Below are 55377 nucleotides of genomic sequence, written 5' to 3' on the forward strand. Positions count from 1 at the left end.
TCAACCTACAGGGCCTGTTATCTGCCGCTCATCCAGATGTATGGCATTTGTTTGACACAGCCACCTCCCCTCCCCCTTCCACCTCCCCCCCCCCAAAAAAAGGAAACCTTTTGTCTTTAAATAGAGAAGAACACACACACAGTGAGAGAATGAGCACACGCTGTAACGAACGCTGCTGGCTTTGAAACGATCGGCGGTGCCCAACGAAGATCGATGCACCGCTCGACTCACCGCCCCGGATGGGCGGCGTGGGTCGGCGTGCGCGGGGCAGCTCGAAGGATCCCGTCGAAGACGTCGTGGACCTGACGCCCACGTGCAGACATCCACACAGCCGTCACCCTACGGGGAGACGTGTCTGTCGTCACGGTCTGATGAAGACATCCCTTGTCGCAGGGAGCAAAGGTGCAGGGCGGTAGCGGTGATGAGCATGCTGCTTGAGGTCGGGGGAGAGGAAAGTAACATCACGTGTCCTGTTTGCAGAGAGGCAATCTCTTGTGGTTAGGGTTGTGCCGTGTGATTGGACTCAAACCTGAACTATTGCACTTTGGTTGAAAGTGTAGTATTGGTCGATGATGTCTGCAAATGTCATTTTTTTTACTAAAGTGTCAACTGTTACATAAACCTGCACTGACCGGCGTGGTTGAAGTATTGTCACACAACACAAACATGACTGTCACAGTCCGAAGAAAATACATTTTTGAATAATTTATTTTCATCATAATTCTGTACGGCGTTTTTTGTCAATCCCCTGCTGCATGACGCCACCTCATGATGACCGCAGCGGTCATCTGTGTTGTCGTTTGACCATACTTCACCGTACCGGTCAGCCAGCGGGTTAGTCACGACAACTCTGCATTGCTGTGAAATCCTTGAAAAAAATGTAACTTTGCAATGGACAACCTTTGCTCAACCGTCTCATCATCCTGCGTTTTTTTTTTACTTTCAATCAAAATTCTACGGAAACATTCGTCGCGGAGAGCCCAAAAGAATCGGCGTCGATCGGTGAGTTCTGTGCGGCGCTGCGAGACGCCGGTGCTTCGGGGACTGCGTCACATTTATTTGTGGGATGGGATTGCCACGCTCTCCGGAGCGGCTTCTAGCCGTGGGCTGCCACGATCATTCACCCAAACCGTGGCAAAACAGTCGCGCGCACCACCCCCCCCCATCCACACACCGCCCCTGTTTTGGGTGGCATTTTGACAGCCGACAGAACACAATATCCAGACTTCAATTAAACAGGAGGGGGATTGTGCACATGGCAACGATTATAATTTTATCTTGTGGCAAAGAAATCACCGTTGCCCTTCTCTCTTTTTTATTTTAATGGCCAGTCATCCTCCAGTCCATGTGTGAGTCATTACTCAGACACGTAACAAGGTTTATAAAGTCGGATCGTGCATACCGTACGCGGGCAGCCACCGTTTAATGCGCGAACGTCACGACGTCTCCCCAGCGAGTCGGGCTCACATCCTGCAATTATTTGGTAAATGAAAATGTCTAAAGATGTTGCTTTGAGAAAAAAAAATGTGCATCATAATTCTACGCCCCAACGTAAAGCTATGGCAGTGTGTGTGCATTGCTAAACCTCGGCGGAGACGTCCGGCATCACGAAGCTCTTGGGCCAATGGGTCAGGTGAAGGGCCAATAGATGGGTAGAGGGCACTGGGTAAGGAACAAACTTTATCGAAGCTTCGCAACTGAATGCGTTGTCATTCTGCGCCCCTTCCGTGTTTTGTTGTTGCTCGCACTCTGTACCCTGGCTCCTGTAAAAAAAACACACAATAATGAAACTGAATGCATCGTTATATAATAATACTAATTATTTATTAACCCAGGAAAACAATACTATGAACTCAACAGTATTTATACTCGTTGGTTCTTTCTGTAAAGTCACGTAGGTAGAAAAAATAATAGATCACGACGTTTCGATCGCAACGCAAGCAATAGTCAGGCCTGATGAAGAGTGCTTGCGTTGCGATCGAAACGTCGTGCTCTATTCTATTTTATTTTTCTACCTACGTGACTTTACCGAAAGAACAAAAGAGTATGGATTCCTGCAGTCACGAAAGCCTCAAATCATGATTCAACAGTATTTGTCGGGAGGGCCCTGGATCGAGGCATCGTACGTGTTCATCCATTACAGGAAGAACCCCGAGGAAACCCGTGCAGAACAAAGGGGGTAGAAACAAACGAACTCCACGCAGCAAGCCACCCGAGTCGGAACTCTGAATTCGAACCCAGGCGCTTCCTGCTGCGAGGCACGAATGTTGCCACTGCACCACTCCGAGAGGCCTCTGCCATTCCACGTTGGTCGCGGTGGTTGCACGAGCACGCTTCGGCCACACTGGTCAGTGCAAGTTGGTGAAGGGACGCACCGAGGACCGGTTCGTATAACACTCGGCACTGGCCAGGAATCGAACTCAGCTCGCTGGGTTCAGGCCGCACGCTGCTCAACGCTGTGCCCACTTCTCCAACTCTTCCTTGGCGTATCGGTCGAAATGTAACGCGATTGCGAGCGCGTGTTATGATGCGTAGACGAGCTTGAGTCTCCGGTATTCATCTTCTTTGTTCTTTCGGTAAAGTCACGTAGAAGGGTAATAAAATAATACAAATAAAACATAATAAAATTATTCTCACGACGTTTCGGCCACAACGCAAGCAGCCGTCCTCAGGTTATTTTATTATTTCCCTTCTACGTGACTTTACCGAAAGAACCAAGAAGATGAATCCCTGCAGTCACGAAAGCTTTAAATCGAAATTTCTCCGGTATTCGCTTCTCAGATCAGAATGTTGCAGCTTGCAGAACGGCTTTGGAAGTTAGCGACGTAACGAGTCTCAACCCCGAGTAGTTCCATTTGATGACGATTCGACGCGGCTTCGTCTCAGTGTTCCCACCTCGTTTCGTGGCGATGCAGAGCCGCACATTTCTTGCTCATGCCACTGCTGGCGGAAGGGCCGCCACTCGAGCGATCTCTCGGGGGGGGGGGGGGGGTGTATTTGGTCTACTCTTCCACGAGTGACCAGCCGTGTCGGAAGAAGTGGGCCCACCCACACATTATTATCCAACCACACACGCAGCCAATTTATACTGCTGGGCGGACAGTGGTGGAGCGATATGGGAATATTTACCTCTACTGCAAATGCCGTGCCGGAAGGTGGAATGGAATCTATGAACTCAACTATTAACTTTTTTTGGTTCTTTCGGTAAAGTCACGTAGAAGGGAAATAATACAATAATATTAATATAAAACAATAATTATTTTTATTAAACAATAAGAATTGTTATTGTTTTATATTAATTTTATTTAATTATTTCCCTTCTACGTGACTTTACCGAAAGAACCAAGAATATGAATCCCTGCAGTCACAAAAGCTTTAAATCAAGATTTTAACTATTAACTATTTTTTACTTTTCCAGGTAAGGCCCGCTGAGCTTCAGAGCTCTTTGTCAGAAGCGAGCTGGCTATCACACATGATTGCACCTCCGACTTGCGGGTTGGCTACGTGCGGTGCGAAAGACGTTCAACGTAGTAAGGCAATTTTTACTCTTTGGTTCTTTCGGTAAAGTCACGTGGGTATCAAACACAATTAATCACGACGTAATGATGGACGCTTGTGTTGCGCCCGAAATGTCGTGATTTATTTCATTTTTCTATCTACGTGACTTTACCGAAAGAACCAAAAAGTATGGATTCCTGCAGTCACGAAAGCTTCAAATCAAGGTAATTGTTGAATGGTGAGTATGGCTGTGTCTTGTGTGAGCAAGGCCTCTGTATCCAGCTGTGTATCGGCGTGGTGTTTGTTTGTATTAGTAAGACGCTTGTTTTATGTTGTGTATGAGTGCTTTTCTTGTGTTCGTAAGGTCTTTGTCTCCAGCCGTGCGTGAGTGTTTTGGTGCCACAAGGTGGCACTGACTGTCCCAATGCACATTCAACATTTGTCCGGCACGGTATCCATGCTGCGGCCTACGCCCTGAACCCGTCCCACCCCCATCACAGGTCGAGAACAGCTGGGCTATGCCCTGTGGGTGTCTCAGGGTTAATCACGAAAACCCTGCAATTCGCCAAGGGGCCGCCGTCCATAAATGACGTCACGCGATTTTGGACGATTTTGACCCCCCCCCTCTCGTCACACGGCGTCACAAAAAGTCAGGCCCCACCTCAAATATGACGTCACAAAACTCTGCCCCCCCCCCAAAAAAAAATAAAACATGCTTCAAATCGCTTTAAACTATTGTCATTGAAGTGCGTGTTTAATGTGGCGCTGCACTCTGATGTTGTAGGAGAAAACATTTATTAAAACGTCTATTTAATTAAGTAGAACGTGTTGTCTATATTTATTTAAAGTTGCGCATTTTGATGTGACGTCACATTTCTCAAACCTCCCCCCCCTCGTCACACATCGTCACAAATGTCTGACCCCCCCCCCCGTGCATGACGTCATTTGTGGACGGCCCCCAAACAGTTGCTCTGAATTTTGACTGTGGGCCAAACAGCAGAAGTGCACACATTTAAAGAGCTGTACTCTGATTAAATTCTCGGTACCGCGATTCGGAGTTGTTTAATTAAATGATGCCAAAAGTAAAAATGTAATCTTGACTTAAAGCTTTCGTGACTGCAGCAATTCATATTCTTGGGGTCTTTCGGTAAAGTCACGTAGATAGGTTCAAAGAAAATAACAAAAAATTACAACAAACTACGACGTTTCGATCGCAACACAAGCGGTCGTCTTCAGGATACACAGCTGGAAACAGAGACCTTGCTCACACGAATTGGTGGTGCAAACCACTTCGCGCGCCCACCTCTTGGTTGCGGCTCTGCGATCTCCCATTAACGTTCTAATCTCCCATTAACGTGCTAATCTCTCTTGATTTTAAGCTTTCGTGACTGCAGGAATCCATGCTATTTGGTTCTTTCGGTAAAGTCACGTAGGTAGAAATAAAATAAAATAAACCACGACGTTTCGATCGCAACACAAGCAGTCGTCATCAGGTGGGACAACTGCAGCAAGAAAAAACTGCTGAAGTAGGCTTACTGCAGCTGTAGTTGTCTCATCTGATGACGATTGCTTGTGCTGCGATCGAAACGTCGTGATTTATTTTATTTCTACCTACGTAACTTTACCGAAATACCCAAAGAGTATGCTGATCTCTCTTTAACATGCTAATTTTCACCTGACAGCCCTTTGATTGGTGGAAAACCAACCACCGTCGGGTTGGCTGCCCACCACTCGCATTATCATTGGCTGCTGACATTTGGGCTACGCCCATTTCAAACCCCTTATAAACAGTTTGCCTTGGCAGCTAACCCCCCTTTCCCTGAAGACGACAGCTTGTTGCGATGGAAACATCCTAGTTTTTTGTTATTTTTTGTTATTTTCTTTGAACCTATCTACGTGACTTTACCGAAAGAACCAAGAATATAAATAGTAGAACTGTGGTTGTATTTGAGCGCATGTTTGCTTTGCATTTTCCAAATGTTAAATGTGCTTTCGGTAACCAAAATAAGAATGTCCTTCACCCCCCCCCCCACCTCCTACAGTTTGGATTATTGTTCAAAAATGTATGCGGTTGCACGAGGGAATTCAGACAGGCTTTGCTTCCGATTGCCAAAACAAATACGTTGTTATAAGGTCGCACTCAATACAAGTGCTTGCCACTAATAAACCACAATACCTTCTTGATCTCGTCAAGGAGTGTAAACTATCATCACGCGAACTCCGGTCAATCCTCGCAGCGGCTTTCGGCTGGCCATCGAACAGAGGTGGTGGGCACCGCATCGAGAACTTTCAGATGCGCTTCTGCGACCGTGTGGAACGCTTTTCCTTCCGATGTTAGGAAGCCGCTGGGGTTATGCACTGCTAAATCTAGATTGAAAGCTCATTTCTTTAGAACTGCTTTTTTGTGTTTAGTTTGTTGTCCTTCACCCACACCTCCCGATTAGCGCGGTTGGCTACGTACGATGAGAAACAAGTTCAACGTACGTGCATGAGCCCTATGGGGGAACAGCGGGACAGTGGTTTGCGCAATGCGCGATGAATCCGGCCACCAGCGTTTGATGCCCAGCCCTGGCTAACATCAATGGCGAGTGGCATCTGACCAACGCTGACCAGCAAAGTGAAATAGAGCCAACATCCTCCGTCAACAATGTCACAGTATAGGAAGGCCTTCATCCAGCTGTCAACTGACAAAGAGCTGCACATTATATGTGTGTGGAAAATGCATTACATATACAGGCAGGAGTGGAGTGGGCGTGCATTGGTTTGCGCACTGCACTTTTAACCTGGCAACATGGAGTTGACTCCCAGTTACATCCATCCCACACTGACCAGCATGGTTCAATGCGGTCAAACAATTCCCATCACCAACACGACGTGGGAGGACCTTCATCCCAGCAGTTCATTGGCAAAGGTGTGTGCATTAATAGATGTATTTTATTTTTTACATTACAATTCATATCAATGTTCTTTGCTCATTTTCAGAAGTGGGTGAGCCACCTTCACCGACAAGACATCATCGGTGCGAGGGAGGGCCGCCAAACATTTGAAACCATTGGGGGTGTTTGACAGCAGCACGATGCTTTTGTGTATTTAAGGTGGGGGGGCAGCACTTCAGGGGCCGCACTAAAGGCCACCAGGGGGCCGTCAGTGGCCCGCGTGCCTTGCAATGATGAACACCGGTTAAGATAGACAGAGCAGAGGCGCAGTGGGGAACGCACTCTGTTTGAACCCAGGGACCTGAGGTTGATTGCCAGCCATGGCGAACATCACTGGCAAGTGATTTCTGAACTGGTCGTGGGCCACACACCCTACCTCCCCACTGACCCACCCAACCCCAACCCCCCCAAATTCACCGCAACCCACACTGACCCATGGCGATAAAGCAAGGTCAAACAATCCAGACACATTTTTTTATGGGGCCGCGTAAATAATTCTACGTGAATTTTTTTCAAAGTAATCGCAGGAGACAGCCAGGGTTTTCGGAGGATGCCATTGCACATTTATTAGATGTTAAGGATTCGATAGAAAAACAGTGTGGTATTCACGAACCCGCGCAGACCAGTGTGCTGAATAATGGTCAAACAAAAGACACATAACCACAACAGCATTCGGAGACCTTTATCAAGATATGAATTAACAAAGAGCTCTAAATTATTCTTATAATTGTAATTAGCCCATATGGCTGGTGTTTCCATACGTTTGGCCACATCTGTCAACGTCTCTCGTGGCTTCCTTGCGCTAGCCGGTGTCTCCCGTCGCACTGCAGAGCAAATACAAAGCGCTCCTGCGAGTCGCGACGTGCAATCCGCTCACCGGCAGTGGACATCAGAAGAGGCTTTGAAGGCGAGCCCCACGTGACACCCATACATCGTCGCCAAAACCCCTGCAAGATCGTTTGCGTCACGTCCTTTCTCGTCGTGCGAGCGACCGCCGAGCGCGATGTAAGTGTCGGCGTTTTCCAGCGCGCGTGCGAGCGAGTGCTTTTCACGCGAGCGCTGGCGGGTTGTTTTAACGCTGCGCTGACTTATTGAGAGACACTTCAAATGGGCTCCCGCTCTATCCCGCCGCTCTCGCGTCTCCGGACTGAAATGACAAAGTGGACAGATATTAATTCTGGCGGAACGAAAGCTGGGCCGCGCGCGTGGCGGCACGTGCGCGTCTCGGCCATACACTCGTGCGTATGTGGCTTACGTAAGCACACCTCCGTTCTCTGTCTGCGCGTATAAGTAAAAAAACATATATACGTGTAGTTTTCTTTAAACACATTAGCCTTTTGGATTTTTTCAAGACAATATCATCCGGCAGCATGAGTTTAAGCGAGCAAACCCTGGACCGGTTTCGACCTAGTGGGTGTCATCAGCAGTCGGGCTTGTTAAATGCTGTTGAGTTGTCAGATGGCTTTTGACGAGACAGACCGATGACTAGCAAACATTACATTTATTTGTGGATACCTCGAACGGACGTCAATCTTCGTGTTATTTCCCATGATGCTCCACAGCAATGAATAGGCGCTGACTGACAGCGCTCGTCCCAACAGTCCCACTGGCGATACGGGGCATATTTGTGTTCGTGGGTAGTAAGTGGTTGTACAGTGGTTCCCACACTGAACTGTTAACCCGGCGACCTGAATTCGGTTCCCAATCACCACTAACAGTGGCGAGTAGCAGCTGAACAAGATTGTTTATTCTGACAACACCACCCCCTTGATCTGTGTGCTCATCATTGACAAGCGATACAGCGGTACATCTGAACCGCTGCTGTTCCTCTCTTGGGTCAGCTCAGACTTAAGTACGTGGCTGGAGCACTGTGCGAACATCAGCACTGGTGAGACAAAGGTGGCTGTGCGTGCTGATAGCCACAGAAGAACCATCTCGTGCACCGTGTCAGCCTTAACAAGCGCCCTCTAACACAATCTGCCCTAACAGTCTGTGTGGGCTATATATTTGTACTTGTGTGTTGTGCGTTAATTAATCACGGGGCAGCGATTCGACTAATGTATGTACGTTGAACTTCTTTCGCACCGTAAGTAGCCAACCGCGGCGCTGATCGGAAGGTGCGGTTAAACCGACAAGAGTTTAACCGGCGTGAAAAAAAATCGAATGCAGAGAGAGTAAGGCATGTTTACCGCATTAATTTACGTTCCTGCCCAAATAACTCAAACTCGACCCATTAGCTCAACTGTTCCGCGTCCAGGGCAACTTCTGTTCTGCTTACAAGTTCACATGCGCTGAGGGATTTGCTGCGTTGACCGGGTTCAAATATGCCAAGACTCTATGAAGACACACGATATGCGTGCATGCTTCGGCGAGCAATACGTCTTCTGTGCCTGACCTCCCATTAGGAAAAAAAATCCTCTACTTCCAGCTTGAACGCACGGCCCTACGCTAATGGCATGATCAGCAACACATTTCCAACATCCGTGCTGCTACAATGGAGTGCAACTCGTGGGCGGGTGATTTTAAGGAGACTTTTTCCACCTTCAGTGGTGGCTTAGAATTCCTAAGTTCGCATTCTGGTTATGGTCCTGAGCATGCCCTTTGGCAGGGCCCGTGCGTTTATCCAGAAAGGGGTGAGGCTCGGCGAGGGCGAGTTTGAAATGTCTCTAAGAATTATTTGGCCATGCTGCTGCTGCTGCGTGTCTTCCACCCCTTACGATCTCTTAGCTCTACCATCAGGCCCACTCCTAAAAACCTCGTCCTGCCATCTCACGTTCTGCCTCTTATTTCTTTTCCCCTCCACCAACTTCAATTCCATTGGTAATTATAACCCATCGGTCAATCACATTCCATTTACGTTGTGGTTTTTTTTTACCTTTGTAAATTACACGTTATCCTGGTTTGAAAACTCAAATCTTCACTCGCTGGCTCATTCATTAGCCGATAACATCTCAATATGTAGAGGACCGCAAAGCTTGGGCAATTATTTGGTGTCGGATATTCGAGTGGCTACCTTCCAGCTTGTCTGTGGGTCCTCGTGCCTCTGAGTCGTCCTCTCTCCCTTCGAGAACGAGCAAATAATGTGCGGCGCGATACTACCTGGAATAATAATGACCATATTAACAAGTATTATTATCATTGCTCCGAATGTCGCCCCCTCCCCTTGTTACGTTGAAATTCCTTCTTTCCATCCTTTTTTGGCCCACTTGCAACTTCCTCACCTGATCTTCAGTTCGGGAACAGGTCTTTGACCTGCAGGATCCTTACCGGCAAAAATGCAAGAAACGCCCTCTCCAGAACGTAAACATTTCAACGTCAGCCCCTTTGCACGACATGTGTAAATGCAGCCATTCAACGGGAAGCCCTACTTTGCGCAAGCCAGGATGGCTGGCAACAACAACAAAAACACGTGAGCAGAGGATGAAAGCTCCCTCCCTGTGCCGTGTTGTTTGTTGAGTGATAACTGATTATTTGCAACATAACCTCCCGTAGCACAGAGGCATTCCAAGACGTTGAATGGAGTCCTCACCTCTGTCAATGCATCCAGCAACACTCAGCCGTGGCCGCAAAGCAGCACGGAACACCTTTAACCCCGGAACACTTGCGTGCCGAATGACTGATGCTGGCCTATTGAACTAAGCTTCGTGCCTCGAATCTCAGAAAACTCTCTCCCGTGTTTTAAAACAAAAGCATTAAAAAAAAAAATTCCACCAAGGTGGACACCTCAATCGCCACCTCGTGTCAGCCAGGCATTCTCGGATAATAATTTTCGTAGCCGAATCCACGGCACGTGCGGGATCTCTCTCTCTCTCTCCGGTGAGCCGATCCGGTGAGATCAACGGCGGCACGTGCCGGGAACGGAGCGCACACACGCGCGCACTTCTCACAATCCGGCATCCTCTTTCAAGACCTTCTGAGTTTGGCAAAAATCCTATCGCCCAGTTGATTCGGGTGTTTTTTTTTCGTTTTGGTTCATTCGTGCCTTTAAGTTTTCTGGAGAGCACGCCAAAATACGTAATTTTGTTTTGCATTTGTCGTTAAACCCAGATATAATTTGCAAAATAGACTTCTGGCCTTAATTGCCAATTGATCACAATCAGCAGATGCCATGCTCAATTCACTGCTGGATAAAGGCCTCACCCAAGCCATCATCATCTCCCAAGCATACATTTGTCGAGCCGAGTTTATTCGTCGACACGTTGATGAAATATTGTAATCAACTATTTTACTTTTGTGGTCAGTTACCCGGGCCTGTTTAAAATCGGTGGCCGCCCTGACATGTTGCTTCCCGAAGGTGGGAAACCCTCTACAGGCCACGCCCAGCGTCACATGACTCACGGTGCGCGACCCACTACCTCTCATCCAACGGTACATGTGGGAACAAAAGTGAGACTTTTGCAAACGCTTTTCGTATCGTCCGCTAATTGAGTAATCAAACAATAAGCAAGGTTAACACGTTATTTAGATAATACTGGTCAACAAAAAAAATATTTTTTTCTGGCCTGGACTTTAGCAGCCGTTTTAGACTAATTTCAGGGTGCTGATTCCAAATCTGATCTCAGATTTTCTCTATCACATCATTTTTATGCTATCGGCATACCCCATTTTCATTGATTTTACCAGAAATTAACTCTGTCACTTATGATTGCAAGTTGTTGCGAGTCAGTGACTGCTTTAGTGTTAAAATATGGTGCTGTATTTTTAGGATAGTGTGTTATAATATCATTTTATGTAGATATCCACATTTATTAATATTTTTCTTCTGCAGTTTTTATTGAAAATGCAATATTTGATATCTCAAAACCTGATGTGATAGACAAAAACTGATGCCAGATTTGGAATCAGCACCCCAACATTACCTTAAACCCGTTGGAATACCTTATGGCAGAAAAAGTGTGTTGACCAGTGTAATTAATTGAACATCTCATTATCACCGTCATCTGCCATCGTCAATCCACTGCTGGATGAAGGCCTCACCAAACCGCCGTCGCCATGTCTCACAATCCCGCCATGCAACAATCCACCCAGCACACCTGTTCATTAAATTGATTTCATCACTCCATCTCCCACGGTGGGTATCCTCTTCGACGCTGCGACTCCGTTATTATACTTCACCAGTGGCCCCATTGTCCCTTCCCAGCAATGTGCCCTGCCAAATCTCACTTACTTTAGATATCCCAGCTCTGTATAATTCCTTAACAAGCTTTAACCTTGGACAACGTCTCACCCACGTGTTCGCATGTATACACGTACACACATTGTTATTCCTCAACGGGAGAAACGCATAGCGGTTGCACTCTATGCAACAACAGAAAAAAATGCTAAAATTGTCATTAATGTCAAGGGCGGAATGGGTAGCGCAGACAAACATCTGCAAACGCCTTCTTTACGAGCCTCCTTGAGCCCAGAAGTTTGTTCATGGAAGGTCATGACTCGAAGGCCCCTCTTGTTTTAACAGCCTGCAATATGATGAAGAGCAGTGACGGAGCTGCACCAACCAGGGCTCTCTCACATATGGTACGCATCGGGCGGTGGCCATCCGAAAAGAAGCTGGATGGCTTCATCGAAATTTGCGGCGTTGATTGCCATTGTCCACCTTGAACATGTATCGCAAATGCCTTCGTTTACAACTACAGCAACAAGCAATCCGTGTTCTTGCGTACAAAATAACACCGCCTACAGCCCCTAATGTCGATCCATTGCTGAATGAGGGCAGCACCATTCAATGTTGATCACGTGGGTTCGCTTGACCCTACTTCGCCACGCTGGTCAGCGCGGGTGTCGGTGGAGGCTGAGCTCATGATCGGTTCGGACATCACTCGCCACTGATGCTCGCCGTTGCTGAGAATAGAACCCACGTGTTCGTTTAAAATTGTGTCGAGCAATGCATTGAATGTCCTGTTCATTAATATTTTTGTACGTTCGTTTATTCAGCATATTTTCAATTTGTAAATGTTATCTTTTTTTCATCACCTCCATCACCGGTAGCCGAATGAAATATATGAATAAATACTATATACAGCTTTCATCATGAGATTTTACATTTGAAAATACAATATTTATATTTAATCAGTTCATAAAATATACAAGTATAATGGTAACATGGAGGTTGTCGCAGCCAATAAGGGTCTTAATGGCACAAACTTGGCCAGGTAATTGTGGCCTAACCAAAAACTCAATGCTCAGAATCTGAATCATTATTTAGACTGGAAGAATCCGATGAGCACTGAAGCTCTTTTCCACAGATGTCAAGTTGGGGCGGGTCAGAAAGTTAAAACAACAAACAATACAACAACAACACCATAGGAGTCCAACATATAGGGAAGCTAAGCAAGTGACTAAAACACATTCCTGCGGAGGGAGCTGCTGGTAGGAACGTTGGGTTGCTCGGTCAATGGCCAGGGTCAACGGCGGCGTGGTGTATTCCGCAAATATGCCCGACTGTGAGGGCGGGCACAAGCCGGCGTGAGTAGGTTAAACGTTGAGTTTTATAAGGGCACCACGGGGTGACCAGCCCCACCCCACCCAGCCCCACCCCTCAAACCCCCCACCCAGCCCCACCCTCCCCACCCAGCCCCTCCCCACCCTCCCCACCCAGCCCCTCCCCACCCTCCCCTTCCCAACCAGCCCCTCCCTCCCCACCCAGCCCCTCCCTGCACGACGGACACAATAATCCCCTGTGAGCTGGTGTAACCAGGAGGTTCCTACCAGTATAAATAAACGTACTATTATAAATTAAGTATCATAATCATCGTCAGGCACGCTCAATCCACTGCTGGATGAAGGCCTCACCAGGGCACTCCATCTCTCCGGTTGGACATGTCCCCTCTTTGACGCGTTCCATGTGCGAACAAAATCTTGACAATTAATTTTCTTGCTTTTTTTTTTCCATCGGTAAAACCATGTTTACACAACGCGTGCACGCAGCCCTTGGACAATCCATTGCTGGATGAGGGCCTCCTCACACCCTGTACGTGTGGCTCGTGGAGGTTATTTGAGCGCGGACAATTTAAGTAAGTAATTAATTGGCGTGTAAGCGTCGATTTTTTTTGTAGTTGTCGGTTACATTACAAAATCAACAGCATTTACATGCTGCAAACAACAGCGCGCTGTGGATCGACGCTAAGTAGCACCTCATTCCTTGCATTCCACGCGATCAAAGACTATTTGAAACAATTCCCTTTTAGGGGGACGCGGGCGGGGGGTCTGTAGATGCCCGTGATGCCAGTGTGAAACTCAGACGTCGCCTGTGCAATTTCGCAAAAACAATTTCCGCGGTGTTGGGTCGACGGGGCACGCACTGCGAGAGAAAATCCGACTGTGTGAAGTGGAGACTTGAGAAACGTGACAAGATAACAAAAGGACGGGCCAGCACACCCACGTGCTGTATAACAGCGCTGTCAGGACCCGCCGCGTTGAAAGTGGGGGTTGTGTTTATACAACAGAAAAAAATGAACGCTTTTAAATACATTTTATGAGTTGACTTCCACAGACAGAGAGACGGTAAGCGTGTTCCAATGAAGTGGCTCTGCGGTGATGAGATGTTAACTCCCTCGCCTGGTATACAGGAGGTCGTGGGGTCGATCCCGACCCTGACTCCTGCTGTATATTTTGCGGGGTTTTTTTGTTCTCCCCGTGGTCGCGTGGATTTTTCTCCGGGTCCCCCGGTTTTTCGCTCAACATTTATAATCAACGTTATGCGTTTAGAGTATTTGACTGCTATACATAGCGCAGTGGGCCTTACTTGGTACAATACAAAAACATGTTTATATTAGACTGCAATTTTCTCACTTATGCGAAAAAAAAATTTTCCTTGGCGGGGCTTGAACAACAATTTAAACATTGACAAGACCGTGTACCTGCAGTCGGGCAAACTGCGGCTCGTGAGCTGTATTTGTCTCCTGGTCGACTCAATTGAGAGGGACGCAGATGATTTGCAACTTTCATCGTCCTTGAAAAAGACCGTCTTAGCTCAATGGGCTTCACTCGGGAAATCAACTTGTGATGCTGAAAAGCATGAGACATGTTGCAAAAGCAGGAGGATCCTGAGGCGAGGAGGGCGAGGGCACTCACCCCCTGGCAATAGAACGAAGGAGGAGGAACTGCCGAGGGTTTGGTGCCTTAGATCTCTACTTTTGAAACCGCCACTGGCCATGTGACCACCCCATGCGGCCCGCTCAAGCACCACGTGGCTCTCAGCCACGTGCCGGTTTATGTTACACGGCCCATCAGATCAGCAGGTTTTGTCACCCCCTGAGGTAGGATATTTATTATGCGACAGTTTCAGAGGTACTCGATTTTGTCGATAGCATGCCATTCAAGGCCGTAGCCATGGAGTCAACATTGGGGGGGACCAAATTTTCCAGGGTGTCTGGGGGTCCGAAACCAGAAAAATATCTAAATTTGAAAAGAATTTCCTGCCTAAAATATTTTTAAAAATTCACTAACACATTGGATGGACTGTTCATTTATTTTTTTAAAGTGTTTAATAGTGTATTGTATTACATTGCTCTGTTTTGACTGTTTAACCATTTCTTGTTTTATTGTATGTAATGGCAGATATTAGGGAATAATAACGTACAACCATAACCACAATCATATACACAGAAATCTATGCATTGATTAAAATGAAGACAAGTCCAGATATTGTGGCCAAGGTTTAGAAAATTGTTGTTTTTATATACATAGCAATACATGTTTTTATAGCAATATATTAGGGGGGGACATTTTGAGCATATTTGGATATTGGGGGGGATGTGTCCCCTCCAATATATATTAACACTAGCTGTACTACCCGGCATCGCCCGGGACTTGGATCCACCACGCCCGGCCGCCTTTGTCTCCCCAGTGGCGATGTTCATATGCCACACCAGTTACTCGTTTTGAGGCTGAGTCGACCTAGGGGAGGCCCAGGACCGGTTCAAATAATCGTCACCGGTGGTGGCCATGAGCGGGAATGGAACTCGGGTCGCCGGGTTCGTAGCGCGGCGCGCTAACCACGACACTACAATGCGTTGCGCTTCCTTTGTAGGGTTTTAGTGAGGCGCGCCGATCCCTTGTAGGGTTTTAGTGAGGCGCGCCGATCCGCTGTAGGGTTTTAGTGAGGCGCGCCGATCCCTTGTAGGGTTTTAGTGAGGCGCGCCGATCCGCTGTAGGGTTTTAGTGAGGCGCGCCAATCCGTTGTAGGGTTTGTGTGAGGCGTGCCGATCTGTTGTAGGGTTTTAGTGAGGCGCGCCGATCCGCTGTAGGGTTTTAGTGAGGCGCGCCGATCCCTTGTAGGGTTTTAGTGAGGCGCGCCGATCCGCTGTAGGGTTTTAGTGAGGCGCGCCAATCCGTTGTAGGGTTTGTGTGAGGCGTGCCGATCTGTTGTAGGGTTTTAGTGAGGCGCGCCGATCCGCTGTAGGGTGGTGGGGTGTCGAGGCCTAGTACCGTGCAGAGCCTCCGGCCTCGCCTAGATTGCCCACCCGGCTGAGGCTGGGTACGGGTGGCGTTCCCCCCCCCCCCGCGCTACAATAATACTGTGTAATCGCTATAATTTTATTATCTACCGACCCTATAATAGTAATTGCACACATTGGGGTGGGAGGGGAGTGAAGAGGACGTGAAACTTTGATGAATTTACCTCAGAGTCGCGTGTTAATGCGTGCGCATATTGTTAACGGGAATTAAAAATGGCGTCCACCCCGCAGCGAATGCCTCGCTACCCGTTGCCAGGGGCAACCGCCGTCCAATGAAACTGCGTATGGTCCGGCGACACACAGACACACAGACAGACAGACAGATTTGCGATTTTATATATATGGTTTTTTTGCTTTCAATTGTGATGTTTGTTTTCTATCTACATGACTTTACCGAAAGAACCAAAAAAATTAATTCCTGCAGTCACGAAAGTTTTAGGTCTAAATCCTGGACACTGTTTAAATGTGAATTACGAAACATACTATGACGTCTCACTTCCGGATCAATCTCGAAATTTACAAACGAAACTTTTCATAGTGGAGGCCCAGGACCGGTTCAGATAACACTCGCCACTGATGCGAACTGCGGCCAGGAATAGAAATCAGGCCAATGGGTTCGTTGTGCAGTGCGCTAACCACCGAACCGGCCTCTCCCCCCTTAATTGTATTGAAAACACATTCCTGCGGAGGGAGCTGGTAGGAACGTTGGGTTGCTCGGTCAATGGCCAGGGTCAACGGCGGCGTGGTGTATTCTGCAAATATGCCCGACTGTGAGGGCGGGCACAAGCCGGCGTGAGTAGGTTAAATGTTGAGTTTTATAAGGGCACCACGAGATGACCAGCCCCTCCCCATCCAGCCCCACCCCTCCCACCCCCCACCCAGCCCCACCCTCCCCACCCAGCCCCTCCCCACCCTCCCCACCCAGCCCCTCCCCACCCTCCCCACCCAGCCCCACCCAGCCCCACCCTCCCCACCCAGCCCCTCCCCACCCTCCCCTATCCACCCAGCCCCACCCCTCCCATTTTAGGATGCATGACGGACGAACGGATACAATAATCCCCTGTGGGCTGGTGGAACCAGGAGGTTCCTACCAGTAAAACGTGTTCTGTATATGATGTGCCTGCCGATGTTGGAAGAATAGGCCAAAAATACCCTCGAGATGGCACTTTCTGGAGCTCTCGGCCTCGTGGTGGCTGCTCTTCCAGCAGTGGCGTGAGCAGGCAATGCCAGGGCTGCACTTTTACCTATATATATGATTTGTATGTTGAACTATTTTCTCACCGTGCGTAGCCACCCGTGCGAATCGGAGGTGCGGGGATAGGACAGAAAAATAAACACAAAGCCGTTCTAAAAAAATGAGTTTTCAATCGAGATTTAACAGTGCATAGCTCCAATGGCTTCCTAATATCGGAAGGAAGAGCGTTCCAGACGGCAGCAGAAGCGCGTCTGAAATCGCGCGATGCGGCGACCGCCTTTGTTCAATGGCTGAGCCTAAAGCCGCTGCTGCGACGATGACCGGAGTTTGCGTGATGATGGTTTATGTTCCTTGACGAGATCAGAAATGTATAGTCGCGTGGTTCGTTTAGTGGCAAGCACTTTGATTGATGGTTGACTGTCATGGAGAGAACTGACCTAAAGCAACCGAGCCTGGAAACCATTACCCACAACCCCAATACCACAAACCACAGAACTCGAGTGTGTGCTCCCTCCTACCAATACACCATTTTACACGTGCTCAGATGCCTCAAGCTGGTCACGCCGTTTTAGGTTTTCGCGGTTGACCTCCATAGTTCTCAGATGAGCATTCGGCTTAGAGCGCGTATTGTTCCAATTATCTCGGCTGCCTACGTATGGCGCGAAAGACGTTTCCCCACACATACAATACATGCATGCAACATACGGAATCAATTTTTTTTATTTAGATTGCAGGAGGAATCCGATGAGCTATGAAGTTCTTTTTCTCAGATTTCCAGTATGAACGGGTCAGCAAGTTGCAACAGCAAACAACAACAACAACAACAATAAACACGATAAGAGTGGTGAGCAAGTCACTAAATATAAGTAAATGATGCATGGGTTATTATGTAAGTCCGATTTATCAAGATTAAGGCAAGGCAGCAGAAACAACAAGAAAACAGCTCCAAACCACACCAAGCAGCAGTTCCTCAATAAAGTGACACATTGACATTGAACCATCCATTCACAGGTAACGAACGATGTCCCAACGTTCCCAAAGAAGATCCCACCCAGCACGTGGGCCGAAACGTCGGACACCACGTGGGTGTAGCAGCAACCCGAAAACGCAGATTTGGGGGGGGGGGGGCTCGAGTTGGCAGCCTGAATTCGCGCGGGAGCAGGAGGCCGATTTCGAGCCGATGATTTCCCCTTCCGGCACCAGCCATCATGTCCAACGTCGAGCAAGAAAGAAAAGCGTAAAAGAAAAAACCTTCGACAAATCTGTCAATTGGAACGTGCGTAGGATATTTAAATCTTAGATTTGAAGGGCAGAAGGCTGCCCAACTCACAGGACAAACTCGAGTAAGTCAGTAAGATCATGGGGGGGGGGGGGGGGGGGGTGAAGCCGCTCCTATGGTTCACCAACTCAAGTTGTCCGTCGGCCTCGAGTTGTGTCGGAAATGGGACGACTCGGGCAGTTTCCTGTCGGAGTGGCCGTCCATCGTGCGGAGGGACGGGAGAGGTTGCCACCTGTCCCGAGTTTTCCAGTAACATCCGATGTTTTTCTTAAGTAACCGGTCTGAATATTCAATCTTGATTTGAAGCTTTCGTGACTGCAGGAATCCATACTCTTTGAGTTTTCCAGTAACATCCGATGTTTTTCTTAAGTAACCGGTCTGAATATTCAATCTTGATTTGAAGCTTTCGTGACTGCAGGAATCCATACTCTTTGGTTCTTACGGCAAAGTCACCTACGTGACTTTACGGAAGAGTATGGTCTGAATATTCTCGGCACGTCTCTCCTGAGGCATTCAAACGCTGCTTGTTTTCTTGCCAATTGTATCATAATACTGTGAAGAATAATTCAGCAAATTTTCATTTAAAGCTTTCGTGACTGCAGGGATTCATATTCTTGGTTTTTTTCGGTAAAGTCACGTAAAAGGAAAATACTAAAATAAAATGATAAAAATAGTATTTCCCTTCTACGTGACTTTACCAAAAGAACCAAGAAGAAGAATTCACCACTCAAGACGAACAATATATATGTGGTTCTCTAATTTTCCGGTTTCTGTAAGCTATCCCCCCCCCCCCCCACGATACGTCCCGTTTTTGTTTGCACCTCAGAGGTGGCAACCCTCGGTCGAAGAGCAACGCATTAATCGCCGCTCCATTGTTAATTTATTTTGAAAGTTCTTTCCGTTAATTAATAATAATAATGATCACCGCGATCATCATCATCATCAAAGTATTTATGTGTTTCTATGTATGCTAACTTACGGTGTACAGAGCAGATAGTTTATATATTTGTATGCAGTGTGCAGATTGTGTTTGAATAAATATTACAAAGTAAAAAAGAAAGAAGAGATAATCACCGCACAGGAATTCCAAACCTTGGTCACGTTTATTGCATTCTCTCTCGTCTTTTTTTTACTGCGTAAAGGAAATCGCCAACAGAGCCGCCTACGTGTGTCTGAACTACAGCGGAGAGTAGATGACTCACCGCTCTGTGGGGCCTTACGATGCTGAAAATATGCTGCCCGATGACTCTCCCGTCCGTAATGAGTCACGCAATTCTCGCTCTCCGCTCGCAGACCTCGGCAAGGATAACAACTTCGTCGTCGCACGGAGTCGACTGTGTTTGACTACCACCTATTGGACGCAGCTGCGAAGAGCAACTTAGAAATACGGCCTCGATGGCAAATCGTTATACTGGTAGGAACCTCCCTGGTTACACCAGCCCACAGGGGATTATTGTGTCCGTCGTGCAGGGAGAGGCTGGATAGGGAGGGAGGGGCTGGGTGGGGAGAGGAGGGTGGTGGAGGGTGGGGAGGGGCTGGGTGGGGGATGGAAGGGCTGGGGCTGGATGGGGAGGGGCTGGTCACCCCGTGGTGCCCTTATAAAACTCAACGTTTAACCTACTCACGCCGGCTTGTTCCCGCCCTCACAGTCGGTCATATTTGCGGAATACACCACGCCGCCGTTGACCCTGGACATTGACCCAGCAGCCCAACGTTCCTACCAGCTCCCTCTGCAGGAATGTGTTCTCTGAGTGTGTTTCACCCACGAGTGTGTTCAGAAAGCTGGGGGTTGGTGGATCGCTGCGGGAAGAGTTGCTGTCTGATCCACACGTCACTGATCATCGTTGTCTGATTCACATGTAACTTAGGGGCCGTCCATAAATGACGTCACGCACCTAGGGGGGGGGGGTAAGACATTTGTGACGATGTGTGACGAGGCTTGAGAAATATGACGTCACATCAAAATGCGCAACTTTAAATAAATATAGACAACACGTTCTACTTAATTAAATAGACTTTTTTAATAAATGTGTTCTCCTACAACATCAGAGTGCAGCGCCACATTAAACACGCACTACAATGACAATAGTTTAAAGCGATTTGAAGCATGTCTTCTTTGGAGGGGGGCAGAGCTTTGTGACGTCATATTTGAGGGGGGGTCTGACATTTTGTGACGTCGTGTGACGAAGGCGGGGGGGGGTCGAAAATCGTCCAAAATCGCGTGACGTCATTTATGGACGGCCCCTAAAAGAGCAGCATCAAGGCGGGATGTCTGCCAGACCGTCGACTCATCCTCTGCCGCAGTCATTAATAATATAGCGAGGGTTTTTTTACTGAAAGAATCAATAATAAGTGGACATTATAGACTACCAGTACACTCACCCTGCTTAATAATCAGGCTACAGTCTACATTATAGACTGCCAATACACTCACCCTGCTTAATAATCAGGCTACAGTCTACATTATAGACTACCAGTACACTCACCCTGCTTAATAACCAGGCTACAGTCTATATTATAGACTGCCAGTACACTCACCCAGCTTAATAACCAGGCTACAGTCTACATTATAGACTACCAGTACGCTCACGTTATGGACGGCCCGTTATCATCGTTCTCTGATTCACATGTAACTGATCATCACTCTCTGAATCACATGTCATTAATCATCGCTGTTTGATTCACATGTAACTGATCATCGTTCTCTGATTCACATGTCACTGATCACATGTCACTGATCATCACTCTCTGATTCACATGTCACTGATCACCGCTGCCTGATTCACATGTAACTGATACCTTTAAACCCCTTATTAGTGCCGACCTTATTACAGGACCAATTCCGACCTTATTGGTCACCCCGTGCTCTTATAAATCTCAACGTTCATCCTTCAAAGTCCCATCACCACGAGGGAGAAACACAAAGAAACAGACACAAACATTGGCCGTATTGAAACGGCAGGACTCTGTATGGACCTGAAAACTCAATTTACCTGTCCAAAAACACGGGGTAAACCATATGGGTTGACAGGTATGCGTAACCTAACATCACAAATTCTATTGGGCGAAGGCACAATGCTCCAACACGCAGCTCAACCTGGAAAACCTCACCTGGCTCTCGATCTGCATTCGTCCATCAACGGTTTGTTAGATAAGCAAAGGACAAAGACACAGATCCACCGCGCCCCCCCTTCTCTCGTATCGCTTCAACAGGCTGTCGGGGCGAGGGCTGTTCGCGATTCGCGCACGCATTTAGCGGACATTGCTCTCATGCTACTGTGCACTATGTATGCACGCTCGACACATTCACATATTGTTTGTCGTCGGCGTCAAATTGGACGCATTTTAGAATTATTTTAGGCCACATGTGCACTAATTAAAATAGGCTTCGTGTACAATACGAGTCTGTTGGTGGAGCATGAATGATTCAAAACATTACACAGGATACACCTGCAGGTTGACACCCTTTAATGACTATTTAATGAGAGCATTCGCTATAATTTGGAAAATGTGTCTGCTGCAATCGAGGCGCATTTGTCAAATTACGCTCAATTGAAAAGACACAAAAGTGTTCATGTATTTTGAAAATAATTTCCCTTTGAAGTAGTAATTACCTTCTTGTCATGCAAAGCTACATTATCTGTGTGCATTCAGCGATTTAATTTCAGGATGATATGTTATTATTTAATATAGAATTTGCCGCAATTGTTTGTAACCTGTGCACTGTAGTGATACAATAAATAATCAACTGTACTTTGACATTCCCACGACGAACACATAATAATCGTAGGGCCACAGAGTTCCTCTGGCCAACACAAAAACATTCTCTGGCTGGGTGCTCACAAAGCAGTTCAAACAGATAATAGTTTTTTTACCCTTTTATCTGGCAACAAAACTGACACCTTTTTTACAAGGAGTCATGTTTGCATAGACCACAATACCTGCAGTCATAATGCAAACAAAAAACATAACTCTGATAATGTATGCACTGTCCTTGAAGTTGATTGGTCCACACCAAAGACAGCTTTCCTTAGAGTCTAGTCTCACATGGTGTTGGACCAAATGACGCCAAAAGGCGCGTACATTATCAGAGTTATGTTTTTTGTTTGCATTATGACTGCAGGTATTGTGGTCTATGCAAACATGACTCCTTGTAAAAAAGGTGTCAGTTTTGTTGCCAGATAAAAGGGTAAAAAAACTAATTATCATATTTTTTACTGGCAAATGAGGTTCTAATGGTGCAGTTCTAACAGATTAGTCAGAACTACTTCCAAATGAGAGAACGACGGTCCCTCTCAGAGGCAAAGGTCTCGGCCCTGAAAATTCCTCGCTCACACCACTGCGGGCAGAAGGGGCCTCAACAAAGATGGCGGCCGTCTGGAACGCTCTTTCCTTCCGATATTGAGAAGCCACTGGTAGCTGTGCACTTGTAAATATTAGATTGAAAACTCGTTTCTTTAGAACTGCGTTTTTGTGTTCAGTGTGTTTGTTGAGTGTTGTTGTCCTTCCCCCTGCACCTCCGATTAGCACGGTTGGCTACGCACGGTGCGAAAGAAGTTCAACATATGATAATAGGTTTTCCCCTTTTTTCTGGCAACAAAACAGCTGTGTTAAGATGTTAAAACACCAAACTGAAACCTTTTACAAGTAATCATGTCTGCATTAACCACAATACTTGTGGTCAAAATGCAAACAAAAAAACATACTCTGATAATATTTGCATTGTCTTTGAAACTGATAGGTCCACACCAGAGACAGCTTCCTTTTGAGCCTCGTCTCAAAAGGTGTTAGACCAGAGGACGCCAAAAGGCGTACAGCACAAAGACAATGCACTATCAGAGTAATGAGAGCTCGGGGTGAGCAGCTACATCATGGGACCTCCTTTGTCAGTATCAAAATATGAGAATAGGTTTTCCCCTTTTTTCTGTCAACAAAACAGGTGTTAAGATGTTTAAACACCAAACTGAAACCTTTTACCAGTTCAACATACATACAATTAGAGGTAGAAGAGGTCGGTAGACCGACACTTTACCTCGCCACCTATGATCTGCCACTCAACTGACTGTGGCGTGCCCATTGATACTGCTCGGTGGACAGAGGAGGCGGTAGGGAGGGGTGGAATTGAAGATATTTTCACCAATGGTTCAACTCCCATCCTGGGAGATCGAATCGAAGCAGTGGCCTCTGTAATGCCAACCATTACATCACAGCCTCACAGCCTTAAGTCTTTGTCGATGTCTCTTTCTTTCATGGCCGCCTCCTCGTTCATTGCACGCTCTTAAATACATTTTAATCGCGCACAGAAGGGCTTTAAGTTCGAAGGCAGGGATTAACACAAAATCGACGCCACATGGACGAAACGTCTATTAAACGAGTTGTAGTTTTGTTATCACCACTGCACACACGTATTATGTATTCATCCCGCGATCGGCTCTGGCTTTATTAAACTTGGCAACGGTAACGTCGCAGCCCTGAAATGTCGTTCTCACAAACAACTCACTTTCGGTAGACCTCCACTCGATGGTCCTTTGGTCTACTCTTCCCATGCTGGCCAGACGGTTTGTAAGAGGTGCGATTTGTCCACACTTTAAAACCACCAACTCAGGCGAGGTGGGGGGTGGGGGGGGATTTCAGAAAACTCAGACTGTCGTACTGCAGACGTCAACTCCAAGTGACCGCTGTATTGTGTGGCCGACCATTGGAAAGGGGGGTGGGGGGAGTGGGAAATGTCGCTCTAGTAATTCACCAATAGAGTTATTTACACTTAATTTGATGCAAAAAAGGGGAGCAATTTTGTCCAACAACAGAAAATAGACGCGCGATATTTGACATAAAAGAGTAATTCGGATTTATAATTAACGGGGGAAAGGCTACGCAAATGTTTCCCATTGTGCGCTTTGTCTCCGGAGAACGTATTCATCGTGGACACAGTTAAAAAAAAATAATCCACAACCTTTGTGGGCGCAATCAGCGCACGCACGTAGTCATAAGCTGCGGTCATTCTCGCGGGCGCAACTACAATTCGAGCCCAGAATACGCAGCAAAAGAGATGCGGCAAATCTGGGAACGCTTGTATCCACGCGAGTGTAGTGATACCCGACACAGCAGGTCTTCCATAATAGGCGTCTGTATTTCTTCCAGCGCGAGACGTGCGGGTCTTCAATGATTCCCTTCACTCCAAGCGTCCCTAACTCTCTCGCTTCCCACAAATCACATTCCCACTTTTCCCAACGGATTTCAACCGTCCCTCCCTCCCTGTCAACCATCCTCCGTTTCTCGCTCTTTCCATGCTGTACTTCTACCTCCGATTCCCACTCAAAGTACCTGCCTCGAACCAATCCCCTTTGAGGCCCCGTTCGGTACCAATCAGAGGGCTTTGTTTTAATCCGTGTCCATGCGGTGGTGTTCGCCACGTGAGGTGGGTCTCGTTGGTAGTGATACAATCTCTAAACTAGGATGCTTCCTATCAAGGGGCACGCAGCGCGTTGGTGCATAATCTCAGAATTAATATTATCAGGATCAGAATCTGTATTTAGACTGGAAGAATACGATGCGCTGTGAAGCTCGTTTTCACAGATGGACATTATGTTCTTATGTTTTTTCGGTAAAGTCACGTAGGTATTTTTTTAACTTTTATTAATTTTAATTTTTTACCTACGTGACTTTACCGAAAAAACCTAAGAATATGAATCATTGCAGTCACGAAAGCTTCAAATCTAAAATTAAGGACATTATGTTATTGTGTTATATTCTCTCTCGGTGTTTTGACGTTACGGGTGTCACTATGGTGTTAGCGCCAGGCACTCTCATAAGAGTGCTACTGTGCGTCTGGGGCCAGAGTGAGTACGGCATGCGCGCTGGCCCTAGAGGGCATAGTCCTGGTGACGGCCTGAGAGAGGGCAAGTCAGTACATGGTCGTCTGGGTGAACCCGAGAGGGCACGTGACCGGGACAGGGTAGTGAGGGGGGCCCGAGGGGGGCTTGAGAAACACGTGACGCTCGGTCGAGATCCTTCGGGAAAGGTCTCGAAGGGGGCGTGACCGAAGGCGGAGCGAGGCCACGCCCAGGGGCATAAAGTGGAAGTCCAAGAAGCATTCTTGGCTGTACTCCAGAGGTCGCAACCGGGTACCCGATACCCGTACCCTACCCGATATCCGGCTACCCGTACCCGGCCAGGTACGGGTACCCATTTGCGACCCTGGTGCGGCCGGGTACGAGTACGGGTAGGCCGTGAGTCACTGGTGAGTAACCGTTTGTCTCTCATTTCGGGTAGGGTACGGGTAGGGAACGGGTACCCGTACCCGGCCGGGCACGGGTACGGGTACCCATTTGCGACCCTGGTGCGGCCGGGTACGGGTACGGGTAAGGAATCAAAACCCGTTTGCGACCTCTGCTGTACTCTGGAATCAACCCTCGGCGCTACGTCTCTCCGATCTACGTTCTCTGCTCGGCATCGTGGGTCAGTCAGGAGGTTACTGACTGACCCGGTTATGTAGTTACCTTGTAGCGTGTTGCCCCCAAGTTAAGTGTGTGCCTCGGTGTTCAACACTACACAGGTTCCCCCTTTCTGGATATCGGTGAAACAAGTGTCGATCCAATTTTTTGGACCGCATTTGTATTGCAATTTGATCCTTACGTTGCAATTTAGGAGTATTTATATGTAGTTGTTAGTGCATTATTTATGAGAGTGTTCATTGGTATTGTTGCATCATCTCCCCAGAAATGTTGCATAATGATCTTGATACAGTCATCGACTCTGAGCAACGGACTTCTTTGTCGACAGTGATATTCTGCGTGACAATGAGATCACCGCGTTCGTCGTTAACGTGTGTACATGTACACGTGGGACACACACAGGTTCCTAGTTTATGTCAATCCAGGAGGACCTCCCCGCGCCGTGTGGGTCATGCAGGTTATTTGACCATACTTCACCAAGCTGGTCAATGCTGGTTGGTGAAAACGTGGACAACAGTACTGTGCAAACGATCGATGTTGCTGCACTGCCATCGGCTGACAATATAGCACGTGGTGAATGCGTGGTGGTCACCCGGCAATGCACCATCCAGGCTCAGGACTGCTTCGCTTGCGAGATTTGATGAGACTGGGGCCATGTGCACGAGCCATGTGCACGAGCTTTAGAACCCACCACTTCCCAATGTGGAGCATTGCGGCCTAACAGGATGTGTTAGAACATATTCGCCCGCTTTGTATATCCACATAATTGCCTGTATTAAATCTTTTACTTGAAGTGACTGTTTCATTCGTCAACTCAAGTTAAGCAGCGTCAGTTCGGCTTAACATTGCTTATTTTTAGTTATAACGCAGCTCAGACAGTGGGCTTACTTTCCCAAGGCTGGCATCAGAGTAGGCATTACCAGCACAAGGCACTTGCCAACAGATTACCTATCCTCGATAATAGCACCCGATATCTCTGTAATCCTACGGAAACGTTTACCACAAAACCAAAATTATGAGACGACTGTGGGTGGCGTGCCAAAATCACTCCAGGCGATGTGGCCACGAGGGGAAGATGAGGGGGGATGTGACCCCGAGTGAGACCGTGGCCTTGAGTCCCAGACCTGGAACTGCATCGCCGTCAACCCCACACGGTTTACCCCGCATTCTTGTACAGGGGAATTGAGTTTTCAGGTCCATACGGCATAGAACCGTTTCAATACGGGCACTTTTTTTGGTGTCTATTTGTTTGTGTTTTTCCCTTGTGATGGGACGTTGAGATTTTTTATAAGGGGCACGGGGTGACCAACAAGGTCTATAAATCAATCTGTAATAAGGTAGGGCACCGATAAGGGGTTGACAGGTATGGGAACGTATCGCATCAACCTGCCCCGCACTGAGATAGCTGTTGTGGGAGCCATTTGATTTCCCCCCCTGGCATCTCAGAAAGCCATCGAGCGGATCACCGAACTAGACCGCCCCATTGTCGGCATCTTCCACCGCGCGACGAAATAAGATTCCCAGAAGAGCACGGCACCACTTGTGTGCGTCCCGGTTTGAAAACAAGCGCCGTGTACACGGAACGGAATTGTTTCGGAATTGGTTCGCTACGTACCCGTGCGTGCACGGTTACGCGCATCGCAGCTCGTCGCGTATCGGAGCTCATCGCACGGTGTGTTCCCGCAAATGATATGCCCCCCTTTTTTTTAAGTGGCCAGGGTTACACTCGAGAAACCCAATCTGGTGCCGTGAAGCCGAGATGGCAGCCCGCTTGCCCGGCGGTGAAGAGCAAGTTCAAACAATGTGTCCGGACATGTATAATTGAACATGACTGGCCGAGTGGAAGGCCATTGATGTGCTAATGTTGAGGACTCAAAGGCATCGCGGGCAAAGCACTTCAATGGTGCTGGCCAGTGGGGGTACACCGCCCGGGATAAGTGGCAGTGTACAGATGTCAAGCCGTCGCAGGTGAGAATGCCATGCCTGACTGAATGGCGCATGTGAGTACGGGCGATGTTGGGTCTCCCTTCCAGCGTGGCGTTGCGAAGCCAGCGTGCTGAGATGTGAATATGCCTCGCGGCGAGTTGCGGGTCTGTGGAACATCATCTAAAGGTGGTGGTGTTGTTTGTTTTTGCGTTGGGCTGTTTATTTCCTCATTGCAATGCAGTTTTAGCTATTTAAAAAAAACGTAAGGTGGTACAAGAAATATAACTGTCTATAATATTGCTCGCGAAAGCCTACGTGTTAAACCAAATATAACTGTGACAAAACCACACGTTTTCTACTTGCAAGCCCGTTGTGTTATACGTGGTTTGTGTTTGAATTTGTAACGATACGTTCCAAAAACGGGAAGCTAACACAAAAACTAAGCGAGATATATACTCTTAGGTTTTTTCGGTAAAGTCACGTGACTTTACCGAAAAAACCTAAGAATAGGAATCCTTGCAGTCACGAAAGCTTCAAATTTAGAATTAAGCGAGATATATGTTTTTGTTCTATTTACAAACCTACGGTTTAATAAACGTATCATATTTATCCGTGCAAACGTATTGGTTAACTGCAGCTATTTTTATTCATTTGTCCTTTAACACTATAAAGGGCACGTTTTGAATTGACATGTTGTTGGTTGTGTCACAGATGTTCATATTTTCGCGATTCGTTTGGACTGCGGTAAAAAGGCTGGCTAAATTAATATGTCCCTGGTCTCTATTACTTGCGTTTAACTCATTTCGCACCGTACGTAGCCAACCATGCTGACTGGAGTTGCACAGATACAAAATAAATCGCCTCTCGTGTTTATATAAACTTGAATTCGGTGGCACATATATGCTTTATTAGTGGTGGTGCTGGCACATTGGCGGCCCTAATTAGAATATGTTTTGTCTGCTATAAATGTCCACATGCTAAGCCCTTTGGTTGAGCTATCATTTGTGAGCAGGTGGCTTCTGTAAAAGAGCTATGTAGCCCAGTTGGCCTTACCTGGTAAAATAAAAAATATATAGTTTCGTTTATAGTTTAAATTAGACGATACAGAGATGTATTGACAGGAGAGAGGTGTCGACAAGAGAACAGCGATGTAGTGAGATGATAAGATAAGAGATCTACAGATGAGACGCGCAGATTATACAGATAAAGACACTTTATGTTGATTGATATTTTACTGTTGATTAGGATCTGAATTCGAGCTGGTATTTGGTTCACCCCGTACATAATTTCAGGAACGAAAGGGCCCAAGGCGTTTACATTAGCAAACTAATGCGTTTGCTTAGTTCGCTAATGCAAACTAAGCAGACGCATTAGCAAACTAATGCGTTTGCTTAGTTCGCTAATGCAAACTAAGCAAACGCATTAGCAAACTAATGCGTCTGCTTAGTTCGCTAATGCAAACTAAGCAAACGCATTAGCAAACTAATGCGTCTGCTTAGTTCGCTAATGCAAACTAAGCAAACGCATTAGCAAACTAATGCGTCTGCTTAGTTCGCTAATGCAAACTAAGCAGACGCATTAGCAAACGAATGCGTCTGCTTAGTTCGCTAATGCAAACTAAGCAAACGCATTAGCAAACTAATGCGTCTGCTTAGTTCGCTAATGCAAACTAAGCAAACGCATTAGCAAACTAATGCGTCTGCTTAGTTCGCTAATGCAAACTAAGCAAACGCATTAGCAAACGAATGCGTCTGCTTAGTTCGCTAATGCAAACTAAGCAGACGCATTAGCAAACTAATGCGTCTGCTTAGTTCGCTAATGCAAACTAAGCAGACGCATTAGCAAACTAATGCGTCTGCTTAGTTCGCTAATGCAAACTAAGCAAACGCATTAGCAAACGAATGCGTCTGCTTAGTTCGCTAATGCAAACTAAGCAGACGCATTAGCAAACGAATGCGTCTGCTTAGTTCGCTAATGCAAACTAAGCAGACGCATTAGCAAACGAATGCGTCTGCTTAGTTCGCTAATGCAAACTAAGCAAACTAATGCGTCTGCTTAGTTCGCTAATGCATTGCGCCAACAGTGTACTATTTAACTCACGGCCACGACACGAAACATGTAACGTGACGTTCATCATCCTGTGTAAATATGGCACTCCTTTATGATCATCGCATAAAAACTGCATTGAGATTTTAAAAGGAATTCATATATTACGGTTTGGGCAAATGTCTGCATTTTTAAATACCCGCTATAAAATGTACCGCATTTGGGAGAGCGTCAACAAATGCATTAACATTTCAAGAGCACGCTCCAGGAAGAGCTCCGCGTGAAGTGTTTAATTTATGTGATGGTATCAAGATGAATTTTCTCACAGCGACTCCACCGACCCAGGTGACCGGTGTCTGTCGGATTTTCATCTGCAGCCGTGCGGAGGCGGTGCAAGCCGGTGATCCGGCACTCTGGAGGCGGTCAGGGTTGGTGGATCGCACGCGGATCTTCTGAATCTCCCGTTTGATTGTGAACGTCAAGCAGGTTCAAGTAGACGAAGCGTACATCACGGGACCTCCCTTGCCAGTATCGGAATGTAAGAATTGGTTTTACCCTTTCTGGCAGTAAAACGGTTGTGTTAAGATGTTGAAGCACCAAACTGAAACCCTTTGCAAGGAATCAGGCTTTGCATTAACCACATATACTCGTGGGGAACATGCAAACACAAAATCATGCTCAGGTCTAACACTCTTTGAGACTAGCTTCTAAAGAAAGCTGTCTCTGGTGTGGACCAATCATTCAGACGCCGTCTTTCCGACATACCTGTTCTTCACCTGAGGACGGCTGCTTGCATTGTGGCCGAAACGTCGTGAGAATTGTATTTTATTATGTTTTATTTTTATTATTTTATTATTTCCCTTCTATGTGACTTTACCGAAAGAACCGAGAAGATGGACCAATCCGTTTCAAAGACAATGGATCATAAACTACCAGCAAATGTGTTTTTGTATGCATGTTCACCACAAGTAAATGTGGTTAATGCAGACATGATTACTTGCGAAAGATTCTCAGTTTGGTTTCAGTTTGATGTTATACCATCTTAACACCTGTTTTAATGCCAGAAAGGGTAAAATCTATTCTTAGACGAATCGTAGTTTGTTTCAATCTGTACGGGGATAGAGTCCCTTAGACGCTTGTGGGGGTTCTATGGGTGCACCGATTACCTTCCACGTGCACACGCTCATCTGAAAAATTCAATTAAAATAAAACCCGATGCAGGATCCTCCCGACAAAAAAATAAAGTGCGATGACTCAGGGTGGCTCCGCTGGAGAACTAAGTGAAATTAATAAAGAGACATTAATTTCATCCCTCAAACTCTGTCCACCCACGGGAATTGCCGTGGTTGTAAATTGCGGGCGTGCAATTGGCACACACGGCGCTCGTTAGACTCCGCAGTGGGTTCCTCTTTATTTGTTCCGTCCATCTCGCGAACCACCCCCCCCCCCCCAAAAAAAATCAGTCAATGTGAATCGCTGCTGAACAGCGGGCGTGCGTTTGCATTGACGGGTTCACTGAGCGAGGCCGACACCGCCCTGCGAGGCGATCGCTAGCCGAGGTAAATGTCAGAGCCATTGTTCATTTTTTTACATCATTCTGAGATTAATCATTATTCGTACAAATAACTCATCGTGAGCTTTTGCAAGGGGTGGGGGAGCTGGGGAGGGTGAACTTTGTCGTATCGAATCATTTGATTGCTTGCCCACGTTCGCTTTTCACATTAATGAAATTAAAATTTGTACGAGTTAGTCTTTGGCAGACAGTTTGGAATTACGCTATATTATATGTACGCCGTCTCTCCACTACAACAACAAAAATGTCAGGCCTTTTTTTTGTAGTTCGATCTTCAAAAGGGCTCAGCCGTGGGTCGATGTTTCAATTTCATTCGACAGAATATTTGGCCATCGGTTGCCTGGATTACTCTTAGCATGAGATATGGCTTACATCAATCACATCAATCTTGCTGAGCAGAAAACAAAAATTCGCGAACAGATTCAAATCTTGATCTCATACACAGGCACCTCCACGGTCAAAGACAAATGGAACCAAACGGGAGACCCAGGAAAGGTTCAGATGTCACTTGCCAATGATGTTACTCATGATTGGAAATTGAACTGAGGCCACTGGATTGCTAAAATCATTGAGCGAGCGCATCGTCATTCTGGCTGTCGCCTCATGAGGCTGGTTGTAATTACCGGTGAAACGTCGTACCCGAATTGTTATTGTTGTGGGCTTACTCTGCAACACACACAGGTGTGCTGAACTAGTAACTAATTGGCATGTTTTGTTTAGGTGACAAACCTTACTAATTGGCTGTCAGGTGGTGGCGTATTTAACGACACGTATATTTAAGTGATCTAAACCAAAAACTTCTATTATGACGAAATCTCCAATTAGCACGGTTGGCTTCAGACGGTGCGAAAGTCGTTCAACATACCTACATAGACTGTTGGGGCAAGTGCTGTTAGCGATCACTGATGAAGGTCAGGATGGCACACGAAGTGGTGGATGATGGAGCCTTCACCACGCAAACCACCTTCATCTCCTCGGCACTGATGCTTATACGCACGACCTGACGCTCATTGACGGCTGACTAAACCTAGAGGAGGTCCAGAGCCGGTTGCGATAATCGCTACTGATTCATACCGTTGCCAGGAATCGAACTTAAGTTGCTAGGTTCCTGGTGCAGAACATCTTAACCACTGCCCATGTCACTCATTCCTAATGCACAGGGCAATGTAAGTGTAAAAAAGTGACATCTTATGCATATGGCCTTGAAGAGAGACGGAAAATATCCAGTGGCAAAACGGTTTTGCAATGAATTAATAAATAAACATGGCTTTTTTTGAAATACTGTACTTAGTGAGGTATGCTAACCTTAACGACGACAACTGCTTCAGCAATGTCGTTACTATTTCGTGGAATAAAATGGTCTTGCTATGCAAAATTGCTTTCAAATGAAAAACGTGGAGATCGTCACAAATATGTGTCTATCGGAGCACGTGACATTTTGTTTTGTGGCTGTGCAAATATGATAACGGTGACAATGTATGCAGTGGCATTATGGCACGTCAGCTTTTTAACACCGTATTCACACACTGTGTGAGCAAGGACGACCATTCACACATGTGCATGCATTCTGTGAAGCTTTAAAAAGCCTTTGTCCTCAGAAATATAAACGTGTTTAATTAATGTGTCATACCTGCTTTGACATATGTATCAGAAACATGGGTGCTGTCGCAAAAAAATAATGATAGAGACAAAGCTGATGAATTCTCAAAGAAACATGGAGATTTGCATTCTCGGAGTTATACTGAAATATAGGAAGAGTGACAATTTGATTCGAGAACATAGGCCATTTAAAGACATCATATTGTATGTATGTTGAACTTCTTTAGCAGAACCGTACTTAGCCGACCGTGCTAATCGGAGTTTACTGAGTGGCCGCGGCAGCTTTCCCTACCCGTCAGGTTTTTCTTTGTTCAAAACTAGTTCATGAAGCCTGTCTATGCCAGGAAACACTTTTCAACAAGTATAATAATTAACCTGATATGATTTTTATTTCAATTTTTACCTATGATCAGACACTAACAACCACTTCAAAAATGTTTATTTTTCCGAAAAAAAATTGTTGAATTGATTCAACTTCTTATATTTAAAGACGTACCCATCAGAAACCGCTCAATTTAAAGATTCCGTTCATTTTTTTATGAGAAAGAACACAAATGAACGAACTTAATATTTTATGAGTGGAAGCTCCTATCTTTCACCGTTTTCAAATTATAAAAATTTTAACATCATGAAATGCGTATTGTTTCTTTCAAAAACCCATTGTATCCAAAAACAATTAAAGATAGAACCAATGGCTTTCGCTTACATTTTATTTGCCATTTAACGTTCTGTCAAACGAAAAAAACGCAATCTTATATATTTGAATGTTTTTGAATGACACGCACAAATAGTTTCATGAGGATTTGGGTGCCTTAAAATGAAAAATCTCAGATTTTCTGATTGTTCCTGTTGTTTGTATCCTTAAAGCTACCTATGTACCAAATTTTAGCTTTCTACCTCTTCGGGAAGTGCCCTATAGGTTTTTGAGACATACACATGTAGTGTCAACGATTCCGAGACAGAGTTTCTAGGATGCACTTTCTTTATTAACAACTTCCACAGTCTCGTCCGCACATTCTCCACAGTAGCTTAGCCTAGCCTGTACACAACACTAGCCGCCTAACACTGACGGCACTGACTGAGATCGCCAACTACTTTCCTTCGTAGCGCAACATCTAGCGGAGACGTTTAGCGACGACGGCGACGAGACGACAGCGACGACGAGACGAGTCCATTCCCGGAACCGGCAGCCCTGAGCTCCCCGCTCTCGGCTCCTTTTATGCCCCCGGCGCAGCCCGGCTCCGCCCTGACCGCGCATCCCTTCTCGAACCCGCCAGCAAGTTCCAGGGGCCTCAAGACAGGGTCCTCTGTGACCATTGCCTCAGTTCCTCCTCTCTGCCCACACACCGTGCTCACACCCTCACCGGGGCGTGTATGCCGTCTGTCCACCCCAGTTGCCGCTGCTGTCCACCAGCCGGCGCTATTACACTACACATACAAACAGATTCAGACCTTTATATAGATAATGTAAAGGTTATCCTAAAAACAGCTGAAGAAAAGTTAACGACATGTCACCACGAGAAGCGATGATGGCCAGTGGGTGAGAACGATGCCAGGCTGGCATCCGAGGGAGGAGGGTACACAGCCGAGGAGATGGAGCGATGCGGTCGCTCGTGACATGTTACATCGCTGAAGCGTGAAGTAGACAATGAGGAGTTGATGCAATCCGTAACGTGATATCACGATGTGACGTCGCACATCATGACACTACTGGGATGCGTGCGCGCGGCATGTGACATGAATGCATTCACCAAGTTGGATTTTTGGTTTATTGCAACCTTTTATCTCTGAGTTTTGTACTATCCTTGAGTACATTTTCCAGTTTTAGTCTAATATAATAGCAACCCAACTTTATCATTACAATTTATGTATATTGAATCATCTTTACAAAGGTTATCCTGACCCAGACAGACAGCCAAGGCTAATGCGCTGACGAATCCAATTTTTATTGGAGCACATGAACAAATAGCAAACGTGGCATTATTGCTGAGTTTTGGGTGAGTTCTGAAAGCACGAATTCTGCCTGATGACGAAAGCTACACGTGACACCAAAAGCAAGGATAAATAACAAAGGATTACAAACTCCAAAAAAACATGGACCGCTTGCCTTCATACTGCCCCAAATATACATGTGAAAGCCGTGGCTGGGTGGGTCGGTGCGTGAACCTGCAATTCTCCGGTTCTCCGACAAATAAAATTGATGCTTAAACCACTTACAGCTGATTCCTCTCTTGGTCACTCTACGTAAACTAAACGCAAGAGAAGAGACGGACAATGCTGCATGATTAATTTGTGGCATGCTAAAACCTGAATGGTTTGGATTGCTGATTGTTATCGGGTGTGTTATGTTGTGTGACCTTAATTTTGCACCGCAAAATGTTGCATTGTCTTGTGCGCAGTCAGAACGATAGTCGCTGCAGGAGACTGATTCCACTGATTATTAACGATTCTTTATTCAAAGCATTTTGAATTCCGCGAAAAAATGTTCCCTGTGTTTATGAAGGATTATTGTTCCACCCGTAAAATGTCCACTTCAAATACAACAGTAACTAATTTGAAGACTCTGTTTACAACGATAGCTTTATATATATATAAATACATATTTTAACAAGTATATAAAGTCAAAGAAACATGGTGCGCAACTTTCAGATGATGAGACAAACAGGTACAAGAATAGCAGCTCCCCCAGCTATCATCCAGGAAAAGAGAGAATACAGAAGAACAGCAAAGGAAGAGAAATGTTCCGCTGAGGAAGAGGTAGGAAAGAGAAAGGAAAAAAAGTGGCGGAAGGAAAAAAAATCGGAGCAAAACGGGGACACGACAGAGTAGAGGTCAATCAGGAACAGGTCAACAATGGGCGTCCGGATTTTCCAATACATCATGAACAAACAGCTCTTTATATACTTAGCAGTGCTACATATGGCATGCTAAGTTCAACTCTGTATATACACTCAGGTCGTGTAGTCTATTCACTGTGGACTGAACCCATTGACCCTCATTCGATTTCTAGCCGGAGCTAATATCTGTGGCGAGTGAAGATGCGGATGCCGAAAGATTGAGCGGAAGACGAAACAATATGAATACGTGTGGGACTGCGACCACGTACACCACCCCACGGCGCGTAACACTTGGCACTTCTCCAAACGAATATAAATGTTGCAGGTGGTGTTGTATCTTCAATTCACCAACCCTCAGACAATGCAATTGAATGGCTAACTCACTTCGAACATGAATCTCTCTTCATAGGGCACACAGAAAGCATAAGTGGCGAGGGATATCTCACCCAGTCGTGGCCACCCACGGCGTGAGCAGGCCTGCAACCCGCAGTGGCTTGATAAAGGACACTAAATCAAGATGTATTCTTTAATTATGCCGTATATTCAAAGGTTATACAATTAGAAGAAGCGTAAGGCATATGCACACGACATTATGTGTAAAAACATTCACGTGTTATTATAGTTTTACGTTAATACTATACGTATATATGGACAAGATGCAAAGGTCTTCCTTTTCTGGAATTCCTGTATATTGCGAATTTGCTTTCATATTGTCACTGAAATGTGCGCATGGAAATTTCCATTTATAATCACAAAAGGGCAACGTGGTATTCATGCCAGAAGACATGAAGTGAATCAAGCATAATACTAAGTTTTCCCCTATTATTTGGGTCTTTCGGTAAAGTCACGTAGATAGAAAAAAAACAATAACAATAAAATAATAAAAATTAAAATAAAGTGAATTAAAAAGTAATAAAAATATCACGACGTTTCGATCGAAACACAAGCAATCGTCATCAGGTGAAACAAACATATAGCGGGAGAGCTGCTGAAGCGGGATGTTATATAGGTTTGAGATGGGTTTAGCCCAAGGGTAAGTGGGTGGAGGCGAGAAATGGAATTTTCTTGTAAATGTAAGATCGGAGAGCTGATATTTCCCCATTTTTTCTGGCAGCAAAACAGGTTTTAAGATAGATTTGAAGTTTTCGTGACTGCAGGGATCCATACTGTTTGGTTCTTTCGGAAAAGTCACATAGGTGTAAAATAAAATAAATTAAATGACGACGTTTCGGGCGCAACACCAGCGTCCGTCATCAGGTGGGACAACCACAGCGTAGTGTGACGAGGGGGGGGGGGGTGAGAAATGTGACGTCACGTAAAAATGCGCAACTTTAAATAAATACAGAGAACACGTTCTACTTAATTAAATAGACTTTTTAATAAATGTTTTCTCCTACAACATCAGAGTGCAGCGACACATTAAATACACACTACAATGACAATAGTTTAAAGCGATTTGAAGCATGTTTTAGTTTGGGGGGGGGGGGCAGAGCTTTGTGACGTCATATTTGAGGGGGGTCTGACTTTTTGTGACGCCGTGTGACTAGGGGGGAAGGGGTCAAAATCGTCCAAAATCGCGTGACGTCATTTATGGACGGCCCCTAAAAGAGCAGCATCAACGACTCATCCTCTGCTGCAGTGATTAATAATATAGTGAGGGTTTATTTTACTGAAATAACCAATAATAAGTCGACAATTTAGACTACCAGTACGCTCACCCAGCTTAATAACCAGTCTACAGTCTACATTATAGACTGCCAGTACACTCACTCAACTTAATAACCAGGCTACAGTCTACATTATAGATTGCCAGTACACTCACCCAGCTTAATAACCAGGCTACAGTCTACATTATAGATTGCCAGTACACTCACCCAGCTTAATAACCAGGCTACAGTCTACATTATAGACTACCAGTACACTCACCAAACTTAATAACCAGGCTACATTATAGACTGCCAGTACACTCACCAAACTTAATAACCAGGCTACAGTCTACATTATAGATTGCCAGTACACTCACCAAACTTAATAACCAGGCTACAGTCTACATTATAGACTGCCAGTACACTCACCAAACTTAATAACCAGGCTACAGTCTACATTATAGATTGCCAGTACAATCACCAAACTTAATAACCAGGCTACAGTCTACATTATAGATTGCCAGTACACTCAAATAACCAGGCTACACTCGACATTATAGATTGCCAGTACACTCACCAGACTTAATAACCAGGCTACAGTCTACATTATAGACTACCAGCACACTCACCAAACTTAATAACCAGGCTACAGTCTACATTATAGACTGCCAGTACACTCACCAAACTTAATAACCAGGCTACAGTCTACATTATAGATTGCCAGTACACTCACCAAACTTAATAACCAGGCTACAGTCTACATTATAGACTGCCAGTACACTCACTCAGCTTAATAACCAGGCTACAGTCTACATTATAGACTGCCAGTACACTCAGCAAACTTAATAACCAGGCTACAGTCTACATTATAGACTGCCAGTACACTCACCAAACTTAATAACCAGGCTACAGTCTACATTATAGACTGCCAGTACACTCAGCAAACTTAATAACCAGGCTACAGTCGAGAGCAGGGGTCCCCAGCCCCCGGGCCACGGACCGGTACCGGTCCGCGGCCTGTTAGGAACCGGGCCGCACAGCAGCAGCAGCAGCAGGTGAGAGCGGTGAGTCCGCGCGTGGAACCCGCCCCCATTGTTTTATTATTGACCACTTCCGTCCGCGCATCTTTCCCGCATTGCGCACTCGTCTCAGTCACACAGTGTTGGTAAGCCCACCAGCTCTAACCACTAGTAGCCAAAATGAGTAAAAAACAAACGTCACTGGAGAGCTTCTATGAAAAGGGGGAAAGACTCAATGATGACCCCCCCCGTCCGTCCGTCCGTGAAAAAAATGTCTTCCACGAGACCGGTCCCTGGTTCCAAAAAGGTTGGGCACCGCTGCTCGAGATTATAGATTGCCAGTACGCTGACTCCGATTAAAAACCAGGCTAAAGTCTACATTAGTGGGGTTTTTTGTTTTGTATGATTTTTATTTTATTTTTAATCACTTGTTTATCATTATTTTTCTATCAACGTGACTTGACCGAAAGAACCAAAGAATAGTGTTTTTCTTTCTCCAATTACCCCCGTGGGATGATTTACCAGCGATCGAGACCAACGACTAACTAGCAACCAAAAGGAGCGAACGTGCCCGAGAGGAGGTCCACACGCTCGTGTGCAGGTGCGGTCGCTGCCATCGCGAGCAACGAACACAAGGGACCGAGCGCCGTCTGCAGAGACAGCAAAGTGAGGTCAGATCGTGCAGGTGCTCAGGTGAATTTCGATGTGAAGCTTCTTTCGTGACTGCAGGGATTCATCTTCTTGGTTCCTTCGGTAAAGTCACGCAGAATAGAAATAATAAAATAATAAAAATAAAACATTATAAAATTATTCTCACAACGTTTCGGCCACAACGCAAGCAGCCGTCCTCAGGTGGAGAACAGGTCTGTCGAGGAGACAGTCAGACTCTGTCTCCTCGACAGACCTGTTCTCCACCTGAGGACGGCCTGAGGACGGCTGCTTGCGTTGTGGCCGAAACGTCGTGATAATAATTTTATTATGTTTTATTTGTATCATTTTATTATTTCCATTCTCAGGTGAATTGTTAGATCCGCAGGATCGTGAGAGATGGCGGTGGCGGCTAGGGCGGCTTGGAACTTCATCCAGCTGTGGCTCGGTTAACTTTGGGATCGTGTTTTGTTGTTGTTTATATTCTTGTGTGGCGGGTGTGAAGGTGGCCTCCGACGGTATGCGCACTGCCCGATTGACTGCGCGTTCACGCAGTCAGAGACATTTGCTGCAGCCTGTTAACGAGGCTGCTTCACATTGTGAATGACACGAGCATCGCAAAGAGAACAACCATGCTCATCAGCGGTAAGTGTTTGACTCTTGATAAATGCAGTGGTTGTATTTATCTACGTCACTTTTATTTTTCTAAGTACTTATTTTTACGGAATTTGTAAAAAAGAAAAATCCTGATTGTGCTATTGGCATCATGTCATAAGACAGATGATCCAACCGGTGCAAACCTTCACGTGAGACAATGGCCCACGGAAGCATACATCATAGAGCTACCTCTGAAATTCCTTTCAGTGACTTCCGGTTGACCCAGCAGAGAAAACTAAACAAAAATGTACTTTTCCACATACTCTGTATATGTCACGCAATCTTGTAATTCTAAGAGCAAAATTCTAGACAAAAAACATATGCATAACCACATTTTACACAATGTTTTTCTTTGTGTGTGCTGACATTGAGATCTCGGTTTAATGTAATTTGGCTGAAACCTGGACTAGAACCCAGGATCTCCACAATTCTGACTCAGACCACTGAGCCACATCATCACCCGTCTCGGTGCATTCTATTCCCAATCTGTCATTGGCTTTGATTCCTTTACTCTGAGGAATCATTTGCAACAACTGAAGCGGGATAAGGGGCACGAATGCTGCTGACGCTTGGCTTAGCCTTTCAAGGACCACCTCGCAGAAAGAAAGGCACAAAGGGTAAGATTCGAGGACAATGTGGAAGTTATTGTTGGACAATGGCAAAGATGAGACCTAACGACACCCATTGCCATGACGTCCTTCAGCCATATATTCCATCAAGATCATGAATATCCTCAGATTGTGCATTGTTCACTGGTATAGAGGTACACACTTGGGGGTGATGGCGGTGGCAGTGCCTTTGCAATTGCGGCAACTAAACTCAGGAACTCCTTGCCCCTTCGAGGTCACGACTTCCGAGACACGACAATTAATCTTTGTTGATTTCCAACGTCTTTCTCACTTCTTGTTTTTCCCTTGGTTGATGTTAAACAGTTTTCCGCCTGTCCACGCATAGCGGCCCCGTGAACGATTGTTTAAGGGCGCGTCATAAAGGGAGATTATTTATTATTAATTATTAATGCAGGCAACAAGAAAGTTTAAGGAGAAAGATCACAAGCGGACGTAACGGTGAGATGATACGAATAGGCCGAGACGCACGGCCCATACTCCTTGGTTTTTTTTGGTAAAGTCACGTAGGTAAGAAATCAAATCAAATGAATGAAAACAACTAAATTAGCAGTAGGCCATGCTTTCCCACCTGATGACGGACGCTTGTGTTGCGCCCGAAACGTCGTGATTTAATGTAGTTGTGTTCATTTATTTTATTTTATTTTTACCTACGTGACTTTACCGAAAAAACCAAAGAGTATGAATCCTTGCAGTCCCGAAAGCTTCAAATCTAGAAGCACGACCCATTTGTGTTTAATCTGAACACGTGTGTTATTTTTTTTTATTAAAGTCACGTTTAAGTGTACGTACGTTTCCGCTGTTGCGCAATGCTAAGCGCGTTGGTCTTGCAACGGATAGGTCGCCTCTGTCCACCTAGCAGCTTAAATGGGTTCACCGCCACTTGGTGATCGGCGGGTAATGTCCGGTAGGGTAAAGTCTGGGTGCTGCCACCTCATCCAAGACATGTGACTGGTGTGGAAGAGTAGGCAAAGTACCCTCCGGAGGAGCTCTCCCCTGGGTGGTCAGCAGTATCGTGAGCAATAACTTTCAGGGCTGCACCTTTAACGTTTAATTGTGTGTGGGTGTTCATACTCGGAACTCTACCATGTTAGAAAGAATGCAAATGACACAGCAGCAAAAAACAAACTAAGAACAAGTGATTATTGAAATTAATCGCACCAATAAGTTACGAAAATTTATGGAATCGCTGCAGCGAGAATTGTTACATGTCTACCATTTACATCAGGTCTTTCGAAAATAGACGTCTAATCTACATTATGCCCATTAAATTAGTAACAGACGTTCAATATAACCGCATTAAAATACCTTATTTTAACTTCATATGATGTGTAAACAAAGAACTATTGTTTCCGCATGGTTAAGCTAATTCGGCTGCAATTCGACTAAATGTAACCGAATTGTACATCGTTCGAATAGGTCAGTAAGTTCATTTAAATGAATGTGGTATTTTGTCAAAAGAAATTATCACTCCGGGACATCACAGGGAGCCCTGTGGCATGGCAGATAGCTTTGCTCGCACTCCTTCAGATGTGTATTGAATCCGTGAGGCCGAGTGATCGGTCCCGGTCAATACAATTTATCAAGGACATCTGCGCTGAGGGATGTGGCACCACTGAATGTGACAGAAATATTAATGTGAATAAATATTACAGATGGCATTGCACGTGTAAGCGTTGTACTGTGCCTGCATTGTCAATAAAAGTGGTAAAGGTGGGCGGCTCACGATTGGCAGGATGTGAGTTCAAATCCTGGTCGGAGGGTTGACTCAGCCCATCCTATTGCCAGGGGTCGATAAAAACAGACGAGCACCACTTTGTAAATACATAAACAGTTGATTGTCTCATGGGTGTACTTGCCCCCGCCATAGGCACGATGAATTTCCACCGCTGGCTGGGAACTGTGCATGCAGAGGAATGCTTATTGAAGCAGAAAATCGCGCAATGATAAAGTATTTTCACATGTATAGGGTGCTTCAAAAAAATGCTATCACTTACGTGGGACTATCGTTTTTTTCATGGAAAAGGAACGGATAACAAATGTATGTTAATAGCTTAAAAAAGTCTCCACTCATTCGCCATCATTGTCAACACGTGCCTGGAATTTTCTCCAGGTGGTCCCCAGAGTCCGGAGGCAACAGATTTCTCGTGGTATTGTTGCAAATTCTCAGAAGTGTAAATGAAATAACCCTATTTGAAGCACCCTATACATACTAAGGATGCCGAAAGAAAGACCCCCCCACCTCTCTCCCCACTGGGGGAGACGCTCGAAGGACGTCCTCGAGGCAAAATACCCAGCGGCGATGGCGTTGGGTTGACCGGGGTGGTGCGTCTGGCCGAGTAGAGAGACCGGCGATCCGGGAGCCACAGTTGACGCCGCTGGCGGAGGACAGGGCAAGATGGAAGAGGGCCTTGGTGGAGTCGCTGACCCCGTGACCCAATTCAGTTTGGAAAAACGGACCGATATTGATATATACGGGGTGTTTTAAAAAGATGGACCCGATTTCAAAGTAGTACTGCTTTGAAATTGGGTCCATCTTTTCAAAAAGCAGTACTGCTTTGAAATTGGGTCCATCTTTTGAAAAGCAGTACTGCTTTGAAATTGGGTCCATCTTTTTAAAAGCAGTACTGCTTTGAAATTGGGTCCATCTTTTTAAAACACCCTTCATACATAATCACGGTCATGCTTTTAATGGCTGAGATTCACATCCTGGTGATGCGATGAATTGTCACAAATTACGTTCGCGATTTGGCCTCAGCGGTGGATTTATTGTGGTACATGTTATGATAAGCGTAGCTGCAGGGATCACACACACCCAATGCAATACAACTAAAGCAAATATTAGGAAAAAAACACCGATTCTTACGTACCCACCATTCTATGGAAGTATTGGAAGCTCAACAATCTATATTAATCATTGCATCGATTTTTCTATCAAACACCTTTACTGAGTCACCATGCATAGATCGATCAGATTACCTTACATCTTCACCAACAGCGGAGGAAATACGTACATATTCTATTAATTAAAATTGGGGTGGTGTGCTTATTCCATTTACGTGTGCACGTATGTACAAATGTTGAACGTATTTCGATTCGTACGTGGCCAACCGCGCTAACCGGAGATGAGGAATTTACAAAGCAGAATCGCTTTGCCGTTCAAACGGCATACTATTTAATAAATATATCACTGGCACTCAACCTTTTGTGTTTGACCACCCCCCGTACCACCCCCACCACCACCACCCCCAACACCTCCCCCCCACCACCATACCACCACCACCATACCACCACCACCACACCACCCCCGGTCAATGACTCTTGTCCATGCACCTCCCACCCCCCATTTGTTACTAAGGCCACGATCCAGATAATCAATTTGTCGATGCCTCTAGTCAACACAGTGCCAGTGCGGCATTTACGTGGCGAGATGTTAACTCCCTCGCCTAGTGTGCAGGAGGACGTGGGTTCGATCACGACCCTCACGCCTGTGTATTTGGAGTTTGCCTTTTCTCTCTGTCCCCTTGGTCACGTGGATTTTCTCCTGGCCCTCTGGGGGTTTTTTCCCCCCTCCACATTTAGAAACGTGCGTTTAGAGTATTTGGCTGCTATACATTTCCACTTGATGAGCCACTTCGTTGAGCTATAATTTGTGGCCATGTCGCTTCTGAACAAGATCTATATAGCTCAGTGGGTTCTACCTGTTCAAATAAAAAATAGTTAAAAGTCTAAGATAACAGGTTCTTCCCCTTTTTTCTGGCAACAAAACAGGTGTTAAGATGTTAAAACACCAAACTGAAACCTTTAACAAGGAATCATGTCTGCATTAACCACAATGCATGTGGTCAGAATAAAAAAACAACATACCGAAGTTTAAAGTCTAGTTTAGTTGTAAGCGTGTGGGTTTTGCCGCTGCGACGTGGCACCGTCACTCTGCATGCACAGTCGACATTCCTCCTGCACGGTACCAACGTTGCAGCCTGCAGTCCCCTATACAGGAACCGCCGTTCTTCTTAGACGACGGGATTTTGTGCTCGCAGACTGGTGCACCCTCCTCTCGTGCTTGCTGGTGGCCACCTCGTGCGTCGCCCACGGCTGCCCGGACGACTGCGTCTGCCGACAAGACTCGCACTTCGTCAACTGCAGCTCGCTGGGGCTGTCCGACGTTCCGGGCAACCTCCCAGCAGACACGGTCACGCTGAGCCTCCAGGGCAACGACATCACGGAAATCCGAGCCGGCAGCTTCGCGGGCGTCGAAGCGTTGCGGGCGCTCGACCTCTCCGACAACAGAATCCACTCGATCGACGCGAACGCCTTCGGCAAGCTGAGCAAGCTCTCGCAGCTGAACCTGAGCCGCAACAGGATCCGCGAGCTTCACGGGGAGACGCTGCGCCACTCCCCGCGGCTGAGCCGCCTCGACGTGACGCACAACGCGTTGATGTCCCTGCCCGTGGGCCTCTTCCACGGTCTGCGCGACCTCAGCCGCCTCCACCTTCGCGGGAACGGCCTCGCCAGCCTTGAGGGCGGCGTGGTGCAGCCTCTCGTGGGGCTGCGGGACCTCTCCCTGGCCGACAACCCCTGGGAGTGCGACTGCCACCTGTCCGAGATGAGGAGCTGGCTCGAGCGTTACTCGCACCGAGGTATCGGCGGCGTCGCGAGTTCGTACTCCGCGGAGGCCGTTGGCAAATGCGTTGCGTCGATGCGAAGCTGTGTTGCGTTTCAACACGCGGTCGCGGTTTCAAAGGCAATGTCATGGTTTCGTAATTGATGTTTGGGTCACGCCACGCAATTATCCAGACTCGTGTTATGAAACCCTCCACAAGCCGACACAGCCAATTAAATTATGGCATCACTCGTACAAGCGTTTAACGTGCCAATTATTATCAACTTAGCGTTGAGATAAAACAATCATAATTGAGACGTTATATTTTTGACGTGACAATTTAATCTGTACGGCTATGTTGGGTGGCAGAGGGTTTCATGAACTTAATTTGGACATATCATGACGTACAGTGCCGGATTTAGCTAGTGCGGGGCCTGTAGCATATGTTACAAATGGGCCCTAAATAAATAAATAAAAACGTTTATATCAAAAGGCATTAATTTTTTACTTGCATAGTTAAGTAATTGTATTTTTTCACTTGCTATACAGCCAGATAATATGACAAATCGCTAACCTTAAACACCCAGTCGTTCAAAAAAGTTGAAGGTGGTATAGTACTATAGTAATAGAGCAAGTGCAGAATCACTGAACCGGAATTGATAGCTTGAAAGCATTTAGCGCGGGGCGCTTGAAAGTGCGGGGCCCGTAGCTACTACATATGTAGCTACTTGTGCTACTGGGATAATCAGGGCACTGATGACGTGGTCAAACTCAAGTATCATTTATGAATCGTATGCTGTATGTTGATTTAGCACACAGAGTGGTGTGTGTGTGTGGTGTGTGTGTGGTATGTGTGTGTGGTGTATGTGTGGTGTGTATGGTGTGTGTAGTGTGTGTGTGGTGTGTGTGTGTATGTGGTGTGTGTGTGGTGTGTGTGTGTGGTGTATGGTGTGTGTGTGTGTGTGGTGTTTGTGTGTGTGGTGTGTGTGTGGTGTGTGTGTGTGGTGTATGTGTGGTGTGTATGGTGTGTGTAGTGTGTGTGTGGTGTTTGTGTGTGTGGTGTGTGTGCTCACAAACTGCAGAAGGGCACCGCTCGAATCAACACATTGCACGTGCAATGTTCTCGGCCTTGTCTAAACCACCAGCTCAACATGTGGCCGTATTGTTATTTCGACCACCAACTCGAACAGCTGCAATATGTGGCCATCCCAAACAGCTTCCAAGCAGCACGAAGTCTGTAGCTATCCGTACGGTTAAGAATATTATATTTCTCTCAATTTAATGACACATTTATATATTTACGCGATCTAACCCCCCAAAAGAACCTGTATTATGGATGATATTGGTCGCGAAAACCTACTGCGTGTTAAACATTTCAAAATGTGTGTCACCCGACACCCTTGTGCGTCCTTGCCAATGAGATGTGCCATCTCAACTGAGTTGCCACGTAAAATATTAAAGTTTACTAAGAGATCTTCATAATAGACAGGCAAATTGACATGCTCAGTGTCCCGGTCAGTCATTCACATTCGCCTTCTTGTCCTGAATTGTTCTAGTCATTGTGGCCGTTTTCATTATTTTCTTAAAAGGTTACATTAATCATCGTGGTCTTCTTTATTAATCTGTTGTAAATTGCTCTTTCATTTTAATTCGTGATTTTTTTTTCCTCCACATTTATTCGATACCAATTACTAATTTTACGTGCTTTGTTTTTGTTGGGTTTTCCTTTATAAAAAAATTCTTAAACGATATCCAGAGATTACTGGTTCAATCACCAAGAGTAAAATTTCGATTTAAAGCTTTCGTGACTGCAGAGATTCATCTTCTTGGTTCTTTCGGTAAAGTCACGTAGAAGGGAAATAATAAAATAATAAAAATAAAACGTCATAAAATAATTCTCACGACGTTTCGGCCACAACGCAAGCATCCGTCCTCAGGTGAAGAACAGGTCTGTCGGAAAGACAGCGTCTGAATGAACACCACCAGGCCAAGAGTTGTGAGTGGTGGTGTAAGCGAAAGGCAAGTTTCTTAAATCACACCTGCCTCTGTCCAACCAGCAACGTAAATGGGTAACTACATATATACTAAACTATTTTTATTTTACCATGTAAGGCCCACTGAGCTGTGTAACTCTTTTTCAGAAGCGACAAATGATAGCTCAACGAAGTGGAAATTTATAGCAGCCAAATACTCTAGCCGCGTGTTCCTAAACGTGGAGGGGAAAACCGGAGGACCCGGAGAAAAATCCACGCAACCATACAGACATCAGGGTCGGGATCGAACCGACGACCTCCTGTATACCAGGCGAGCTCGTTAACATCTCGCCAACGTGGCGCCCGTTCAGTCGATCGGCATGCCGTGTGTGGAGGAGTAAAGTGTGGGTACTCGGCAGCGTGGTCGAGTCGGGATGTACCCTCTGGGGCTCTCCAGAACACCCTGGAGGAGAGTGGAGTGAGCAAGCAGTTTCAGTGCAGCCTTTTCACATTGTGAGCATGTCTTCACATTGTGAGCATGTATTCATATTGTGAGCATGTCTTCACATTGTGAGCATGTATTCACATTGTGAGCATGTATTAACTCACGATCATCATCCATGTCATTGCATTTGCCAGCATATTTTTAACAACGTTTAATCAAATTTCGATTTAAAGCTTTCGTGACTGCAGGGATTCATCTTCTTGGTTCTTTCGGTAAAGTCACGTAGAAGGGAAATAATAAAATAATACAAATTAAACATAATAAAATCATTCTCACAACGTTTCGGCCACAACGTAAGCAGCCGTCCTCAGGTGAAGAACAGGTCTGTCGAAAAGACAGCGTCTGAATGAACCTAAAACATAATAAAATAATTCTCACGACGTTTCGGCCACAACGCAAGCAGCCGTCCTCAGGTGAAGAACAGGTCTGTCGGAAAGACAGCGTCTGAATGCTGTCTTTCCGACAGACCTGTTCTTGTGCCTGAACTCCTTTCGGACGCTGTCGGAAAGACAGCGTCCGAAAGGAACCAAGAAAACGTTTAATCACTATCTTCGCATTGTTAATTCAGCTCATCACGAATCCTGCTGATATTTCACGGAACGCCAAGAGCGTTCTTTCTCGTGGGTTTATTGCCTCCTGGCCAAGTAATGCTGTTTCATCTTAACTGGCCCAGGGCTACCAATGTAAATGCATTCTGCCCCATACTTATTCGGCTCAAGTTATTATTAATTATAAATATTTAAATATACTCTATGTAAACAGATGTCATTTATTTATCAAAGTTAGTCAGGTCTCAAATTGCTATCCATTAAGGCACTATCACCCAGATCCATGTTTTTTTACCCCCTGCTCCTAAAATTACTATTATTTATTGATATCGTGCCTCCCCCAAGTGTAAAATAAGTCCCAAGGCACCAGACAGAATGTATAACCACAAGTGGACAGACTGCACGGAGACATATAAGTGAGCGCACATGAACTTAAATCACAAAAAAGTTCCCAAGACAGCCAATAACATTGTATGCACGTGAAGTGTATCATAAACCAACCGCCATCGTGGCAGGGTGGCGCAGGGGCAGATGGGTGGTCCAGTAGATTTCGTACCAAACGACACGTGGTCCAAACCGATAACACATCTAAGCGCTCAACAGAACAACCGTGAAAATCCTGCGCAGTGGCAGCAACTACGCCGGGCACCTCTCCGCAACCTTTCACCTTGCGCCACTTTGCGTTGCCAGGAGGTGCCGTGGACGAGGTCAGGTGCTCCTTCCCCAGGAGCCTGAAGGACCGGAGCCTCGCGTCGCTGCCGGCCGACATCTTCTCGGAGTGCGCGCCGCTCCGGGAGTACCCGGCTCTCGCGCCGTCGCCCGGGGTAACGACCTCGCCCGGGGTCGCGGCCTCGCCCGGGGTCGTGCCCTCGCCTGGGGTCGTGGCCTTGCCTGGGGTCACGCCCTCGCCCGGGGTCGTGGCCTCGCCCGGGGTCGCGCCCTCGCCCGGGGTCGCGCCCTCGCCCGAGGTCGTGGCCTCGCCCGGGGTCGTGCCCTCGCCCGGGGTCATAGCCTCGCCAGGCGACCCAGAGCAGGGGGAGGAAGCGGGGGCCCTTGTCGCCACCGCCGACGCCGACGCCGCTGCCCCCCCCTTCTGCACCGTGCGGCCCAAGCAGCCCCCCGTGAACGTGCGCCGCGCGGTGGGCACGCTGGCCGTGGCTGGGGTCGTGTGCGGAATCACGTCGCTCATGATGGTCGTGGCCGCCGTCTACGGCTGCCTGTACGCGGCGATGATGTCCAGGGTGCGCGGCGGCGGCGGCGGCAGCGACGAGGCCAGGGAGCGGCAGTCGCTCGCGATGGAGGCGTCTGAGGAGGCGTCCGAGGAGTTCGCCAAGGAGCCGCTGAACCCGTCCCCGGCGTGATTCAGCGGCGCCGCGAACTTCGCTGCCGCTGTTTGCTGTTGTTGGGCAAGGTGCTCGTCGTGGGTGCCGGGAGATGCAGCTGTCAGTTGGGATGCTCGGCTACAGCCAGGGCTTGATTTGTATCCGAATATTTTGCGTGTTGCTGGAAGAATGATTGGGGTAGGTGTCGCGTGACGAGTAACCGTGGCAACGGTGAGGGTGTATTGGATGCGGTGTGCAGAATGCGGAAATATTTTTGTGGACATGGCTGATATTAAGCCCTGGCCAGAGGCATTTAACGTTTGGACCTCCTCCCATCCTATGAATTGTCACATAGGACCGCAATAACATTAAAGATTCACGCTGGGAATGTAGCGGTCTGCAGTGGCTGTGGTAGCCACGTGAGCCAATTAGATACAAGATATGAGGAGGTGTCCTGGAAACACTGGATAACCTACGCAAGGTGATTCTCCAGTGAGCAGTGTGTGGTTCACGGTAGGTCGATTCAGTGGAAGGAACAAGCCAATGATTAAGTTCATGGTTCGGCCATCTCCGGAGAGATGATACAATACAAATTGTAAAATCGGATATTACATTTTTGACTTAAAACTTTCGTGAGTGCAGGAATTCATATTCTATGGTTATTTCGGTAAAGTCACGTAGATAGAAAAATTAATAACAATAAAATAATAAAAATGAAACCTAAGTGAAATAAAAATAATAATTAATCACGACGTTTCGATCGCAACACAAGCATTTTTTTTTCTCCTGATGGCGATTGCTTGAGTTGTAATCGAAACGTCGTGATATTTGTATACATTTTTATTCACTTTATTTGTATTGTTATTATTTTTTCTATGATACGTGACTTTACCGAAAGAACCATAGAATATCGGATATTCAGTTGTTTCAATTAAGCCAGGATGGGTTATTTTAAACACATCTATGTGTTACGTGTGGGTCGTCAGGTGTTTCCAGGATAGTCCTCGATGACTCATGTAAAATAATCAGATTTCTCAAGCACGCCTCAATGCGCGCGTCGTGAGTGTAAAGATTACATGAAATGAATGATGGCAAAATAACGTCTCCTTTCCCATATGCGTCTCTCTACATACAAAAATGAAAATTTATCAAAAAAGCGATACTTCCCTCCGGAAGTGCATCGTATCAGCAGCATTGGTTTGATACCAGCAAAGTCTGGACCAGTTTTGACAATCAGTGTATCATTAGCAGAAGTCAGGCTTGCTTAAACAAATGTTGGTCAACTAGCTTAAATTTATAGACAAGGCCCCTTATTGCGAGAAATGGGTCCTAGTTTGATGCAAAACTCACATATGAAATACATAACACAAAATAATATTTAAGAGTCGTTGTCAAAGGATATTTTGCAACAAAGTAAAAAAAAACCTATCCCACATTCCCACTGGGGTGTTCGTGTGAGTGTCTATCTTATAGCCAACAGACATTTATCGGCACGGATTTTAAGTTGCTGCCACAGTTGGCAGAGCCGTGAAAAGTCAGATGTGTCCGCTCTATTTACTCTTTGGCTTCAAGAAAATAATAATTTCCGTGCAACATATTGAATCTTTAAAAACAAAAATAAGACGCGACTTTGATTTAATGAATGTTCCCCTTGTCGTTGTGAGTGTGTTATTCAGCTTTGGGCTGCAAGTGTTAAATTCGACCTTTTATTTCAATCGGTTAGTCTAATATTCCTTTAGTTGTTATTGTATTAATAAGTGTTGCTAAGCAAATACAGCTTTAACAGTCTTTACGCCAAAATACACGTGTTTTTTGTTTTTATGTGCAAAGTGATCTATTATATTTGTAAATCAAGGGACTTAAACTATTGTATTTATATCATGAAAGGTTATGTTTGCCGAAAACGTGTTTGAATGGTCCAATCTTTACATTTTACAATACAGTATTAATATTGCAATATTATTGGATTAGAGTAACGTTATTGCTTCAAGGTTATGAGTTGTATTATATATATACCGTCGTGCCTGGATTATAAGATGCACATGTTTCCACTGGTTCCGTGTGAAGGAAAAGTCAAGGGTGCATCTTACAATACGGCAGCCGTGCAGTGTTTGCATGTGAGAGATCAGAATTGTTTTACTTTTCGTGTTCAGTCTGTTCTCCTAGCCCACACCTCTGATTCAGCACGAAAGGAGTTCAGGCACAAGTTTGAAGTGCGTCTTACTTCCCAGAGCATCTTACAATCCCCAGAATGTGGTAAGAGTGCAAGGAGTTCACTTTCAATAGCAGTAACTGAAAAGTTTTTTTCCTGTAAATACACTCATACATTTAATTATAATTGTTTAAAATATCATTTTTTTTACCACTTGCAAGAAATCCATTATCATCAAAGTTAACGTCATTAAGTGATCATCGTTTATGGCAAGTCGAGGACCACATCGCAAAAAATTACATGAGCATTTCAAGAACGGTACAAGGGCTTTTAGGCTCTTAACATTATCAAGAATGGTTACGACAAATTGATATCGTTTATCCAAGGTAATTGTCCAGAATAGCATGTTTTATATTGACCTTTTTTTCGAAAGCTCACGTACAATATCTTTAAAATCCAATAATTAATTTCTCACTCGATAACTTCTGCAACGCTGTGAGAGTGACTTGGAGTAGGGAGTATTAGCGTAAGGCACTACCACTTCAGTGCAATGTATGTCTATCCATCCTTTTCGATTTAAAGCTTTCGTGACTGCAGGGATTCATCTTCTTGGTTCTTTCGGTAAAGTCACGTAGAAGGGAAATAATAAAATAATAAAAATAAAACATAATAAAATAATTCTCACGACGTTTCGCATTCCACATGTAGTGACTAAACCCATATCTGCGTTTCCCATAAATATGCTAAATTCCTCTTGATATGCAAATCCCTTTGTCAAGGCGCTCTTCCCCCTCCAACCCAACCCAGCTTAAATATACGCTGCCAAGCCTGGTGGTGTTCATTCAGATGCTGTCTTTCCGACAGACCTGTTCTTCACCTGAGGACGGCTGCTTGCGTTGTGGCCGAAACGTCGTGAGAATTATTTTATTATGTTTTATTTTTATTATTTTATTATGTCTCTTCTACGTTACTTTACCGAAAGAACCAAGAAGATCTATCCATCCTGTTTCATTATACCGTGTATTCCTATAATCCTTCAAACGCTGTATACACACACACACCTTTTCGCACACCACTGCAGACAGACCACTGCAATATCACGAAGACAATAAAGTGAGATGGATGTGGCGTGCCAAAATAAAATCCCCGAACAGCGTTCCAGACTTCTGGGTGATGTTAACCGCTGGCTGTATCTCCGGAGCACATGCAAAGCAGACGGCACCATGTTTTGATTAGTTGTTTGGATCTTACCGTGACATCCCTGATCTTAGATTGTAATAAGCATTTCCATCGCTGGGTCTTTTTTTTATCTCAACATGAACTTTTAAATAATCAAATGATAAATAACCTTGATCATCATCGTTATCATCAGCCATGGGCAAGTGCACTGCTGGATTAAGGTTTCTGCAAGCCAACAATGCGATAATCCACCGAGGACCTGCACACCAGCTGATTGCATCGCTCCATCTCCTCCACAGACGTACTCTACGGCCCACTCCATTCCTCGGCGGCCAACCCCGTTTCACAATTATTTTCCCGTCAGCCATCATCCTTTCTAGCCATCACGTGTCCTGCCCATGGCCAGCTCACTTGCATTAACAGTTCGCATTGTGTATTTTACCCTTGCGCGCGTTAACTGTTCCATTTTTCGTCCGTCTCGGAGTATTTTAAAGCGCCACGCTTCTTTGCACAGTCTCCATTTTTGTGTTCCATTATTTTTGCTAATGACAATATCTGTGAACCGTACATTGCAGTGGGTAGAATGCACCGATTTAAAATGTCCTTATTGATGCTCGTTCACGATGAAGTTATGCTTTTCGTAGACGCCTCTATTTGCTCTCATCTGCAACGTTTATTTCAGAGAGAAAAAACTAAACATTCTTAACAGGAAATCAAAAGTACATCGGAGCATTGTGACATGTTTATCTACAGACCTTTGTCGATCCACTGCTGGATGAGGGCCTCTGCACACGTGCAAGTCACGTGGGTTATCTGACCATACGATGGTCAGCCCGGGTTGGTGAAGGTGGAGAGCATTGGCATGGAAGCATTGGTGTACAGTGCAATAAATTATAATTTACCTACACGGCGCTCTGGCAACCTGCTTTTGGCGAGGTGTTTTTCCCACCCAAGCATTAATCCAGGCTCAACACTTGAGTCTGGATAGTGCCAAGACGTGGCCAGGCCAGGCGTATCCCTGGTGCTTTGGTCATCGTCAGCATTTCCAAAGCAGTCATGCAGTTTACGTAAAATCTTTGCACTGCGGTTCATTTGCTTTGTGAGCTGTATGTATATATATATGTATAACAATTTGACATCGGCCATTCAAATATAGGAGCACATATTAATGGGGGGGGGGAGTACGTGACACAGTGGTTGACGTACTGTGCTGCTATGAACCCCATATCTGAGTTCAGCTCCTGGCTACAGCTGACATCAGTGGCGCGTGATATCCGAATGAGTATCCGGCACCTCCATCCACCAGCCTGCACTGGCCATGCCCCCGTGAAGTATAGCTGGCGTGTCGTGGAGAGGCCTTCATCCGACACTGGATTGGTAAGGGGCTGGAAATTACTATTATAACATGAACCAGCTAAGTGGTCCATTGTGTGTATGTTGAGCTTCTTTTGCGCAGGACGTAGCCATCCGTGCTAATCGGCAGAGGGAAGAGGCTCACAATTGGAGGGTTACGAGTTCAAATCCTGGGTGGAGGGTTGACCCAGCACATCTCCCTGGGGTCAAATAAACTTATCACTGCTTCGTGGGGAAGTGAACAATGGTTTCTAATAGGAAATTCCACCACTGGCTCAGCACCGCGTCAATGCTCATTTGAGCAAGGAAATCACTTTGACTGTTGTTTGAGCTCCGTTGCTGGTGTTGTCCATGATTGAACTATGTAAATTATGATTACATTTCTGTTGAATACCAATATTGTTTTTTTGTTAGGTTTATTAGAAAGTATTGTGCACTTCCATTAAACTACATTAAACATCAAAATACAATTCACGTGTTTTTGTATTGCATTAGCCAATCTCTGTCCCACAACTTCCTCTCAATCTTGACCAATTATCCCTCGACATTTTCCACCGAAAATTGCCATTCACAATCAAGACATTTATTTTCACGCATGAAAAAATTACAATAGGTTTACATATTCTGGTAATAAAACATGAGTTGTGAAAAGAAGTTCAAACACCAAATAGAACGGAATAAAGTTCGCATTAACCACACTTACTTGCGTTGAATATGCAAACCAACATGCTCTGATAATGTAATATATGGCATTGAATTTGAAACTGATTGCCCTACACCAGAGACAGTCTTTTTTAGCGCCTAGTCACGTATTTGTTTGCATGTTCAGCACAAGTACGTGTGGGTAATGCGAACTTGATCTCTTGCAAAATGTTTCTATTTGGTGTTTGAACACCGTAACACCTGTTTTATTTCCAGAAAGGGTAAAATTTGTTGTTATTTTTTCATACTTTGATACTGACAAAAAAGAATCCCATTTTATTTTCACGCAAATTAGACGCACACGAGAGGGAATCTCTGAAGACAGAAGTAAAGAATACTACAGAATGCCTGACGTTCAGCAAACAAGCAACTGACTTTATTTGCATGTTTGTAAAAAAAATCTTACATTCACGTGTACATTTTTGTTTTTCATGAAACCGCCAAAGAAAATTATTCGGCGAAAAATTGAGAACTGGGAAAAGGCAATTTCGGTATTCAACGTTTGGCAACGCAACACATTTCCATGGTTATGTAAAGAGTGTTAAATTATCCACGTTTCAAGGAACTTGCAGAACAGCTTGGCGCGTTTAATAGGCCAAGCGTCTCAGCAAAAAGGAAGGCATAGGTGAGACTCCAGACACGT

General features: G+C 45.8%; 1 protein-coding gene across 1 annotated transcript; it reads left to right on the forward strand.

Annotated features, from left to right (window-relative positions):
* The first annotated feature begins 39746 nt into the window (after window positions 1–39746).
* On the forward strand, window positions 39747–49387 carry LOC144731676 (leucine-rich repeat and transmembrane domain-containing protein 2-like). The gene is made up of 4 exons (XM_078612852.1): window positions 39747–39759; window positions 44438–45037; window positions 48717–48904; window positions 48995–49387. The coding sequence occupies exons 1-4, from the start codon at window positions 39747–39749 to the stop codon at window positions 49385–49387; spliced, it is 1194 nt and encodes a 397-aa protein (XP_078468978.1).
* The last annotated feature ends 5990 nt before the right edge of the window (window positions 49388–55377 follow it).

The sequence above is a fragment of the Lampetra planeri genome, chromosome 40, assembly GCF_965212315.1.
Source record: "Lampetra planeri chromosome 40, kcLamPlan1.2.h2, whole genome shotgun sequence".
Taxonomy (NCBI): Eukaryota; Metazoa; Chordata; class Hyperoartia; order Petromyzontiformes; family Petromyzontidae; genus Lampetra; species Lampetra planeri.

Bases quoted from the DNA above. Each gene is read 5' to 3' on its own strand.
- LOC144731676 (XM_078612852.1), top strand. The intron at 45,038-48,716 runs GTATCGGCGGCG...TTGCGTTGCCAG, and splicing joins CGAGCGTTACTCGCACCGAG to GAGGTGCCGTGGACGAGGTC. The intron at 48,905-48,994 runs GTCGTGGCCTTG...CCCTCGCCCGAG, and splicing joins GGGTCGTGCCCTCGCCTGGG to GTCGTGGCCTCGCCCGGGGT.